Source organism: Malus sylvestris, chromosome 15 (genome assembly GCF_916048215.2).
Source record: "Malus sylvestris chromosome 15, drMalSylv7.2, whole genome shotgun sequence".
Taxonomy (NCBI): domain Eukaryota; kingdom Viridiplantae; phylum Streptophyta; class Magnoliopsida; order Rosales; family Rosaceae; genus Malus; species Malus sylvestris.
The window spans coordinates 41,819,195-41,891,283 of NC_062274.1; the positions used below are offsets into that span (position 1 = coordinate 41,819,195).

The 72,089-nt window shown below is 37.0% G+C and overlaps 4 protein-coding genes across 7 annotated transcripts; 2 read left to right on the top strand and 2 right to left on the bottom strand.

The window, feature by feature from the left end:
* The first annotated feature begins 10,539 nt into the window (after positions 1 to 10,539).
* Positions 10,540 to 11,693, top strand: LOC126602573 (ethylene-responsive transcription factor ERF014-like). Its single transcript, XM_050269473.1, has one exon. The coding sequence runs from the start codon at positions 10,748 to 10,750 to the stop codon at positions 11,459 to 11,461; it is 714 nt and encodes a 237-aa protein (XP_050125430.1). The 5' UTR covers positions 10,540 to 10,747; the 3' UTR covers positions 11,462 to 11,693.
* Positions 11,694 to 19,483: 7,790 nt separating this feature from the next.
* LOC126602572 (uncharacterized) lies at positions 19,484 to 24,130 on the top strand. Its single transcript, XM_050269471.1, has 12 exons — positions 19,484 to 19,650; positions 20,198 to 20,257; positions 20,356 to 20,409; positions 20,537 to 20,597; positions 20,771 to 20,847; positions 20,984 to 21,033; positions 21,433 to 21,515; positions 22,831 to 22,901; positions 22,979 to 23,135; positions 23,401 to 23,540; positions 23,617 to 23,715; positions 23,890 to 24,130. Exons 1-12 carry the CDS (start codon positions 19,612 to 19,614, stop codon positions 23,962 to 23,964), a joined length of 966 nt encoding a protein of 321 aa, XP_050125428.1. The 5' UTR covers positions 19,484 to 19,611; the 3' UTR covers positions 23,965 to 24,130.
* Positions 24,131 to 24,191: 61 nt separating this feature from the next.
* On the bottom strand, positions 24,192 to 26,570 carry LOC126602569 (E3 ubiquitin-protein ligase RING1-like). 4 transcript variants are annotated; one of them, XR_007616156.1, is made up of 4 exons: positions 25,897 to 26,567; positions 24,879 to 25,544; positions 24,517 to 24,643; positions 24,192 to 24,429 (listed from the first exon to the last, which is right to left on the bottom strand). XR_007616156.1 is itself a non-coding variant. In XM_050269470.1 (3 exons), exons 1-3 carry the CDS (start codon positions 26,255 to 26,257, stop codon positions 24,609 to 24,611), a joined length of 1,056 nt encoding a protein of 351 aa, XP_050125427.1. In that variant the 5' UTR covers positions 26,258 to 26,570; the 3' UTR covers positions 24,192 to 24,608. The 4 variants fall into 4 exon arrangements, 2 of the variants coding, with proteins under 2 accessions (XP_050125427.1, XP_050125426.1); XR_007616155.1 differs by having other exon boundaries at positions 24,192 to 24,432; XM_050269470.1 differs by having other exon boundaries at positions 24,192 to 24,643; positions 25,903 to 26,570.
* Positions 26,571 to 64,036: 37,466 nt separating this feature from the next.
* On the bottom strand, positions 64,037 to 66,725 carry LOC126601269 (uncharacterized). Its single transcript, XM_050267952.1, has 3 exons — positions 65,240 to 66,725; positions 64,522 to 64,750; positions 64,037 to 64,413 (listed from the first exon to the last, which is right to left on the bottom strand). Exons 1-3 carry the CDS (start codon positions 66,157 to 66,159, stop codon positions 64,249 to 64,251), a joined length of 1,314 nt encoding a protein of 437 aa, XP_050123909.1. The 5' UTR covers positions 66,160 to 66,725; the 3' UTR covers positions 64,037 to 64,248.
* Positions 66,726 to 72,089: the final 5,364 nt, after the last annotated feature.

Here is a 72,089-nt window from a genome sequence, read left to right on the forward strand (position 1 = left end):
AAGCCTAGTCTTCAAGTCAAAGATCTCTTGGTGAGTGGTCTCAAGCTACAAAGAAGTGGGGGCAGAGATATTAGACCCCTTCAAAGTGATGATCTCAAATTCAAACTTCTTGATCTTCTATTTTAAAGAATAAGCTTCGACTGCCACAGTCTTTGCCACTTCCTTGGCAACCCTGGTATCCTTTTGGTCAATGAGCATAGACTCGATTGCCAGAATAGTCGTCTTCTACATCATGGCAAGTAGGGCAGTCTTCCTATACTCAGTCACATGCTTCGTAAAGGAACTTGGGCAAACAACCCCTCTAATGCCATTGACAAACTTGGCACAAGTGTCCATTTCTTCAAGTAGATTTAGTTTCAAAAGCATACATATCTCAACAGCCTCTCCAGAAGCAAGCTTAGTGGATTTCTTACAACTGCCCACGCGAGCAGTCTCCTCCTTCCTAGTAGGCGAATCAGTCTCAACAGCAGAGGGAGTGGGCCTTGGTGCCACTTTAGTAGCATAGTCTACCTTATCGCTCTTCATAATAGCAAGGCTTTCCAAATGTGAACCGGACTTAGCTCCCAACAGATGTCTTAGTACAGACTTTGGCACTGGCGACATGACAGGACCTCTACGCTGAGGAATCTTATCAGTAATTGTACTAGCCATTCTCGACATGGCAGGCGCCACATGCTCAAATCTAGTAGCTTCATTTTTCTTCCCATTGGATGAAGTCATGTCAATCACAGGCCTCTCGGTAGTAGGCGGACCTTCACGAGCAGCGGAGGAATTTTTCAGTTTTTTCCCAACCGGAATCTCTTGAGTAGGTAGAGAAGATCTTTTCTTTCTACCTTCATTCATAGTAAGTTCCACGATAGCGATCAGACAAGCCAATGCATCCACCTTGATCCTCTTTACCTCATTTCTCAGGAGTAGCCTACCTTTCTCCTGTTGAATAAGACTAAGCAGCCAACGTCATTCACGGTACTCAGCAGGGAAGCTCAACCCATACTTGATTTTCCCTAATTTTTTTTTTCTCTTGGACAGCAGGTAGGAGGCCTGTATGCCCAGCATTCTAGCAACCCATGAGGCCTACGACCTCCTCATTTCTCTCAATCGCCGGCCTGGCCCGCGTCAAGTCCAAGAGCCCAAAGGACATGAGTCATGTGGCTCGCCTAGCACTGTGCCCAACGTCTCAATCCGCAGCCTTCGCCGCACAAGTTGCCCTTGGCTCTAGCCAAGCTGAGCATCCCAAGCAGTGGTCCTTGCCACAACACGTCATCGGCCTATGCCGAGCCGACTCTTGGCTCTTACCAGCTGACTTGCCGCACCACCCTGACGACTGCCCCGCGACAACATTATCCAAGAAGAAGATAAGGAAAATTAAAATTTTCTTACCTCGATGGGGCACAGAGAAGACAAAGCAAGCAATGAAAAACAATCATTTGCATAGGAAAGATGTAAAAGATTGCTAGAGGAAGGGGAACAAATATCCTCTAAGCTCTCTCTATCTTGTAGGGTAGAATAAATTGCTCTCCAAAGTTGATTTAATAATCCACTTAAGGTGGACTTAAATAGGCTTTGAGAAAAATTTATTTCCCTTTCCTAGAATGATCTAATTTCCTATTAAAGAGGGAATCTACATCAAAATAGAAAACAATCCTATATTTCCCAAAGCAAGAAGATCTCTACACCTGCTGCTCTTTCCTGCAGGCAGCCTAATAGGTGTAGGGGTATTTGTGGAGCCAAAAATAATCAAGAAAAATACAGAGGCGACACGTAGATTTTTTCTGTAAAAAAGACAAGATTACCCTCAAGGCACACCAGGATTTCTACACGCCAGCAGTGGGCAATCATTCCTCAATCAAGTCAAAAGTGCCCAAAATAGGTATTTATTCAAAACCTATTTCATTCATCCTCATCAAATCTTCTCCACAAGGTAACTCCTAAATTATTCGTTTCTAATTATATTAATTAGCTAATTAATTGATTTATTACCTAATTAATTTATTAATTAGCTAACAAATCATGAATCTCACCCAAAAACCATCCAAGTGGCAGGTCCTCCTCTTCCCAAAGGGGTCGGCCACACCCCTATATAAACACCCTCATTTTTTCCAAAACCTATGTTCTACACTCTTGCTAAATTCTCTAAATTCTCCAAACACATTTCCCTCAAAATTCTAGCTCTGGCATCAGAGGTTCTTCGGCCAAAGCCCCTCCCCCCCCAATTCATCGTGGGCACGCGAGGCTCTTGGCCTTGACCTTGTAGGTGCGATTTTGTCCAAGAACAAGGAGGAAAAAATTTGCATCCACAATTGGTGCATATGTTCTTAAAGCTTATGGCTTGAAGTAGTTGTATATGCAGTTTATGTTATAAACTGTATGCCTTCTCGGGTCTTGAATTATCGAACCCACTTCAAGAGTTTACTCAACATGTTCCAGTGGTTTCTAAAAATTCTTTGTAACCTCGTATCTATGGCAGTGTGTGGTATATGGTCACATCTAGAAGGTTCATCACAATAAGCTTAATCCATGTGCACTCTGTTGTGTCTTTCATAGATTTCTCCACACATTAGAAGGGATTCAAATATTATCATCTTGCTAGCCAACACATGTTTGTAACCATGGATGTGATTTTTCTCGGAGTCTGAATATTTTTATACTTCATCTACTTATGAAGGTGCATGAAGACATTTAACTTAACTTAAAGAAAGGGCAAAACATATGGACTATATGGACTGTATCCAATTCAAATCACCATGGGAGATCAGTGATGTTGGTGATCTAAGTTAGTTGGAATACATTTTAGGGGGAGAAATGGAAGTTATGGAAATCTACAACAGTTGCCTAGTGGTTCAACAAGATCTTACTCAACCCAGTAGCTTAGTTTGGCAAGAATCCATAAAAAAAAATTGCCTAGTTCAACAGACACCCACTGAACAATCCAAACCCGTTCTGTAGAAGTCCACCAAACAAAACTGCCTAATTCAGCAAGCACCCACTGAATAATCCAGCCTAGTTCACCAAGCTCCCATCGAACAATCCAACCTTGTTCGATAGGGGTTCACCGAACCGTATTGCCCAATTCAGTAGGAATGTGTTGAATTGCCCAGTATGTCTATAACGCCTTATTTCTCTTCCTAATCATGTAGTGCCCGTTCCATCTCATCTAAATATCCAAGAGGCAAGTATCTTAAATGATATAACAACTAATCCTGATATTGGTGTGAGTACTTATAAATTGTTAGTAAGACAAAATGGTGTTGTGCCACTGTATAGGTTTTCTCTGGAATGGAAGGTCAAGAATCCAATTGTTAATTATGTATCTGGTGAACAATAGTGGAAGGCAATGGTAAATCATATAGAATCAATCAAAATTTCAACTCAAATAGAAGAAACCCTACGAGACCCTAAGTGGATCGGGAGATAATGCAATTACCAAAAGGGACAAAACATGTTGGTTATCATTGGGTATTTACAATCAAGTACAAGGCTGATGGATTAGTGGATAGGTACAAAGTAAGGTTAGTAGCTAAGGGTACACTCAAATGTATGGTGTAGATTACCAAAAAACCTTTTCTCCGGTAGCAAAGATAAATACGTTACGTGTTTTGATTTCCTTACTTGCAAATATAGATTGACCTCTTAAACAATTTGATATAAAGAATATGTTCCTTCCTGGGAACTTAGAAGAGGAAATGTATATGATCTTTCTACCATGTTATGGTACGAGTGGTAATACAAGAGTGTACATATTGTGTAAGTCTCAATAGACTTAAGAAATCACCCCGTGCTTGGTTTGACAGTTTACTCAAACAATGAAGAAATAAAGGTATTGCCAGAGTCATTCAGACCACACTTTAACCATAGGCTTGGCAAATTGACTGCCTTAATTATTTATGTGGATGATATGATTATAACAGGGGATGATTCAAACAAAATCCAGAAGTTTAAGGTAAATCTTGCATCTGAATTTGAGATGAAAGATTTGGGAGAGTTGAAGTACTTCCTAGGGGTTAAGGTCGCCCTTACACCTAAAGGTATTTTCTTATTACAATGAAAGTATGTGTTGAATTGTTGAAAGAGACTGGTATGTTAAGGTATAAACCAGTGGATACTCCTATGGTAGAAAAACATCATTTGGGTATTTACCCAAATCAGGTTCTTATTGATAGGGTTAGATATCAAAGACTTGTAGAGAGATTAATTTATTTATCTCATACCCCTCCTTATATTTTATATGTTGTGAGTGTTGTAAGTCAATTTATGCATTCATCCGGTGAAGATCACATTGAGGTGGTAATGAGAATTTTGTCATATTTGAAGTTTGCACATATTAAGGGAATACTTTATGGAAACATGGGCATCTAAAGGTTGAGGGGTTTACAAATGCAGGTTAGGCTAGCAATGTTACTGACAGATGGTCTACATCTTGGTATTTTACATTTGTTGGTGGTAATTTAGCTACGTGGCGTAGTAAGAAGCAAAAAGTGGTGTCAAGATCATTTGTTGAAGCTGAATTTAGAGGTATAGCATACAAATTATGTGAACTCCTTTGGTTACGTAAACTTTTGAGATGTCTTAGTTTTGGACCAAAGGAGGCTATATTGTGACAGGATCTGCAAGGAAGATAACAGATAATCTGATACAACATGATTGAACAAAGCATGTGGAAGTTGATCGACACTTTGTCAAGGAAAGTCTTGAAAGGAAGATTGTATCTAAATCGTTTATGAATTAGGAGGAGTAGCTAACTGATGTTTTTACTCATGGAGTATCTAGTAAGGTTTTTCAAGACTCAATTATTAAGTTGGTCATGTATGATATCTATGCACCAACTTTATGGGGAGTTTTGATTTGAGTTTTAATTTGTAAATATTCTAGGAGTCCTGTTTTAGGTAGGATTAAGATTTGTAATTGATTGTATTCTCTTGTATCTAGTTTCTGTATCCTTGTAATTATATTCCTTGTAGAATAAGGCATATATATGGTCATCTATTGTAAACCCTAAGGGACTAATAAAGTAACGAAATATTCAGCGTATTTCTTCTATTAGTCTACAGTAAGAAGTGGATGGTTTGGTATAGTGAATTCATTGTCAATAGTCAAACCAAAATACTTTTTACTTACAACCAAATTAAACAATGAAGTCATCTATTTTATTATCTGCATGCTTATTTTGAAGTCATCACATCGTCCTATGATGATGAATCTTGAATACAACTCACATCCAGACCAACAAAATTGATATTGGTCCTGTTTTCCAATCTATATAGGCAGCTTCTTAGCAAGAGACCCTTTTAGCTCTTGTTACCAGTTCCGTTGTTCCAAAAGTAAAACACCCTGAAAAAATACTTTTCATTTTTAAGTAACCTAACAGAGGGGTTAGTCCAGTGCTCGGGCCTCGGGGTAGGTAGGTAAGGTCATGAGTAAGAAATAGGCTACAGAATCAGAGTTCGAAACCCATATACAAGTAAAAATAATTAATGTGAAAGCTCGTTTTTGATATTATGTTCTTGCCAACTCAAAGCACTCATAACACATGTAAAATATAAAATTACCTTTGACATTTACTTAAGTATTAGGTAAACAATGTGGAGTATAATTCATCCAAATTAACCAATTATTATAAAAACGAAAATGCCTTCATAATTTCCAAGAAAGAACAAGTCTTGTTTCGTTTTTCAAGGATTTCTGACAAATTAATAGAAAATAAAGAAAGATGAGATAGCAAATGTAGGATTGGCATGTGATAGTGGTCATTAAATATTGTCACATTATTCATGGAGAATCATACTGTCGGTCACACCTGATAGCATATGATCCAAATAATATATAAATAAATATATATATATATATATATATATATATATATATATATTATAAAAAACCGATGAATAAAATGCTACTCCGTTTAAGAAAAGGAGATGCCTTTAATGTTAAGTGTGTGTAGGACTCAAAAGTTGAAGGAAGGTAGGAAGGAAGGCAGGAGGGAGGAGGGAGGAGGGAGATGACTCTCGTACGTATTGACGACAGTATTCTTTTCACACACATGCATTATCGTTGGAGAAACCAATTCTCTGCTCAACAAAGCCCTAGCTCTGATTAATATGAAGGGAATCCGGATTAAAATAGTTTCAGAAGAATAAATTGGCAATCAATAACTTTCTGCTTTCCGCAAATGAGAAGATAAGTGTATATATGTATATATGTGTGTGTATGTATATATATATACGCGTTGTTCAAGCAGATCACATGGGCAGGGTGGTTATTTGAAAAGTTCAAAAAACCCTGTTCACAATAGTCTCGTAACCAACTATACATATCGTTAATGGTTACATGGCCAGTTGATAGCACCCTCATCTAATTATACTAGTTGCAGCCTGATTTAGACTGCAGATTTTTCCATTACAATACTATGTTTTGACCTTCATTATTTTGTACATGGTGGAAACGTTCTGGAATGTCCATATTCTTATTTCAATGTGTGATCACAGTTTAAAAACGTTATTATATGCGTGATTGTGCCATGTGGTGTTATGAGTCCACACAAATTGTACATGTATCGAAAGATTTATTATTTAGATTTAGAGATTTTAGTAATGTCATGTCAATATGTATCGTGTGGTGTTATAGATTCATACAAACTATAGCACATGCACCGAAAGATTTACTATTTAGATTTAACGTTTCATCCATTACACGTCAACATGTACCACTTGATTTTACAAATTCACACAAACTATAGCATGTGTGTTGAAATGTTTACCATTTTGACTTGGAGTTTCAACCATTTCACGTAGGCATTTACGACATGGTGATACAAATCTACACAAATTATAGCATTGTAATGAAAGATTTCCATGCAGATTTGGGGATTCAACCTCTTGCGACTCGAACATGTACCACGCGATTTACATATTTACACCTACTATAAACGTATGTTGAAATATTTACCATTCAGACTTGGGGTTTCAACCATCAATAGATATTTAGGAAAACTAATAAAAATGGTTTGAAAACTTTGAGTTTTAACGATAAGAACAAAATAAAGGGTAAAGTTAATAGTACCATGATTGACTTTTTAGTGTAAAAATATGGTTTTTCATTAAAGTGAACAGTACCAATAGCTTTTCGTTAAAGTTTACCACATGATTTGACAAATCCACACAAATTATAGCGCATGTACTGAAAGATTTACCATTCATATTTACGGATTCATCTATGCCACTCCAACATGTATCACATGATGATGTCCAACATGTATCACATGATGTTACACGATTCAGCCATGCCACGCCAATATATATCACGTGTTGTTATAAATTCACACATATTCCACACCAGTATGTATTACGTGTTGTTACAAATTTAGGGATTCAATGATGCCCCGCCCAACATGTACGATACGATTCTACAAATTCACACAAATTGTAACATGTGTATTGAAACATTTACCATTCAAATTTAGGGTTTCAACCATGCTACGTGAACATGTGTGGTACCACATGATGTTACATATCACATAATTAAACTATAGCATGTGTACTAAAATGTTTATTATTTAAATTTTTCAGCATGTCACGTCATGTTTCAAGTCTAGACAAACTATAACACATGTGTCTTGAAGATTTACCAATTAGATTTAGAGTTTTGACCATATCCCATCGACATGCAAATTATGGTACAAGTTCACACAAAATATCCATCACGCATACAAAAAGCTTCAAAAATTACCATTCAAGATTTAAGTTTCTATGACATCACTCCGGCATGTCACATATCGTTTATCACCCAAAAATTTCTCTATCAAAAGTCCAACAAACATAACATAATCATACCTCAGTAAAACAACGTTTCAAATTTAGAAGGCATTGGTGGTCATGACCTTACAATGGCAGCAATTTTTGTTGAGAAGTTAAGCCACGTCAATATTTTATATTAATTTTTTATAATAAAAATAAAAGATAAAATATAAAGTGTGAGAAGAAGAGATGGAAATGGATAGAAAGAGAAGGGAGAGAATCCCGGTTCGGAAATTTAAATTAAAAAGTCACTGCGTGTAGCATGTACTGACTTGTCAAAGGGGCAAATACCCCTTTCCTTCTAGGTCTTGGCCTTTCAAAGCATGCAGCTTTAAAAAGTTGAAAGTGAAAACTGAGGCCATCCAATCCAACTCCAACATTGTCTCCAAAATAAAAGAGTTTTTTTTAATATGTCTAGAATACGAAATAATATATCACGTATTGTTATACAAGTAGTGAGATAGTTATATTAAAAATTTAACAATTTAAAAGGTAAAATTTTTCACTATTTATATAATAACGCTTGATGTACTATTTTTATTCTGAACACAATAAAAAATTTCTCACAAAATAACGTGTGTTGGCTACCACATCCCCGCTACTACTCCGTTCATGTGTTTGCATGCTGGCTTCTTTTAATCCGCCCAAAGTAAAAAAGTATAGCAGTTGATTCTATATATGTTTTGGTCTGCGGCCGTACCCTAGAGAATCCATCTCTCCTCCCACATCGATCGAATAACTCAAAATTTAGGGCATCGAACAAAACGGACAGAGCAAGTCAAGACATGCAGGCGTAAGCAACCAAATTTCCCATCAAACAGTTGAGTCCTTAAACTATTAAAAAAATTTCCACTTTGCACTTATTTCTAGTGAGAGAAAGAGGAGATGGAGAGGGAGAGGGAGAGGGAGAGTAGAATTTCATATTTTTGCATGAGAAGGAGAAAGGACGATGAGACGCGGTTTTAGCTAGGACTCTGCGAGACAGCAATATACAGCTGTGTATATTACCTATGCAAACGCAATGGCTTACAGACTGCGCGTACGTTTTTGAGTGTTGTGTTAACTTATTTTTCAAACAACATATATAATATGTATTTATATGCACAATTTCTGATTCTTTCCTTTTTCTTTGGTCTCAAACATTAAAAAAGTATATATATATTTTTTTATATTTTGTGTTTCACATCCCAAATTACACACACACACACACACATATATATCCTGGAAATTGCCTCTAAAGAGTCTCTCTCTGATCTCTACTCATACATTATTGCATCACCTACATTTTATTTACCTCTCTAATAAAGATGAGTAACAAACACTTACCACATTTTTACCATATTTGTACTACATTTTTAATAAAGATAGAGTCCACTAACACACGTAAGTTTCATCTTTATTATAAAGATAGTACAAATTTGGTATAAGAAATATGGTAAATATAGTATTTTCGAATAAAGATATGATGATTTAGATAATATATATGATTTAGATATTGGAGATTAACATAATATGCTAGGTAATTAACATGGATGTCAAATAACCCCTTGCCTTCGTTTCATTTTCTGAGTAATTTTTTGTTAATTAAGCCTTATTTGCTGGGTGTCAAATAGGGAAAGGAGCAGTGACTTCTTGTCCAAGTCAAAACTCTCTAGAAACAGTGATTTTTTTTATTTGTATTTTTTGGTAAACCTAGAAACAGTGATTTTTTTAAATTGTATTTTTTGGTAAACCTAGAAACAGTGATTTTACTTTACTAATTAATAAAACTTTCCATGCTGGTTTCTGATTTGAGCATATGGATCCCAAGTTTGCAATATTCGTTGACAAGGAAAATAAGACTTTTACACTTCAGTAGATTGCTCTTGCTTCTACTTTTATGCAACTGCCAGCATCTTTAAAACTGTAAATGTATCTTTCTTTATTTTTCAATTTTAACCAAAAGTATATTATTATAAAATTTACATCGACTAACCTTAAGAAAAAAATTAAGAATGAATCTCACATTGATTCAAAAAGAATCAATGTGTGCTTATAAATAATTGAGCTATTCTTCATATTATCTATTGATTTTTAGTGAAGCTAAATGGCCACACATGTTTCATGTCGCTCCATTTGGTTGTTCATGTGTTGGCCTTAAAAAATTTACCACACGTAAGAAGGCGTGTTGATAATGAATCGCACATTTATTGAAGGAGAGACCTTACAGAAGCTTATAAGTAATTAGATTACTTTTTATATTATCAATTAGTTTTATGATGAACCTTAATTTTCTAGAAAATGATTTGGACACACTTTTTGTTTTTGTTTTTTTGTTTTTTGTTTTTTTTTTTTTTTGCAAATTCTTATTTATTTATGTCTGTTTATTTATTATACATTAGAAATAAACACAAATGTGTATGGGAGAAGAAAAATAAAATGTAGAAGTGATTAATTTCCTAATGTAAATTGAAACCCTAACAAACTTGCTTTATGTCTGTTGATCTATTTAAAATGTCGTAAACTTTGATCTTTTGAGTACTCATTATCAAATTTTGCAACATTCATGGAAAGTTGGAAAACTAATATTTTTTGATTAAATTTGTGAATTTTTGGCCATATGAAGCTCCAAACCCTACTTTGACCGTAAAGGGATAGGAAAGTAACTTCATGGATACAATATTAACTTGAAAATATCTGTCATCCATTTTCAATAATATTAATTAACTTTAGAGCCATACTGTTTTCCTTTTTTGACTAGAGGGAGAGAGGGAGATCCTCTTGCTCGACATCTATAAATGGCAGCAACCATTTCTCCATAACCTTGAGTTCTATTCCATCGCATTCATTCATTCACTTTGCACAAGAAACTAACGAAGCAGCTAGCTACCTTTGAGAGAAGAGAAACACAGACACAACCAATCACCTTCAACTTCATCTTCCATCAACAAATCAAAGCACTGTATTCCATCGTAACAATGGTGAAGACGGAGCAGAGGATTCTTCAGCTGCCTTCAGAGGTGACATCATCGAAAACAACATCGACATCTTCTTCTTCTTCTTCTTCTTCCTCAGCATGCAAGAAGAAGTTTAAGGGAGTGAGGATGAGGAGCTGGGGCTCTTGGGTTTCAGAGATTAGGGCTCCAAACCAAAAAACAAGAATATGGTTAGGCTCATATTCTACTGCTGAGGCTGCAGCGAGAGCCTATGATGCTGCCCTACTGTGCCTCAAGGGCTCCTCAGCCAACCTCAACTTCCCCACCACTGCCTCCTCACATTTTATCTCCCAAGAAATGACAGTCATGTCCCCCAAATCCATCCAAAGAGTGGCTGCAGCCGCTGCCAATAGTTTTGTTCTTGATAATAATGCCGCTACCACCACCGCAAACATTGCCTTGCCACCATCGGCCCCTCCTCAATCTACTTCTTCCTCATCTTTGGTCTCGTCTCCCTCGATGTCGTCCTCGCCGTCCAGTAACCTCATCGACGACGACATGTCATCGCTGATGGGTTCATTTGGGGGGTCCTACACTCCCACTTACTATGATCAATCAAACGATCAATTACCAATGTTTAGCATGGACTCATGGAACAACTTCGACCAAATGTTCGATGGCGCCTTGAATCCACATCCACATATGATGTATGACTTATATGAGGAGAGTGACATTCGCTTGTGGAGCTTCTGCTGATCGACGATGATGAAAATTATTATATTCTTTATAATCTCAATCATTCATATATTCATTCATGATCTTCCAAGCCATTGCTTGAAGATTTTACTGACAGTGACACAAATCATATACGTTCTATGAGTGAGTGAGATAGGTGAATTAGAAATTCCAAAGGGGAGATCAGATGTGAGACATTTTTTTGGACTCTATCTCACATGGCTTTCTAATATATTATATATATTTGTATTTAGTATGCATTTGTTAATCAAAATTAAGTGTGTAATACTATTATTGTTATTATTATTAATGAAATTCTTGCCAATGGTCTTACATACATTTTAGTTGAATAAGGAGTGAGAAATTTTAATTTCCAATTTCAGCTATGTCACATGTTATGCCTCTTGTCTTATTGTGCTATGCAGTCAGAGATGCCTATCTCGGTTGGAACAAATTAAAGAACAAGAGCAGGAGTGGGTTGTCGAAACTTGAAACCATCTGAATTTGTTTTCATCTCAAGCAACAATTTTGTACTCTTATTTAAAACAAAAGAACATTTAAATTTTCTTCCTAGGGGAAATCACTGTGATTAGAGAACACAAAGACTTGTATTAGACCCAATGTCCCCTGGCCTTAAAAGCATCTAGTCGCATGATAAACAGTAGTGTTTTACACTTGAAGCTAAACATTCGTTCAAATTATCATTTTTTATTGCATTTAATATAATTCTGAAATAAAAGGGAGTTTAGGTTACCAGTCATTATTTTTTGCCAACTGTCACTTTCCCTTCTTGACTTGAGCCAAAAGTGCGAAGAAAATTTTTCAGTATGCCAGAAACATCTGTACGCTAAGTATAAAAATGTAATTGATTTGAATTTTTGTTTTCAAAATTTTCACTAATTGTATTATTATCAGGACGTGTTCTAACCACAATGAAAAATCTTTCCAACGCGTGGATGGACTGTCCCACGTGTCGATCTACTATAAACTTCAAAAAATAAAATAAAATAATATTTAAAAAGAAAAAGAAACCACTTAGGCTCGCCACCGCCCCAAACCCCCATCAGCCAACCCGCGGTGGCAACCTTTCTTCCCACCTTCGTCAAAATCTCTCTCTCCCCCTTCTGTTTATTTCTTTCTTCTGCACCAAATCAATATCTACAAACATTGCATAAGGTCTGGCCTCGGAGGTCCGCGTCGTAGAGGACGATGGTGGACGGACGTGAACATGGAGGTAGTTATGCACGGGTTATTCGATGGAGGAGATAGATTTTCATTATTTGAAAATAAAATAGTTTTATAGCCACATGATCAAATCAGACGGTGTGAAAAAATGTACTAATTGCAGTTTTCTTATCAGACATTCTAATATTATCAAACAACTATTGATCTAATGACTTTTGGTTAGAAATTATAGTTGGATTAACACTACAACTATATAAACTTTGCAAGGCTGTGATTATTCCGAGTGTGAAATAGTCCAACCAAACGATAAAACACATTAAAAACATGCATAAAACTTCATCAAATTTAAACACATGTCATCTTTTAATTGAACTATTTTACCACTGTAATATAGCAGAAAGAAACAATCGCATAAGTCACTTTTACCTTAAAAAAGATGATATACCTTAAGAAGGAAGTGTCAAACCAGATTCTATACAGATTGAATCGACAAATTTGAAACAATTTGATAAAAGTTTGAATGTGGTCAAGTGTTTTGAGCAAAAGACTCACATGATGTGTCCTCAAGGGGCAGTGGGTGAGAGCATGGGGTCTGATTCTCCCTTTTTCCTTTACAATGTATTTGGTCTCCTGACAATTTTCTCTATGGGGTATGGGCCATACCGATTTCGAAATATGTGACTTCATAACTAAGGAGGAGTGACTCATCACTTCATGAGATTGATTGAGGACCCCTTTTGCCTTTGGATATTTGGCCCTCAGAACTTAAGCAAGTACACTGGATTATATTTGTACCCACCCTTTAAAAATCTATTTATAAAACTAAATGACAAGTTTCTGAAACTACATTCCACGACACAACATGTGATTTCTCATTACAAAGCTTCAAATATTAATCCCAAATTTCCATGTTCCTACTATATTATTGTTTACCTAATTTTGTTGATATTACGAGGTTCGTTGTTTGGCATAATGCAGCAAATTTTTTATAGCATTTTCTGAAAGATCTACTCTTTGGAAATGTGTATATATATGCCATATTGGTTCATTATAATCCAAAGAAAAATTGTCTTCTTTCTTTTATAACAAATAAAAATTGGTACTATCATTTAGTGTAAAGACGAAAGAAAGAAATAGGTATTGAATAGTTAAAGTGGCATTTGATATTATGAACATTGCATGAGAGATTCTTGTGTTTGTTTATATATTGGTTCAACTTGTATTACTCCCGTTTTTCTTTGCTTGAGATGGCATTTGATATTATCCGAAAATTTTCGCATAATAAAAGTTGAGCACTCGTCAAGTTTCCAATGGCTATATATGTCTCCACTCAGTACGATTTAGATACAAGTTAGCTCCTGCTGAAGTTTTTCTCAATTGAAATAACATAGTATTCTTTGTGTTTTCGTAATTAAAATGATTATGCTAATTTTTTTCTTTATTAAAATAATTATGATGCTCAATGTGTGGCCTCATGGGGGTCAGATCAGATCCAACATGGGCATGACTTCAATGATTTTTTATTTATTTTATTTTTGTGCGCTTAAGCTTACTTCAATTGTGACAGCCCGTCCCGAAATATATTTTCGATGGTGTGAAATGACCATTTTGCCCTTGAGCGTTGAGTTGTGTGTGTGTAAATGGGCTCAGCATGTGGACCAATTCATTTTCTCCCTAACTTTTTGGACCCAATTGGAACTTAAGCTTTTTGGTTGTTTTGTTTGGTTGCCCAAATCTGGACCACACACACATCCACATACTCCCGTTGACCCTTTCTTTCTCTTCCCTCTCGGATTTCATCCATTTTCCATACAATTGTACGGACAACTTCCAAACCAACCCTTTCAATCACGGATCGAGGCTGTGAAGGTGACTTTCGTACTCCTTGCGAGCTTAGGAACTCATCCATACTCTTGTTTGGACGTGAGGACGTCGTGACCTTATGAATCAAGAAGCCCTGATGTAGTGCATAGTGACTCATTCGTGATCGTGGACGTTTCGTTGAATTTTAAGGTTCTAGTGAGCCTTAGGACTGCTTCATGAAGCTTAGGGAAGGATTTTGAAAGGTTTTGGACGTCGGGAGGCTGAGTTTTGGCGAGTTACAGAGGTGGCCAGATGCCCAGGTAAGCTTCAGGTGAGTATATTAATGGTAGTGATGGTTGTGAGTAATTGTGTTAAGATGCATTTAGAGATGGCTATCCTGCACCCCGGTGTTAGTGCTTCTGATAGGAGCATATTTATGCGACTTAGTTGGCTTGTTCTTGTGCATTTATGTCGTGTTTCCTTAGTTATTTTAATGTTTAAAGTCATTTTCATGTGTTTTCAGATTTTATGGACAAAGTAGGCAAGAAGATGCATTTTGGAGCATTTTGGAGCAAAATGGAGCTTGGAATGCATGTCACACATTTGGGCCAAAATGGATGGACGAATTTGAGATCTAAAGAGGCCAAGAATGTGAAGAATTATGGTCCAAAAGATGAAGAACTCAGCCCAAAAATTTGTCACCCCAACTTGTCTTCATTGCCATGCAAAACAACATAGAATTCCCTTTGGATTCCCATGCCATGCTTGATCACTCTTGTCCCCTACATAATTTCTGATTTCATGCTTCAATTCATTTAATTATTACACTTAATTGCTTGATACCTCTTGTTCCCTTCACCCACAAAATTTTATACAACTTTCACAACCATAACATGCACCAATTGATGCTCCATCATTCACATTTGGAATCCCATGCCTTGTGTACCACATGTTGCTGCACCTTTGACCCATTTATTGACACATTTTCACCTCCCTTTCCATCTCTATGCAATGTACACAATCATTCATGCTCCCTAGCTACAAGACCACTCCATTTTACCCTTCACACTTTGCATCATCACTTCATTTTCACCCTTGGACCATTGCACACCACATACACTCTTTGCCGTGCATTCTCCCTAGCCTAACCTGATTCTCTAAGGTTTTTGGGGCCTATATATACATGTTTACACCCCTTGGCAAAGGGTTCACACTCTCATATTCACCATTCATAACAGAAATTCGTCCATACTCACCCTAGGTAGCAAAACACCCCAAAAACACCATTCTAGTGCCTAGAAAACATAACAGCCACTCCACCTTCTTCCACCCTCTTTGCCTAGTTCTCCACCACCCTCCAACCATCAAACACTCCTCCACACTCACCCTAAACCCTTCCATACCATTCCCCATCCATTCTACATCATAAAACTACCCAAAATCTGTCCATAACCCAATCTGCCGCAAGCAAGGGAAAGGAGGAATCTTGGATGCACTTGCTACCAAGTTGGAGCATTTTAGGTGTTTTCTTTCCTTTGATTTTAATGTCTAATTTTATGTATCTTTGCTTTGTGAGTATGAGGAACTAAACCCCTCTTAGTTAGGGGGTGATTCGAAACTATGTTCATACTTGCAATATGATTTGATTACATCCAGTTGTGATTCATAAGTTGTGAATTCAATTTACTTATCCGTTCATATAAAAACTAATTTGTGTATGTTGGTTAAGAGTGCACGCTTAATTTTCATGCATGAATTTGACGCTAGAATATAAGGGAGTTTCACCTAATCGTTATAAACTTATATTCACAAGTAGTGAAGGTTGCTAGTCACAATCACGTTAAGTAAACTCTTGGCATAAGTTTAATGCAAATCATAGTAACGAGTGCCTCGTCAATGCTTATGTTTTTCATAGAACTTAATGATTCTTGCTTGTATCTCTATTATGCAATTCATGTAGGGAACTTGTAGGGAATGTTTTGGGTTGTCGTATGCAATCATCCAACCTAATAACTTGTGGAAAAACTGAGGGTTAATTAGTGCAATTCACGGTTAATTTGGGGCGTTGAGTATTCATAGCTTATCGAAAAGCAACTGGAAATCGTTTTGTATGCAAGTGTGACATATGTGGAGAAGAACCTCCTAGCTAATCTTCCATCCATAAGTTTCATTCAAATTCACTTACAATCTGTTTTGTTTTACAAAGTTTGTTTTGTTTTCAAATTCATTAAAACCAAAATCCCCCTTTTACTTTATTGTTTCAAAGTGTTTAATTTCTGTTTTGGTTGTGTGTTAGAGTGTTTTGATTCACCCAAATTTGTCTAAGAATTTGTTTACTTTGTTCTTGTCTTAATTTAATTATTTTCGTCGAAAATCAACCCCATCTTATTTCTTTGAGTCATATTAATTAGAACTTGTCTTAGATTATGTTTTTAAGTGTTTTAGTTCATTAGAAAACCAAAATTTGTCCAAGTTTGTGTGAGAGTCCCAAAATTGCCCAGATTGTGTGTTTTAAGGTAGTTTTGAGTGTTTAGGGGCTGTTTTGAGTCTTTTGGTTTGTTTTAGTGTTTTAAAGTATAGTTTTGCATTCTTTGAGTCTAGTTAGTGTTTTAAACTTTGTTTTCACGTTTTCAAGTCAGTTTCCAAGTGATTTAGCAATCCCTCCTAATCCCCGGCCTAGAACGATCCCTACTTACATACTTTACTACAATTGATAAAAATAGGGTTTAATTTGTGTGTTTAGTTATTTTACGCATCAGCTTCGCTTGAGGATATGGCCTAGCCTTCACGTGATCGTTCACCTCCCGCATCACACGCTCACCTTGGATCCAAGACAGGTGCCAGCTTGTCGCACAAACCACATTAGGTGGTTCCGACTCGTAGGTGACTTGCAATACTTCGCACAGCCTTCACATAACCGTAGCACTTGAGCGTATTATTTACACCCAGCTTGTCGTACAGACCACTTTATGTGGTTCCGACTTATGTGCAGAGAACTAGTTGATGAGTTATAGATCAACCGCACAGGTGACGTTAGGTGACTCCGGCTGGCATACCATCTCATATTGATTTATTTCACCTGACTTACTTATTTCCTTGCTGAGATATTTGACATAGCATGATTATGGATTTGCTATCTTAAACAGGGTTTGGGGATATATTTACATGTATGCTATTTGCTGGGAATTATACAGGTTTTACGGTGAGGGGTTAATATTTTTGATAAGTGAAATGGTTTTGAAAAGCTTTGTTTTTGCCCACTCACACTTTTTGTTTTGCGCCCCTCTAGGTTTTAGGTAGAAGTGCTTGTTGGTGGCTTACGAGGAACTCACGGCAGTTCTGACAGATTATCAGCAATGTAGGATCACCTTTGGGTGTTGTATAATTAATATTCGTCATGCTGGACTGCAGTTAGGCTATTTATGCTCTGATTGTGTGTATTCACACTTAAATCTTATTTGCATTTCGTTTTATCAATGTCTTTCCGAATTGCGCACATAGCTACGTCACCCTCACATGACGGCCAGCATGCCTCGATTTAGGTCGGGATGTGTCATCAATGATTTCGGATTGGCCTCGTGAGAGGACAAATAAAGAAAGATTGATAATTGATTAATTCCAGGGTTTGTCTCTCTATCTATTATTTTATTTTATTTTATGTGTCTATTATTTAGATTTCGAGAATCAATCCCGGGGGTTTTGTTTAAGTCTTGATTTTATTACCATTTGAGTCGTGTTTAAACTGAAGTTGGCCACTGATCTCGTATGCTTACCATTTGAATCATGTTACACACTGTTAGTATTTACGACACAAAATTATTAGAGACATGCGTCAAAACATTGAGAGGTATTCTTAGCACTCTAACAAATTTATAATCCGAGTAAATATTCGTATTCGTGAATCAAAGTTGAGTAAGTAGCTTTTCGAGCTTAACCTAATTGCGAATTCATGAATTTTTTTGGTGGGAGCGTATAACACCACCATCTACCTACTTTAGCTGCCTCGAGACAAATTATATATCGAACACTTTGATGGTCCCTTAAAAAATATCAACATGTAAACTGAGTTTTAAGCAAGAAAGTGCCCACAAGTAGACCAAAAGAGGATGTTGCCCGATGTAGAAGACAATGCTTCGAGGGTTTTGGACAATTGAAACCATATACACAGCCCAAAGAAGACACCTAATGCGCCATTTCCTATCCCTAAGTTTATAGAAAGTCAATACTTGTAATTCGAGGATAAGCAGAGTTGGTGAAGAAGGACTCGTCACCGGAGGTGGAGTAGGTGATCTACACTAGAACTTACTCCACCTTTAGTAGCAAGTCTTTTTTCCTCTCCAATTTTATCACAAAAGAGATCAATACACATGTTAGTATGTTACTACAAAGTTGGAAGGACTAAAAGGAAAGAATTGTAGACATGTTACCACTTACATTTTGACATTCAAATGTGTAATCATATATTTTGTGTTTTGATTGATCAACTGTATTACAAAATACATGAGCTTCAAAATATAAATTTACCAACATAGTATTCCATCCAATGACAATATAAGAATAGTGACATGATTTTGTTAGGAAGTAAAACTTAAACCCATTGGGTTTTTGATGGGTTTCTAATGTGTTGTATATAATGGTGGTAAACGTGATGGTATATGCACACTCCTAGTTAAATAGTATTGGTATTGGTATTGTGTAATTCAGCTTACTATAGCAGTATTAAAATAAATGGGTACATACCGTCATTGGGTACTTGTTTGCTAGGTTTAATTTTTATCCTTTAAATTGAATAAGTCAAAAAAGAAGAAATGTACCTAAAAAAACAACGAGTATGCGAAAATCATTTTTCTATGAAACTCAGTCACTCCCAATCACCAATGGGCCGAGTTTGACTCAGCCTCTGTGGGCTATGTTTTCCAAATAGATGATATCATTTCTGTTAGAGAAACGCCCATCACTTGTTTATGAGGCCTAAAATCTGATCCAACTCTAGAACCCATTTGATTAGAAAATTTGGATGCCCGAGTAGAAGAGCACCAAATTACTTTCTCGGGTTCCGAAAGAGAGAAGAAAGCCTCCAAATTGAAGCACACAATCCGGTTCTGCGTCTCCTCGCCGTCTTCTGTCTGCCCCCACTCTTCCAGTATTGCCTCTGCCTCTGCAAAACAAGTACCGAAGCACTCATGGGTCTCTCCAAGGAACAGTTGCTTGCCCGCTTAAAGGTGTCACCTTCTCTCTCTCTCTCCAAAGAACAGTTGCTTGCTATTAAATTTGATCTGGGCTTTCTTTGTTTTGTGTCAGAATTCAAAATTCTAGGGAAATTTCGATTCTTTATGTTTTATGTGATCTGGGTATTCTTTGTTTGTGAAGAGTATTGAAAGTTGTTATGACAATTCATGCCTTTCTTTAACCATCATAACAAATCTATAGCTTGGAGTGGTATCTATATATACTTGTTGTTGATTGAAGGTCTTTCGTAATTCTTGGTGCAGCAACTATTCTATAAACCCTCGATGACATTACACTTAAGCGAAAAACACTTCAAACCCAATGCCTTAGAGAAGTATTCTAATGATTTATGGGAGAAGGGCACCTAAGGAATTCTAAACTAAGAATCAATTAGAACACGACAAATGGATAGCATAGGGTATTTTTTTCCCCTTGTATGTGTTTTTGTATAAAACTTGTATGTGTTTTTCCCCTTGTATGTATTTTACTGATGCATCTCTTTAATTTCCTGAAACTAACCTATTCTGTTGGCTTTATTAGGAGCTACAAGTCGATTTTTCCCACCATGAACATCCTGTTGTTCTGACAGTTGAAGCTCAGGTAAAAGAAGATAGAAGAATATGGGAATAAGTTATGTTCTATCTTTTTTTGTTGATTAGATGGATGTCCTGAAGCAAGAATATGTTTTTTTTCATCAGGCCAAATATGTTGGACATCTGGGAGGTGGACTAAGTAAAAATTTATTCCTGAAGGTATCGTATTCTGGCAGTTTCGGAAACAGCATTCACATTGCATAATACTAAATTCTGCAGTTTTTTTTTAATTTTTTAATTTTCCCATTTTTTCACCATGTAGCTGCTTTTTCTTTTATCAATGCAGGACAAGAAAAGTAGGTTCTACATTGTTTCCGCTTTGGCAGATACTAAAGTAGATCTGAAAGGTATGCATGCACTCCTAATTCTGGTCACTCTGTTATGTATTAGCGTTTTGAAACGTCACAAATGAGTGGGTTTTGAGCTGCCATGTAAATCGTTCTTGCTTTATGTATTGTTTGGAATTTTGGAGTTTGTATGAATACTTATGAGTTTTATCCACAACTTGAAAGCTGAGCAGTTCTATCTGTGAGGCTTGGTTTGGGAAAAGGTGGCTTGAGAATGGCTCCTGAAGAAGCACTTGGAGAAATACTTCAGGTTGGCATATGCTACTACTCTGTATACTGATGGACTATATTTCATATGTTTTAAAAAAATACAAAAGAGATTATGCTATTTTAAAAAATGTTGTATATGTGACCTTTCTGATTCTGATTCTGTTTCTTGTTGCAAGGTGCCTCTGGGATGTGTTACTCCATTTTCTGTGGTGAATGAATCTGCACGGTATACATTTCTCTTTTATTTAGTTAAGATATTCAAATAAATAATTGGTTTTCTTAATTTTCTAATCATGCGTTATAAGTAGTTACTCATTCCCTCGAACTTAATTACTTTACTTATCTTTTGAAATGATTTAAATCAGTTACTCCTTATCATTTGATTGATGCTCTTTACCCTATGTTTTTCACATTTGATCAACAACCAACTGAATAGTTCTGACCATTTTGATGTTACAGAAAAATAAATTGTCACCATCCTTTTTAGCTGGTGGAAACAATTATATTTTCACCAGAATTCATGTTGTTTAGCCTGTACATTTTGATACTGTAATCCTTTTCCTTTCATATGTATTTTTCTTCTGTGAATTCTCTTACGCTTATTCTGCCTTTTCTTTTCATGAAGCCATGTCTCTCTGTTGTTGGATCAAAAATTTAGAAGTCAGGAGCGGTGCTTCTTCCACCCTTTGTCGAATGACATGTCAATCTGTAAGTGATAAGTGTTTCAATGATAGGAAATGATATATTTGTCTCTTCTGTTGAAAATTCTGTGTGTACTTAAAATTCTCCTGAGGTTTTATGTTGCTTAATAGTTTAGCTGTGGATTCGTCAGTTTTATAAACCTCAAACATGACTGTTATCTGTATAGTCTTATATAGAATGTGTGTTCTCGTGGGTATAGCATGAGCATAATGTTACAAGTTAATTGCTCACAATTACCTTGAGAAATTGTTGTCATTTGGGATATGTTTGGAATATTATAGGCAATGAATCACCACTTTCAATTGTAAAGTCTCTGCTTTTCTTATCATATTACTTTACTTGGTTGAACAATAATGTCTTTGGAACGGTATACAGAATCAGTGTTACGCTATAAGTTTAGTGATATATTGTCAATGAAGACTATACAGGTGTGCATCTGATTGTATGCATGCACGGTTGTGTTTCTGTGGATTAGTGTGTTTAATCAGGCATCAATTGTTGAGAGTTTCTGGAATAATAAGACCAGACATCTTGTTACTAAGTTATTGAACAATGTTAAGAAAGCACCGCGAATGATAAGGCTCTTGAGTTGGACATGCATTGATATTTTGGCAGCTTTAGTGTAAGGAATTGGAAAATGTTGGAAAATGTTGCGAATGATCTAAAATAAATCAAGATAGAAGAATTTTTTTTTTTGAGAAGAATAAGATAGAAGAATATTACCCCTCGCTTTCTCATCTAGAGAATTTCAATTTTCTAAAACTCTTAAAATAGGGGTGTGCTATCCACACACCCCATTTTACTTCTCACACCCCTTGATAATTTATGTCCGTTGATCTTCTTCAATTCATCCGATCCGACGGCCAAAAATTAAAAAGGTGTGTGAGAAGTAAAATGGGGTGTGTGGATATCACACCCCTTAAAATATGTGAACTAACATTTTATATTTCAATAATGGATTTTGTGTTTGTGCCTGCCAGACATGAGCCTTTAGATTCTCTGTAATGGATTTTTTTTGTTTGTAATATCTTGTCTATTCTGCAACTGAATAAATTCGTACTTGATTTATGATTTTCATCCTTAAAAGGAATTTACATTGCTACCATTATATGTTGTGTCAAGATTTTAGTTTCTTAGTCAAAAAAGCTGTGTTGTTTGTCAAGATTTTTCAATTTTCATGTATCTTTTATTGACTAGTTTATAATCATGTCCCTCTGCATCTTAGTTAAAAATTGTGTACTGCAATCGCTATACGTATTTTTGTATGTTATTGTTCTCAATGAGTTCACCCGTGAACCTTGTCAATATTTTCTGTTTCCAGCACTTAGTACCCATGATCTTGACAAGTTTCTAAAATCAATTGGGAGAGACCCCTCATATGTTGACTTGGAGGTAATGAAAATTAAGTTTGTCAACCAAAGTTCAAGGAACACTAGACCATTTTGTCAAACCTTATTTGTCTCATGCAGGCTAACCCATCGGTTGGAAAGGATCAACCACCTGATCTTGCATGCTTTGTTCCGTCTGGTTCCACTGTGTTGCCAGACCCTCCACAACCAGCAGCTTCCTCTAAAGGTCATGCAGAAATTCAAGTTTCTGTCTCTAACAAATCAACAGCAAGTACAGGTACTATTATGTGAAAGTGAACTCAGTGCAGATAAATATAAATAGAGAGTTGATTCCACGATAAATTTTCCTAATATAGTTCTGTGATAAGTAATTTTCGTCCTCATAAGTTGCAATGATGTTATGGTACTTTCTACAATTAACTAGCTCGTTTATGGTTAATTTTTCAGAGAGAGATTAGGATTTTTCTTGTTTGGGGATTGTCGATGTGGGGCCTTCCTGTTTTTATTCTCGTTAACCAAGAAAATATTCTTTCATGATGCAGTCTCTTCTAAGCCATCCAGTAGTGCAAAAAGTGCCAAGGACAAACAGGTCAATGGTGTGAATGTGTCGAAGACCGTAGCAGATGTTGGAAGTTTGGTTGAAGATTTACTCGATAGAACATCTTCTCTATTGCTTTCAGAGGTTAGTACAATAAACGCTTCTCTCCAGTTTCAACTTTAACATTAGTTTAGTCGGCTCATGAAGTCAAGTCATACAGATCACTGAGGAGACTATTAAGAAACATGAAGGACAATTGGGAACTAAGGTATCAGATAGTATCAGAAGCCGACTTCGAGAAGATTTCGAGAGAACCCTTGTAAGTGTTTTACACTTCTGGTTGAATGTTTGATCATGAAGCATTTATTATTTAGTTATTAAAGAGCTATTAGTGTGTATGTTCATTACCGTCATTACTCATTAGTGTACATCTTCTCTGAAGATTTTGAAACAATTGTTCGAATTCGTAATCACGAGATCATTCTTATTGCAGATGATATTTAAATCCACCGCATATACCGAAGGGTTTTCTGCTGGCAAGCACCACCATCCACACCGTACGTATTGACGAGTGTTTGAGTTCTTTCTCCTCTTCTCCATCGCAAGAGAGTGCAGAATCAAGTTGTTCCAAGTTTGTATCAATTTTATGCTCTGCTATATTTTGATCACTTTTCTGCATTTGATAAAACAGGTACGTGACCATTTAAACATTATAAGATGCTTCCTTTCTAAAATTACTGTTTTCGTTTATGCTTCTTTTCGTGTTTACGATTAATGAATGCTGGCAACAAAATCTGGCTAATGCATTTGACTTATTACTCCGGCTCATCGGTATGTTGTCTTCCGATTACAGAACGGCTTATCTGTAGGAATTTATGATTAAGTGTTTATGTACATACAATTATTTACATAAGCATAAGACATTAACAGTATCCGACAAATAGTATCGGAACATTAGAAACAGTATTTTGGTGGAAGGTTTAAGGTTTTGCTGCGGCGTTGAGTGCTGATTGTGATCTGAAGGACCAGATTGCTGCTGCAGAATGTCATTACGGTTAAAACACGAACAGCTTTGAATCAAATTTTGATCAAGCTTTCTGTGTTATAATTTCCTGCTTACCTTAGAGATAGAAATGAGCGTATGATAGAGGGATGCAGAGGAATAATAGCCAGCGTAATGGCGTCTGGTGTAATTAACAGCCATATTAAGGGCTAAAGAATAGTGCAAGAACTCCACCATGGATCACCTGCATCAAAATACAGAGTTATTACTAAACGAAATAGTTCACGTCGTCGGGTGAACAGAGTACGAGATGAATGTCACTAAACGAAATGGTTATTAACTCGAAGAAATTGAAGTTGCAATAGTAAAAATATATGGAATACAAATCAATCACTGTTATCACAATTATGTATAAAATTCATAACTTCATAATCCTTTTTTAATTTATAAAATAAGACAAGTAATGATTTAACACTAACCAGCTCCAGAGGTAGAAGTAGCATTACCACCTTGTCGCTCCATTCGACGATACCTTGCTCGAGATGGCCACAATGATCCCAACCGACTCCGCCTTCCACGCCTCTCTCCTCCACTATTCGAGCCCTCCGACTCGTCCAATACACCACCAGGTACCGGAATCTCGACCCTGCAGACCGGGCAAGAGTTGTGAAGCCTCAGCCACGGAATAATACATTCGCTGTGGAATATGTGATTGCATGGCAACTCCCTCGCCGCTCCACCAACCTTAAACTCCTCCATGCAAATTGGGCAGCAAGAGTCGTTGATCAAATGGGCCTCGCTTATTTCCACAGTGGGTATGGCGTTGATTGCGGATTCGGGTAGTGGAGGCGGGCCGGGCCTGTCGTTTTGAGTTAATTCCTCGATCAGTCCTTGAAAGCCCGGCCCGAAAAAGTAGTTTCCTAGATCGACTCCACGTGGAACAGGTAGTATTGGGTTTTCAGGCGTTTGGGAAGTGGGTCCCACCGGATTATAAGGATCATCGACGGGTCGGACAACAGTCCAAGTCCTGGGACGGTTTCGTGTACGGGGTTCGGGTTCCAGTTCCCAGTTTTCTCCACCATCAAAGCTACGGTTGCGCCGCCGCCGCCGTCTCCTGTTTGTCCACAAATCTCGAACTTCAGGTTCTGTTCCAAAGCAATGTATCAAATATCAGAGAAACGTATTGCAAATTCATATGGACTGTTTAGCTTCTTAAACGGTAGGAGCCGAAACATCATTATTAATTGCACATACCAAAATATTTCATTCAAACAATAAAACAAAAGAACTTTACACATATGTGTCAAAATTTAATTTGCCAGCAAGAAGGAATGACTCGTTGGGTTTAAGCCGTCAAAAAAATTATTGATGGAGCAAGATTTTCATAGTTAATGATTACCATTGAATTTGTTGGCGTTGGCTATATTTGGTCGGTATTCAAAACATCGATAGAAATATATAACTATAAATTAACTCTCAAAATTCAAGAGCACGTACCTATACCTGTTCCCCCGCCCTCATGCTCATGGTGGCGTCGTCCTCCGGGATCAGCCTCTGGGTCAAATAATTCACGGTTAAAAGGTCTCGTGAACGGTTCGAACATGAGGGAAAGTGCTTCGAGCAGACGAGCTTCTGGGGATGGATCGAAACTGGTGTAGTCTACGAGCAGTCTAGGCCTAATCGACATGTCAATCTCGGAGAGAAACTGCCCGAAACAACGAGGGCAGACTATCTCTGATGGGCTGTTGGAGGCAATCCGCACCGTCCGATTGCAGTGGTAGCACCAGTAGAGCTGGTACGGTGATGTGGTGCCATCGTCAATGTTAATGTCTCTCGAACGAGTTGGACTCGATGACATGTTTAGTTTTGGGAGCTTGAAAAATATTGACGATTCCGATCCATGTTTAGGGTTTTATTACAATGATGGAGAAATGATGGAAGAGAAAACAAAGAATGGCTTTTGGGGTACACAAAGCAATCCTCTTTCTTTCTATTTCTGCATTCTGGTTTGTATCTAAAGTTTCCTTTGTGGGTTTGTAGGGTTTCACACCATTTCGTTTTGACAAAGAAAGGGATGAGTGAGCTATTGGGTAACATGCATGCATGCAATGAAACATATGAGGTTTCGTAGTCCGAGAGTATATTCTTGATGGAGAAACATTGCATCCACCCTATGGCTGCGCTACCTTGTTCATTCGTTTGCGGTTAACGTATATTTAAGAAAACTAATGAAAAAGGGTTCAAAACTTTGAATCTTAACCAAAAACATTTTAATAACTTTGTTTAATTATTGCTTAGGACAAAATCCAACACAAAAACTTTGTACCTAATATATATAATATAATACATTTATAAGACCTATTGTTGACCTTAAAAAACTATTAAGCCTACGTGGCGCGCATGCATAGTAACTAATGAGTTAACTACGTCATTCGGTTATATGTGGGGCTTGCCAACTCAACGTCTGAGCTTGGCCAGGGAGTAAAATGTATTGATGTTGCGTAGAGCACGCTGCTGACTTCTTGATCTTGCGACTGTGGCCGAGGAAGGAACACGTCTTGGCCTTCAGATTCTAGAGCCTGAAGACAAAGCTGCTAGTTTTGCGAAATTCAATATCAGATTCGACTTTCAATGTGCCGAATGTAGTAACCTGGTAATACCTCACTTCACCGAGAAGGCTAATGAGATGACATCTACCAACAAGGACTCGAAAATCCTTGTTGACTGAGATTTGGATAGGTAATCAGTCGACTTCGAAGCAATGTTGTTTATCCAAATTGAATGTACTCCGCGATCGGCTGACTCTATGACAACAGTGTTGTTTATCCAAACTGAAGATGTCACTGGTTGCCTTCACAGTGATGTTTATCCAAACCGAAGATGTGTGGTGGGAAAAGGAAAATAAAAATCTCAAGGTTTTTGAGAGGTTTCGCATAGAGCGAGGGTTTGCGCAGGGTAGTTTGTGTGTTGAATTGGAGGGGCTTGAATGATGCACTCCCTTCTCTATTTATACTAGCAAATTCCTTCACAGCTGAGCTATAATCGTACTCGGATTAGAACTCCTCATCCTAATTTGACTCGGTCTCGGCCAATAATCCCACTAGGACCTTGAACCAAGCTCTTTTATCAAACAAGATTCATCCCCAACTCTTAGCGTCATTAGCCTCAAGACTCCTCGTTGTACTAGGTTTCGATTATTTCATCTTTATCCGAATTAACCCTCCTCGGAATATAATTTGGCCAATCCTAACTAGATGGCCCATGATGATTAACAAAGGCCCATAACAAAATTCCAAATGAAGGTCACTGGGCCGAGAGCGACTCTAAGCTCGGCCCAAATTATCATTTTGGGCCCAAACACCTATACATACATATATTATACTCATAATTTTTGTTATGATAATTATTATTCAAGGGCACTAACTATACGAACGAATATAAGTGCAACTAGGAGGATTATATGGAATGAAATTAAGGTGATGATAACAATATTAGGGTTTTGGGTTGATGTATGAAACTTGTGAATTCTTTATTAAATAAAGTTATTGAAGTGCTTTTGGTTAAAAAAAAATTAGAGAAGCATTTTTCATTAAAACTGGTCATTTTTTACATATTTCATAATTAGGACAGTTTTTTTTTTTGTTAATCATTGTTCAAATATCATCTATGTAAGAAATCCATTAAATTTGATATTGTTAAGTCAATTTATATGTATCAAATAAATAGACAACTTATAAATAAGTATAAATAAGTAAACAATTTTTGGTTTGATTGAGTACATAAATGATTCTTAGAAGATAATGATTAAGAAAATGAACAATTTCGATTATGAAATTTGTATGGTATGTATGAATAAGATGGTGCATCCATGGAATTGATGCACAAAATTTTCATTCTTAAATTTGACGGTCAGATAATGATTGTATTAAATACATATAAGTAGTGACTTTAATTTATCTTTTTTTTTTCCATAGTATTGTAGTCAATCTATAAATTTGAAGGGAACATGGAATTTTTATTGTTTGGGCCTATTGTTTTATGTTTTATGTTTATTTTAGGGAGGTTTTGTGTACATCCAATTTTAGTCCTTGAACACTATTGTTTTTTAAGGAAAATTAACGAAAGGTATAAAAAAAACTTTAATTTTAATGAAAAATGACAAATAAAGATGTAGTAAATAATATCCAGGAAAGATAAAAATATGGTTCCACATAATTTTCTCTGAACACCCATTTTTCATTTTCTTTGAACACCCAGTTTTCTTGTATTAATTATTAAGGCCTTCACATAATTTTCTCGCCTCTTTTTGTTTCCCTTTTTTTCAATTCTCTTTCTTTCTATCTTTCTTTATCTCAGAGTACATAGAAATTAGACTTTTGGGCCAATGGCGTAGCCACCCACAAGGCTAAGGTGGGCTGTAGCCCAGGGAGGTTTTCTATAAGGGTAGTGTTATTTGTGTACTTATTTTTACTTCTTACACACTTCTCTTAATTGTCGGTTATTTAGATCGAATGAATTGAAAATGATCACTGACAAAATATTAATAAGGCTGTGTTGGAAGTAAAAATGGGTTTGTGAATAGATCTATTCTTTTGTAAACTCATGCTTATAGCCTACTCAATTTCAATACATATTATTATTTAATGTATATTTAGTAGAGGAGAGGTAATAAATAATAGTTTTATGCTAAAAATTATAAATTAGTTTTATCTCCAGTCCCCCTTTACTCTATTCTTTAAAGAAAACGACCATTTACCCTATGTAATTTAGCCTCTGTGCTTCTTACTCAAGAAAAGATTAATAAGTTCTTTAAATACACAATTAAATCCCTATCTCTGCAATTCCTGACTTTCCGTTGCAATTTTTCAATGAATGTCACCTTTGGTACGTTCTTAATCTCTTTATTTACTTGTTCTTGATTTAATTAGTAGGTTAATTATTTATATGGTCCTTGAATTTATCGGTTAGGGTTATAATTTTGAGAATAGTTTATATTATATTGTTGTTCTTTTATATTGATTATTATATATTTTATATAAGCAAAAAAATAAACATATGATTTTATGGTACTATTTTCAACTAGCCCACCCAAGAAAAAAATCCTGACTCCGCCCTTGTTTTGGGCTCTGAGTTTCTCAGGAAAAAAAGTTACCATTGTAGAAGTAAAAGGTTTTGATGAATTGAAATTGGGTTTTTTAACGTTTGGGAAATTTTTTGATGGAAAAGATGATTGAGTTACGATGGAAAGAATAAAACCAGGGTTTAGAGGTTGATGATTTTATCGAGAGAGTGGAGTGTTGCGGCAGGGAGGAGAAGGTTGATGTGCTTGGGAGTCGCCGGTGATGCCGATGGCGGAACAAGCGGTGTGGATGGTGGTTGGTTGGGTTGATAAGTTGCGTCGTTGCGGCTGCTAGCATTCTATAATATTTTTTTTATTGATAATTGTGTTTTACTGAAGAGAACTAAAAAAGTAAATACAATTAATTGTAGCATTACTCAATCAAATAATAATTTTCCTTAAAAATCACTAAAGTCCATTGTGAAAATTTTAGAGTAATGTTATTCTCACGTTAATGTCATATCTTCTTACCCACTTTTTAATGAATTTTTTAATTACAAATTTGTCTATTTACAAAAAGACCGATAATGACATTAATTATCTTGTTTTGCTTAATTAAAAAAAAAAAAAAGGTTGGGCATGGGAGACAATTTGTCTACCTTAAACCCTAACTCATATTTTCATCTCCTTTTATTTAGAGAAAGTAAAAAAAAATAGCAATGGACTTAGAAGATGACTTTTTCATTGAACAGGTAGAAAATGACGCTTCTACAGAAGAGGTAGAATATTATGTTTCCATTGAAAAGGTAGAAGAATAATTTGTGTGTAGGTTATTTGAATTTGTCCATCGTATTTTTAAATTTGTCGTCTTCGAATTCTTTTGAATTTGGATACCTCTGTTGTTTCCATTTGAATTTGTAAACCTTAATGGTTTTCATTTACATATTATTTGTTATAGTTTTTAAGAGACAATTTTATAATTTCATATGTACATATATATTAAAGGTTATTTTGGGAATAATAGTGGGTGAGAAAATAGCATTTTAATTTTTTAACTTTTTAAGGTGGATGAGATTATAATGTGGGTGGGAAAATAAGACAATGAGGTGGGTCTAGTAACTCTCTAATTTTATATACGTACTAACCCACTCGTAGAGATCAATGCCTTAGAGCAACTTCACCCCTAAAAAAATGCGTCAGCACCCAACCCATTTAATTCACTCAGTGAAGTATAACATCCCACATCGTCCAGGGGAGTGATTCTTAAATATATATTCTCATCCCTATCTAGCACGAGGCCTTTTGAAAGCTCACTGGCTTCGGGTTCCGTAGGAACTCCAAAGTTAAGCGAGAAGGAGGTCAGAGCATTCTCAAGATGGGTGATCCACTTGGAAGTTGCTCGTGAGTTCCCAAAAACAAAACCGTAAGGGAATGGTAAGCCCAAAGCGTACAATATCGTGCTACGGTGATGGAGCGGGCCCATATATGACAAATGGTATTAGAGCCAATCCTTGGCCGGAAGTGTACCGACTAGGACGTCGGGCCCCTAAGTGAAGGAATTATTTTGAAAAACATGTTCATTTGAGCAACATCATATAGCATGCAATTAACAATTAAAGGCGGAATCATGCTTACATGCACTCAAAAACAAAACATTTACCCATGAAATTCAAAGCCTAGTAGATTGGTGAACCAATAATCAACTCAAAACAAAGTGAGTTGAAATTAATACCTTTGTAGATTCCTCTTTGCATAAGCAAAGGCTAATCACCCAAAGAGATAGGGCCTTCATTCCTTGCTTCTTAGATCCATGGATTTGGATGGAAGAATAGGTTCTCCAAGTTCCCAAAATTGAGAACCTCTAAGTCTCTACACCAAGGAGAGATTGGATGATGAATGAGTGACCTTGGAGGATTAGATGACTAGCTAATCACCTCCAAGGTGTTGGCCTCTTTAGAGAGAAAATGGAGAGACAATTCTCACCCATTTTCCCCAAAAATAAACCCTTATTTCACTTAATGAATATTTGGCTATAAAGTCATTTATATAGTCACTTCTTTAAGTGACCTAAATAACCAAAACCCTAATTCATTCCTTATGGCCGGCCATTTAGGGATTTTTGGGCTTTTGGGCTTTAATGAATCTTTATTCATTAAATTGTCATACAACTTAAGTTAATGGGCTTGACGTTCGAAGCCCATTGGGCCTTAAGGTCCAAAACTATCCCGTGGTCTTTAACGAACTTATTCGTTTGATTAATTAACATATTAATTAATCCTTGCCATAAATAATTAAACCATTCAATTAATCTTACTCATTTCATTTATTTCGTCCATCTCTACCTTACACGGTGTACGATCCATTAGGTTCCTTTTAGCGAGGTAGTGGGCGATTAAAACCATTTTACATCGATTGTGAATTGAAACTATTTTCAATTCTCCCTTTAGTGATTACACACGTTTAGGGCTTCCACAAACCATGAGTGACACCTAGCCGTATGTCATGGTTACCCAAGCTAATCAGAAGAGGTGGAGAACCTATTCAGTCTGGGATTACAAATGCAATACGGTCTTTCTCTAATCTAATACTCTTGACCACATTGTTTGGTTTGATAGTTTATTTTCTCATGTCTACTATCCAATGTGTGTCTTGTGCTTATATGATTACCTTGAATGTGATTAGGAACACATTCCCAAATCTCATTCATACTCTGGCCAGAGATTCAAATCATATCAGAGAGTATTCTCCCTCAAACGGTTTGAAGGTTAGAGATCCCTTGTTGCGCATTCACTTGTCTCCATAGCTAAGCGGCTTGACCCCAACGATGCCGTGGACACCCTCCTGGTGGGATGACTTTGACATAATCAAAGATCAAGGTCTTAACCACAAGACAACTATGATGCCTCAGGTCAAAGGACTACTTTGCATTATCCCAACCATGAGTTCTCATGTGACATGGAATATGAGAACTCTTCGTTGATCGCGTTCAGTGAACTCATTCTCTATTGAGCACCTACCGTACTTGTCTTGATGTCACACACACCAATGATTCGAGACTAATCACTCTCCCTGAGAGAAGACATAGTACGTACCGATCTTGACGGACTGTCAATGCCCAATTGGCAATCCTATGATCAGGAACGTTTAGGATGTGTCTACGAAAGAATGGTCTCAAGAATCTAACTTCATTAGATTACATTCTCCCAATCACATATTCCTTGGACTTTATCGTTTAAGCATATAACATTTATATGAGACGGCTCAAACAATAATCTATGCCCTTTATATGTTAAACTAGATTAGTTTAACATGTGAAATGTCCGTAAAGTATCATCACATGATTGGCTTTAGGGCACATTTCCAACAATCTCCCACTTGCACTAGAGCCAATCAGCTTGATCATCAATGATGATATCTCTTCTGTAGTCATTTCATAAATGGCTGAATAGTAGGCCTAGACAGTGGATATCTATATGTGTTATCCATAGAAGCAACCTTGAGAATACCGACGTCACCATTATACATGATTCTCAATCATGTGGTTCAGTCTCTCATTTGTGTTCGGATCTTGATGAGACCTTGATTCCCAGGCTTGAGCTATCGCCCCATTAGTGTCATACACTTTCTAGTTGGAACCGAATAGAGAGTTCATAAATGAACTTTCCCATCCAAACAACATTGTTGTAAACTTCTATATGGCAATATATCTTGCATTCATAATGGAACACACTAAAGTCATTACTTTAATGTTTCCATCCAAATATCTCTTTAGTCATAATAAAGAGATATTCGTTTATCTCTTCATTCATAATGAAGAAACATCCAATGATGGATTAGATTCATAATCTAATACATTTACGCTTCCATTACGTTACTTTGATTCTTCCTCATTCTTTGAGGAATTTATCCTTTAGTATTTCTTAAATACTTAAGGACTCACTTGACAGTTGCCATGGTTCTGATCCTGGGCTTGCATTGATATCGTCTTGTACCGTTCTAGGTACAACTCATATCAATGTTTTTCATACAATATGAAATACATAAATCACCTTTCTGCATATGCATAAAGGATTCAATTTACGCATTATTTCTTTGGGAGTCAAAGGGTACATTCCCTTTGAGAAGGGCAACTTGCTAGTCTCACTAGAATCGTCCTTCATATTGAAGTTTATCATCATATGAGAAACTTCCTAGCATCCATTGTCTATTATTAGGCATTGATATAATCCAATTATATCATGAAATATATCATTATAGATTTCCATCCCATGTATATAGACTATATCTCCCATATACATTCTATCGTTTATAGAATGCTTAAAGTCATAACTTTAACGAAGAAGTATTCTTTTCATTTCCAAAATTAATATATCATATATATTTAAATTTTTAGGAACATGATTAACTCCCACTAATCTTTTGTAAAACTAGTAAACAAAAGATTCATTTACATCTTTATGAGAAATCAAACGATTTGATCATTTTTCTCATAAAATGCAAATAGCTCCCACTAACTTGCTAAGATCCATGATGGATGGATCTCTACAACTTTCATGTCTTGTGATTCATAGTTTTAGACATATATTATCAAGACTATCTTAATAATGGTTTCGGAAACCCATATTATGTCAAAACATTGAATCACCATTTAGTTGTAGCTAACAATCTTCGAATTAATTGAAACTAAGACTACGTCAAAAATGGTTCCTTTAAAGTTAACCATTCTCTTTGATTGTAGTCAGCTTAAGCTACCAATTAGCTATGAAGGTTTCATTATTTCGAGTCAAATGGTACTTTACCATTTCCTTGAGTATATATCGTATATGCACTCAATGTAGTTATAAGGATTTTCATTCTTATTTCTTTCGAATTAAGAGGTGCAACTCTATGACATAGTCATAAAGTTCAAAACCATTCAACTGAGACGGTTTATAAATCCTTATCGACTACCTTGGAGCTTGTGGTATAGGAACTAGGTTGTTATATTTGTTGATTACTTTCTTGTCTCTCAAAGAACCCATTCTTTGAGTTCTATCTCTCGTTCATTTGCTTTTAGGCAAATCACATTGTAGAATTACAATGAACTACCCAACAAAACAACATTTGTTAGTTGGTTTATAGAAGCGATATCCAAAAGTTATTTTAAGGATATCCTACAAGATTATTATCAAACAAATATTGCTTGTTAGCACACAACCCCAAATCTTTAACATGCTTAAGATTTGTCTTTCTTTCCAACTACATCTTATGGAGTCATGAAAATATTGGAAGATCTTCTCATTGACAATCATATTGTTTTTAGAAGTATATATCCCATATATGGGTAATAGATAACATCTAACGAACTAAATCTTATTCAAGTTCGTTCTTCTCCTAATGGAGAAATACATTATCTTATGATGCTATTTTCCTTGATATCTTTCAAGGAAACTTATCTAAAGTGTTATCTTTCCTTGGATCAAATCTAAGGAGGTAAATACTTTAGATGTCTTACTCATCAACTTACATTACTTGAATTCTTTGAAACATTTTGCAAAGTATTCGGACTTGTGTTTATTCAAAATAAACTATAGTCCAACCAAGAGTGATCTTCGGTGAATGTTATCCAACATGAGTAGTATTATGTTTGTGGACAAGTGCCACTAACATCTAAGTGAATTACCCTCAACAACTTTGTGATTCTTTCTTCTTTCCAAAAGAATAAAGATTCGAACATTTCGCCTCCATACAATTTTAACAAGAAGGTATTGGATCCGGATCTAACGATCCAAAGCATCCATCTTTTACCAACTCATATTTTATGTTTTAGAGGTATCACAACTTTAGTTGGGATTAGTCACTATCTTGCAACCTTTTGGGTTTTAAGCATCATTATTTTCTAAACAGTTAACACCACCATATTATCTCTACTACAGAGATAATAAATTAGATTACCATAATCTAATCATTGATTAATAAAGAACATTGTTTTGTCAAACAAAACATTTATCCATTTCACATAGTGACGGAATTTAGTTCCTTAAAATTGGAATACAAAGACAATCTATGTTTTTCCAATTTCTTTGGTAGTTCATATGAGGAAGTAAGTACCATCTGCTTTCGCAGAGATCTACATTTGATTCACTTTTCCGAATGTGAAGCACCTTCTCTTCTCTCATATATCTTCTACTTCTTATTAGTCACACTTTTACAACGATTGTAAAACTTTGTTACTAATACGGAATCATGCATTCAAGTAGAAGAACCAACTGTTTTGAACTATTTCAAGAATATTTTACAACACCTTCGAAAGGTGTGTCCTTGACACTTGCAAGACATTTCTTGCAAATACCCCTTCCAATATCCATCCTTTCATAAAGAAAGTTTGTTCCCTTGGAGTTATTTATCTTCTTTATTTGACTTTCACCTTTGACTACATTAGTCATGGTCCCTAAACTCTCACTATCTCTCTTGAAACCTTTTTCAATTGTGTTATACACATCAAACAATTTTGGAGAGCATGTGGTTTATTGTTCACTATATAGTTTACAATAAACTTAGTGAACGATTAGGATAGGGAAACAAAGGTGAAGTCCTTGCCTAGTTTCCGTCTCGTTAAGTGGTTTATCACTTAATGATTCAAAATCATCATAAGTCCATGTTAATGGACTATTTTTGTCAACCAACCATTATGTTCTAAACATAATTACAAACCTTCAAGAGTTGTACAAGGCAACTCTCATTTCTTCATACAACAATTTGTAAGTGAAGAAACATGGCACATAAAGTGTTCATGCCTTTGTGCTTTCTTCTCAAGTTCTTTGTTCATTTAACAAAGAAACAAGCACTAAGTGTTTGCATTGACTAAGAGTTGTTCAAAGCAACTCCTATTTCTTCATACAACAAATTGTAATTGAAGAATTATGACATTAAAAGTGTTGTCCTCTTTATGATAGACCTTTTCTAACATATTCTTCTAATGATACATTATCAATAGTAAGATTGTGAGGATGAGACTACTTTGGTACTTTTACAAGCCATTAAAGACAATCTATGGTTTTGTAGTACCAAGTCCGTAAACTAAACGTTCGGTTTTGTCAAGTGTTGGATAGCGTTTGCAAATATATTGGTAATCAAATACATAACGAATATAAATTGATTGATTTTAAGCCATTTGATTTGGGTCTTTAAATCAAATAGCACCACCCACTATTTTTGGAAAATTCCATATCCCTCATAGGAATTCGAGAGTTTTGGATGAAACTCCTAGTAGGTTATGGGAGGCTCACTATTACCAAGCCCACCTCACGATGATACGATATATGGCTAGCAACAATAATAATGAGAGAGTACGCTTACTCATTTGCAACTCATGCAAGTACCCATCTTATTTGGCCTCTAGAGAATGTAACCTCACAATGATATGATATTGGTTCCATTGCACTTAGTTAAGTTCTTCCCACCATGCTTAGTGTGTGAAGGGGTTCAAGAATAGCCTCACGATGATACGATATATAGCTATCCTCGTTGCCTACACTCACCTCATCATATGTATATGGATTCCTCCTGAGTATAAGCATGCACTTTGTACTCCCCCATGATAGGGTGAAGCCGGTGTACAAGTCATAAACGATTGGATCCCACCACGGTGGAAGGCCACGAAGAGATATTCTAAACATCTCTCGCTTATCAACTTAATATTGGTTTGGTTGAGGGTTTTAGGTCTCATCACATATAAACATACATTTTAATCTCTATTAAAACTATTTTGGTTCTATTACAACTATTGGTCCATCTCTTTGTTTTAGTTGTACATAATACTCCCACTATGCTTTTAAAACGATTTTTAAAGCAAGAGTATATGATACTACTAACATAAACTTTGCATTCATTTGATGGACTATATAGTTGCCTTAGGGCCTAAGGATGATTATGAACCTTTGTTTAGATTCAACACGAGCCTTGTGTTGAACCTCGGTCTAGGAATGGTGATTGATTTTAGTTACGCGTTTAATCACATTAAGGCGTGTTGTCTTATGGGCGTTGGACCCAACTACTTCATTTTCATGCATATCATATAAAGCAAGAAAGAAGTACTTCAAAGTAAAGGTGAGCTTATGCTCATTACAACATTTGCATATAACAAATTACTTTAAAGTAAAGAAGAGCTTAAGCCCTTTTACAACATTTGATCAAATCAAATTACAACCAAAATTTAATCTACACATTCCCATGGTTCAAACAAATTTGAAACGCCTTTCACATAGCTCAATTATATTAGGCTTAGGTTCATAATCACCCTTTAATTAATTAACACTTTAACTAATTAAATTGAATGCAACATTTTCATTTGGTTTTTGTATCCATAAAATTGATTTAAATGGAGCTAAACAAAATGAAAATCCAATTCTCATTTAAAGAGACAAAACAATTTTGTTCTCATCCTATTTGGGCCATCTTGCAATTAACCTCAACTTTTGGGCCATATTGCAATAACAAAAACTTTTGGGGTCACTTTGTATAATACACAAAAGTCACAACTTCATGTAAATACAACTAGAACCCAAACTTTTAATAATGCAAAAACTTCATTAAAGGAACAAAACAATTTGTCCTTTAGCGTTTTTGGACCTAAACGTAAAAACGTAAACTTTTGGGCCAAAGTGCAAATACACAAAAGTATCAAAACTTTATGTAATTGCATAAAAGCCCCAAAAGTACTCCCTTTGAGGGAGTGGCCTGTTTTAGGGAGAGGATAAGAGTGGTGTGTGTGTTGATTTGTAAGTTTTGTCAAAAAACATGCAAGTGTATGTAAAAGGATATGTTTATGAAATAATTCAATCATTATTATTTCAATCATCATTTATACAAATAATTAACACTTTAAATACATGATAAATCATTTAAAAACATATCACATATACTTTAAGAAATAAATCAAAACTTTGAATCAAAACACCAAACCTTTTTGTTCTTGGCAAGAACATCAAGAACAATGAAGAACATCCATGAAAAACCCAAATTTTTCCATGAACTTTTTCCACCCAAAAACATTCCAAAACCATTCTTACTTAAGGGAAATAACATCTAACCAAACTAGGGTACTTAGGGGTTCCAAAGAACACATTAAAACACTTTTAACAAGTCAAACAAGAACCCAAAAATTCACCCTTTGATTTTGGCCGAATTTTCCCAAAAGCATGGCACCAAAAATTCACCCGTTGATCGCGTTCAGTGAACTCATTCTCTATTGAGCACCTACCGTACTTGTCTTGATGTCACACACACCAATGATTCGAGACTAATCACTCTCCCTGAGAGAAGACATAGTACGTACCGATCTTGACGGACTGTCAATGCCCAATTGGCAATCCTATGATCAGGAACGTTTAGGATGTGTCTACGAAAGAATGGTCTCAAGAATCTAACTTCATTAGATTACATTCTCCCAATCACATATTCCTTGGACTTTATCGTTTAAGCATATAACATTTATATGAGACGGCTCAAACAATAATCTATGCCCTTTATATGTTAAACTAGATTAGTTTAACATGTGAAATGTCCGTAAAGTATCATCACATGATTGGCTTTAGGGCACATTTCCAACACTAAGGGGGGTGGATTGTAACATCCCACATCGCCTAGGGGAATGATCTTTAAATGTAACATCTCACTGGCTTCGGCTTCCGTAGGAACTTCGTAATTAAGCGAGAATGAGGCTCGAACACCCCCAGGATGGGTGACCCACTGGGAAGTTGCTCGTGAGTTCTCAAAAATAAAACCATGAGGGAATGGTAAGCCCAAAGCGGATAATATCGTGCTACGGTGGTGGAGCGAGTCCGAAAAGTGGTCCACCCCGGGTCGGGATGTGACAAAACAGTTATAGACCCAATGAACAGTAATTGGCCAAATGCATCTCCACCCTTAAAAAATGCGCTGGCATAAATAATCTCCACCCCTACAAAATGCGTTGGCATAAACGATTTTCACCCCTACAAAATGCGTTTGCCCATTTAAAATATTATTAACTTTTTTATTTTATAAAATAGGATAAATTACATTTTTCTCTCTCAAATTTGAATGACATTGCAACCGCATTCATCTTTAAAACATTTCAATTTCATAGGTTAATTATTATTTCATTTCAATATAATACGTCCGTTACAAATTCTGTTATCGGCACACATGTACATCACAGGTCCCACAATATATCTTCCACGTAGATAATAATAAAAACAAATCTCATTTAAAAAACTGCGGTTATGGGTTTTTTTTTTTGGTGAATAGGTAATTTAATTTTAAAACTTAAGAAAAAAGAAAAAAAAAAAAGTAAAAGCAGAACTTCATCTGCGTCCCCGAGCTCTCCGCCGTTCATCCTCACCCTCCTTTCCCCCTTCGTCCTTCCCTCTCCCTTCACCACCAAAACCACAAGCCAGTGATTTCTTCAGCGATGAGAAATCGACTTCTTCAACAGTGAGAAATCAACTTCTTTTCCAAACCTACCACCATAGACAAACAGACCCACGGCCAAGGATCTCTCCCAACCCATAAACCCCCTCCTCACCTAACGCCACCTGAACCCGACTAAGATCATCCTACTTCCAATTCAAATTTGGTTGTGCACTCTAAGTTTGTATGGCTCGGATCTAGCACAGTGATGAAGACGAAGAAGGAAACGCCGTTCTTCACATTGCCTAGCACATTTTGGACCGGCCTAGAAGGTGGCTTGGGCTGGGTGCCAGTCTATTTGGATCGGGTGGAGAATGTTTTAGGCACTTTCGCGGGCCGATGTAGCAGGTCTTAGAAAACTTTTGAAAATGAGTTTAAATTGTTATAAAAAGGATATAAGAGTCTTTTTTTTTAAATAAAATTTATGGGTATCTAAAAACGAAACTTAAGACTGAACTTAAAAATGAGCCATGCGGGCAGATTGTTTGAATAACCAGCCCAAAAATGAGATATGAAATGATAACTCAGCCCTATCGACCAAAATTTGTTTAATGATCACATTATTCGGTGGAAAATTAACAATTACAAGTCATTGATCACATCCACGAGATAAAAGTGACTACAATTATGAAACCAAGGAAGATTTCAAATGAAGAAAACAATGTTATAATTAGTGATTTGAGGTCAGATTATAAATTTGCACCGTCATGACTGACTCACTCTTCAAACCTTTACTTTCTTTTAAATAACTAATTAACTAATGATCTTGTGCACCTATCATTGCCCTTGGTTCAATTTTTATTTTTATTTTTTTTATACATCAGTATATTTACATTTAAGAGGTAAAAATTAAAACTAAGTCTTATAACATACTAGTTATAATAATTTGATATCTCAAATTTGTCATTCACTGAAGTGGAATTTTAAACTTTTCGCTTATGAAATAGGGAGATAGAATTCCAATTTACTATACTAATATTTATTTCCTCTACTTGTTTAATTGTTTCAATGAAAATATATAGGCATGATGAAATTCTTCATGGTCTCTCCGGACCCGAATGATAGATAATTGTGACTTGCCACCCCTCCATTTTCATAAAGAAAGAAACAAATGAAAATGTTGAGGAGTGGTCGACAATAATTTAGATATACCTTTTTGTTTTTGGTGCTGATTGAAAAAGAAAAGAACTTATATTCATCATACACATGTTTGTGCGTGACCATTTAATATATGCAGCTGGCTCTGTATCTTGTTTCCCAAGGAAATACCAAAAGAAACATATTAAAAATGCATTTGAATAATGCAAACCTAATCTTTGACAAAAGAAAAGTTCATGGTCATCAAACATTTTTAATCAATTTTCTCTGTGTGTTTCATTAATTATGTACATATTTTTGGTACAATAACTCTCGGTATATTTTGAATTTAAGCGCAGAATTTTCCACCATAATTTTATTAAAGTGTGACGGCAAGTACCATCACCAGCAACCAACCAACTAGGGTACCCTTTCAGTCAATCATGTAGCTGAAGAAATTAAGTCGAAAATGAACTTTGATGCTTCAAAATTCAAATATTAAATAAAAATCATGTTGATATATATATATATATATCTCTCTCTCTCTCTCTCTCTCTCTCTCTCTCTCTCTCTCTCTCTCTAAGTGATGTAATGGCGTACGTAAAACTCCCTTTACGGTAGTACCCATGCATGATAATTTCAATATGTAATTAATTAAAGGTAAGTAATATATAAGATGATGATAGAGAACAATATAATTTTTTTCATTACATATAATTGGAGAGCCCAAGCGCTAATTAGATATTAATTTAACATGACAATCACTCTCATATGAGTCCGTTCCACAAGTAATCTTATAATCCGAACTACTAATTTTTTTTTGTTTATCATACATTTACCTAGGGCTGGAAAAAAATACAAAAAATCCCAAACCGAACCGAAAAATTCCTGAAACCGAACCGAAAAAATCTCAAACCGAAAATCCCGAAAATTTTGGTACCCAATACCGAACCGATCCCGAAATTTTGGTATGGGAATCTGTCTCAAATTTTCGGGATTTCGGTAATCCCGGACCGAACCGAAATATATATATATATATATATAATTTAATTTTTAAATATATATTTAGAATTTTAATAGTCGTCGGATTATGTTGAGATTTAATCTCAACCGTTGAATATAAATCAAACATGGAATTTCTATTGATTCCTTCAGATTCTTGGAACTTTGTTCCATTGAGAAGCGATGAATGCATGCCAATTTATGCTGAACATGAAAACATTAGATAATGCATGAGTATGTTGAGCATACTTTCCTCTTCTCTATTTCTAAACGTTTTCCACTTAACATCATTTTAGTAGCTTAAGCACAATTGATTGGATTGAACCAATGAATTTAACACTTTAATGATATCGCATAATGAAATTGAAAGGGCATTCTTCCCCTTAATTATCAAAATTGAATGTTCTTAATGATGCTTGAAACATAGATTAACAAGGTTGCTGTCTTTCCTGATGTGTAGTGCAGATTTGCAATATATATACATGATTTTCCATTGCACAGCCAAGATATGCAGTGCAGATTTGCAATATATACATGATTTTCCACTGCACAGCCATAGCCACAACCAAATTTTGATCACTACACAGCCCAATATATTTACATGATTTGCAAAATCTGCACACTACACAGCCACAACCAAGTTATTATAGCCCAAAGGCCCAAAAGCCTAAAAATATTTCGGGATTCCCGATTGTCTCGAAAATTGGGATTCCCGAAATTTTGGTTTGGGATCGGTCTTGAAATTGGGAATCCCAAAAATTTTGGTTTGGGAATTAGGACTAAGGTTTCGGTTTGGTATCCCATACTGAACCACCCCTACATTTACCATTCTAGTTCACACAAATTGAAAAATCGTTTAGCCCTTTAATTATTATTATGCAACATTTCATTATTTTTTGACAAACTATGTTCGCTTAATATATCATAATTAAGAGACTTCCATTTCAATGAATTTTTTTCATGCATGATTTTTCAATAATAACTTCAAAAATAATTGATTTGTTGTGGCCTATTTTATATGAGGGACTGAGAGGGTGCATCAGCAGAGAGAGAAAGGAGAAATTGTACTTTGCTTAGGGATTGTGTGATTCTCCTTATGCTAGTATCTTTATTTATAGTAAAAGAGGAGAGGATTAACTTGTCCTCCAAGTACGTACAATCTTATAAGTAAAGAATCACTAGAATAATGGATAATCTAGAAACCAAATTTGTCTAGGATTTACACAATCACATTTAGATAATATTCATAAAACTCCCCCTTAAGTGTGTAAATACTCAAGTAGATGCAAAATTAGGTTTGGTAAAGGTGAGGAAGTCGACTTGTTAGCACTGAACTAGGAATACATTAGTCTCAAAGAAACAGAACTTGCATATGCAAATAAGTCTCACAAAACCCAGCTATAGTAAACCCAATATGGGACAAAAACCCATAGTCCAAGGAAAAAGGCGAGTTGGATGTGTTGATGCACAAAACCGGAGGTCTTGGAACAACATAAATCCGATCGTGAATCTGCAAGAAATGTAAAGAACACAAGATGTATCGTGGTTCACCCCAAGGTTTGGGCTACGTCCACACTGATATAGTATTTCTCTGATAGGGAGAAAGAGCCTCTGAATAGCAGAGTGAGGCTTCTAAGGGTGGGAGTCAGGCCTAAGAATTGGCCTCTCTAAATGAGGAGGGTGAAAAGTCCTTTTATAGACTAAGGGCTCCTCACTTATTACATATTTGCCCCTTCATTTATTACATAATTACATTTGAGTCTTCCAAGTATTTATACGAGATTTAAATACGGATGCCCTAAGTATGGTACAAACAGTAGTCCCCTAAGTCTTCAGTCAAGAAAGTCTTTTGGCTGGAGACTTAAAATTCAGTCCATGTGTGGGCCGAAGTAACTAGATGTCGTCTAAAATTGATACTTGATATGAAGCGGTGCTCAATCTGAAATGATGCTTAATTAGAAGTAGCACATGTTGCGAGGCTGCTCGGTTTGTGGCTTATGTTGCCTTGGTTGGCTCGGCATGTGGTGTTGAAGGTGAGGGAGTCCCTTTTATAGAATAAGGGCTCGCTCCTCAATACATAAATGATGGGCTAGAGTTGATGCTCGCGACGAGGCAGTTGCTTAGCAGGCGGCGATGCTCTCTAATGATGGTGAGGGAGTCCCTTTTATAGAATAAGGGCTCGCTCCTCAATACATAAGTGATGGGCTAAGAATGATGCTCGCGGCGAGGCGGTTGCTCAGCAGGCAACGATGCTCTCTAATAATGGTGAGGGAGTCTCTTTTATAGAATAAGGGCTCGTTCCTCAATACATAAGTGATGGGCTAAGAGTGATGCTCGCGGCGATGCGGTTGCTTAGCAGGCGGCGATGCTCTCTAATGATGGTAAGGGAGTCTTTTTTATAAAATAAGGGCTCGCTCCTCAATACATAAGTGATGGGTGCTCTCTAATGAAAGTGAGGGAGTCCATTTTATAGAATAAGGGCTCACTCCTCAATACATAAATAATGGGTTAAGTCCCCCAATTATTTTTCATGAAGCCCAATATATGGTACATAGTGTAGTCCCCCAAGTCTTCGGTCAATAGAGTCTGTTGGTTAGAGACTTCAAATTGAATCCATGTATGGGCCGAAATGGCGGTTGTTCGGGGTCGGTATTTGTATACCCTGCACTGAAGCTTTGTAGGTGAAGCTTTGCAAGTGAAGCTTTTGAAGCTGGAGCTTTGTAAATGTAGCTTTTGAAGCTGGAGCTCTGTAAATGAAGCTTTCGAAGCTGATTGATATGAGTGATGCTCATGAATGTTTATGTTGATTGACATGAGTGATGCTCATGGATGTTGACATGAGTGATGCTCATGAATGTTAACATGAATGATGGTCATGAATGTTTATGTATGACTGACATGAGTGATGTTCATGAATGTTTATGTATGATTGACATGAGTACTGCTCATGTATAATTTTAAAGTACTGGATGTACTTTTGATCACCTGGTTGGTGATAATAGCAGCAGGCTGCCGAATAATTTTGAAGTACTGAACGTACTTTTGATCACCTGGTTGGTGGTAATAGCAGCAGGCTGCCGAATAATTTTTTGTAGCACTGGACGTACTTTTGATCACCTGGTTGGTGATAATAGAGGGCCTGGCTCTTTTGGGCATATGGACCTTCGCCCTTCACATAACATTGCGGCTCATTACTTTAGGCTTGCCGTTTATTTTTTTTACTACCCTTTGATGGGGTTATACAGATGTCTCCGAAATATAAGAAAAATAAATTACATCATTTAAAAATAAATCCGACCCTCTGCTCAATGGGTCACGCCCATAATTCCCTCTTCTGCATGACATCACCACCGTAATTATGTTTGCTTCTTTTTATCTTCTTTTGCTTTTGCAATGTCCCCCATGTGCTCTCACAGAGGAAAGCCTCCCTTTGCATATAGATGATTAACCACTTAGGTTTACAAACCTAACCCTAGTTACATGCTCACTGTAGCTTACATGATTAAAGCTAAAGTGAACAGTCTACCCATGTGATGGAATCTGAATAATTTCTTCACTTTCGGTGTTGGCATCACCATGTCTCCTTGTATTCTGAGTGCGTGGCTTCTTTTTCTAAAGTGGCATTGGATTCGCCAACTTTAGCATCCTCGTGACTCTCGGGGTCTTTAAAAGCAAAGCCTCTTTGTAACATGTATGTGACAGTCTATATGGGTGGTTAGGAAATCCAGCAGGAAGGGATACTAAAAAGTGATCTAGCATCAGAAAAGGATCCAGGTTCCTCAACTCACGGCTTCCAATGGCTCTCTTGGCAACAGAACCATCGCCTTCGCGTTGGGTCTTGGTGAAATTGCCCACCCCGAGAGTCCGACCCAGCTCGTACCGCCTGACCCGCGTCCTGCTTCCAGTGTTCGATATGCAAGCAAGAGAAAACTGACACTGGGGATTAGTAAGAGTCAAGAATTTGACACTACGAGGACCAGGTTCAGTAAGCATAATAGGTTGAGCAAGAGTAATAACCATTCCCCAACAAATGAACGTCGGAAGGTTGGCCGTCCTGTTTCACCGGGAAAGGCTTCCATCGCTCGATCGTCGAGAAATCACCAGTGTGATTCACTCTGTTCGCCCTCTGACTCGCTACTACCTCTTTGCTATCAGACCTAATAGCCTCGACTCGCTCAGTGGCGCCGGATGAGGCCGGCCCCGAAACGCCTGTTTCGCGTGCCGACCTTGCTCCGACGACTCAGATCTTTGGATCCCCTGGAGTCACCCCTCTCAGCTTTAACCCCAAACTTCTGAGCAAAAAAGGCAATGAGGAAGAGTAATAGGAGGGGGAGAGAATACGCAATCATTCTGGGAATTGAGCGACACCTCATGACTGCAGAAATCGGATGGTCTGAAGCTGCGGTGGGTAAAGGATTTTACTGGAAACGTGGATTGGAATCCTTGGTTGGTGCTTTGCTAAGATCCTACATATGCCAACAAAATTAAAGATTCTGTACTGTGAGGAGCTGGGTTAGCTACTGAGGAGGAAGACTCGTTGATTAGTGGAGGATCCATTTTCTCAACAACCCGAAATCATTCGACCCGACTCCGAATCCAAAACCAAAACTTGAGATACCAACCGAGAGAAAGAGTAGCGAGTGTATGAGCTTTTGAAGAGCTAGTGGGTTTAGTGAGCTGATGGGTTATTTAATAAGTGATTTTAGAGAGAGAAAGATTTGGGTTTTAGAAAGAAATAGGTTGTGGGATTTTGTCTTGTAGTTGTAGAGAGAAACTGAGTGAGAGAGGAGGTGGCTCCGTGGGTTTTCTGGGAAAAATTTGGGTTGTTAGGTTTTTGTAGATTTTGCAGATTCATGGTAGAGGTGAAAAAATGAAAGAGAACCGACATAACTTTCGTGTTGTTTCCCACAGACGGCGCCAAATGTTGATGCACAAAACTGGAGGTCTTGGAACAATGTGAATCCGACTGTGAATCTACAAGAAATGTAAAGAACACAAGATGTATCGTGGTTCACCCCAAGGTTTGGGCTACATCCACACTGATATAGTATTTCTCTGAGAGGGAAATAGAGCCTCTAAATAAGAGAGTGAGGCTTCTAAGGGTGGGAGTCAGGCCCAAGAATTGGCCTCTCCAAATGAGGAGGGTGAGGAGTCTTTTTATAGACTAAGGGCTCCTCACTTATTACATATTTGCCCCTTCATTTATTACATAATTACATTTGAGTCATCTGAGTATTTATACGAGATCTAAATACAGAGGCCCTAAGTATGGTACAAACAGGATGCAAAGCCAATTTAAACGCATTTGGAATGTATACAAGGGTATGACCAACCCATGATAGGTGCCTCATTAAAACCTATTCAAGTAGCAAAAATCCAAAAGGGACAATGCTCCTAATCATAGGGAAAATATTATATTAAGGTTAAATGAATGTATTTCGGGATACTCCCTCTGAGTTTGACATACTTCCAAAGAGAACTAACAATGTTACAACTCAGAAAGTTTACGCATACCAATTCCTTGGACAAGCTTCTGAAAAGTAGACTTCGACAGTAACTTAGTGAAAAGGTTGACCTTTAAGATATTTCAGTGTTTCTAATGGTAAAGAATTAGTCCGTTTGAGAACGTGCCTTATACGGGTCAAACAAGTACCATGCGTCAATATAACCAACAAGGCATGAATCAACTCGAGAACCGATGGGGTGGCGACTCCATTCGAGGATGCGTAGGGATAGAATAAACCCAAATTTGTCGTACCTTGAGGTAGCGGAAGATGTTTTTAACACCTACCAATGTTTGTGTGTAAGTTCATTGATGTATCTCATTATACCATTCACAACAAAGGAGATGTCAGGTCTAGTTCACTAAGATAAGTACAATAATAAGCCAATTGCACTAAGGTAAGGAACTTCTGGTTCCAAGATCTCTTCATCATCGTCTTTATGACGGATCGTTTTCCATCTAGCGTTCGGACGACCATATGAGCACTCAAAGGCTTCACTTTATCCTCATTAAAATGACGTAACACCTTTTGGGTGTAGTTCGATTAATGTAAAAGAATGCCATTTGAACGATGTTTGATCTTCAGACAAAGACAATATGAAGTTTTCCCTACATCATTCATCTCAAATTCTAACTTCAAGTGCGTAGTGGTTCTCTCGAGCTCTTTTGGAGTCCTGATGAGGTTCATGTCATCGACATAAACTGCAAAAATTGTAAATCCGAAATGTGACTTCTTAATGGACACGCAAGGGCATAGTTTGTTGTTTACATATCTTTGACTAGTCAAATACTCATGTAAACAATTATACCACATTTGTCCGCATTGCTTCAATCCTTAGAGGAACGCCTTAATTTAATTGAAAAGGTGTTCTGTGGTCTAGAACTTTTTGATCCAGTTAATGAAAATCCTTCTGAAACTTTCATATAGATTTCCGTATCAAGATCCTCATAAAGATATGCAATTACCACGTCTATAACTGCATGGTCAGTTCTTTTGAAACCTACCAAACTGACAATGTATGGAAACGTTATCACATCCATGACTGGTGTATAAGTTTTTTTATAGTCAATTTTAGGGCGTTGAGAAAACCCTTAAGCGACAAGGAAAGCCTTACAATATGATTCTTCTCATTATGCTTTCTTACAAAATCCCACCTGCATCCAATGAACTTCACATGTGGCGATGTATTAACTACGGGCCTAATCTATTCAACGTCGACATTCGTTAACAAAATGGTGTTCAATATCATCGCTCTGCATGATTTCAATAGCTAATGCATATGTGAATGCATCGTTGATTATCTCATTCATTACCCAAATATCATCTAAGCTAGCATAGTGGACCCAAATCGCTTGATTTTCGGGAGGTGGATTCATCTTTTATATGGTCGGATTCACGCTAGTTTCACTAGCCTATGCCGTGGATTTTGTCTTTAGAAGTTGTGAATCCTTTCAACCAACTGGTATGCCACACTTTTGGATGAAAGCATATGATTGACTAGCTGCAGAGTGTTGGGCATGTCCACCGAGGTAGGGCAATCTGCTTAATACGTTTATGGCATCCCATCTTTTTGGGATATAGGTTCGACGTTCGTACGGTACGTCAATCTTTGCAGAAACGTTTGTAGCTGGTATATGTGATCTCGTCACCTTTTTTAAATCGGTAAATGCATCCGGCATGTTTTGACCAATGCTCTGAAGATTTAAGATTCTTCACACTTTAGTTTTAGAATGTGCGGTGCTAGATCCTAATGAGATGTAGTGGAAGTCGTCCACGATAATTCACATTGTTCTTCTGGAATGGTGACGTTCTTATTTTCTCTTAACGACAAGAAGTTTGTCTCAAAAAAGTGACGATCGGCGAAACGAGTGTGCGGTAAAGAGATCATCTTTCAAAAGTTATAAGTGACAAATGATTGAACAAGAATCATATCCAACATAGATTCTCATCCTTCTCTGAGGACACATTTTCATACGTAAGGGCGGTGTAATTGGCATATCGATGACACAACAAAAAACGCTTGGATGCGAGATGTCGAGCTTGTATCCAGTTACCAACTAAATAGTAGAATAAGGTTGGGTGGTGACAGGCCTCAGGTGGACCAGCATTGCTGAAGTATTGCATGGCCCCAGACAGAAATTGGAAGTTTGGTACACATGACTAAAGTTCGAGCGATCAATTGGAGGCGCTTAATGAACGATTATGTTTGGCCGTTCTTGGTATGAGCATGAGGTATGTGATGTTCAACTTCAATCCTAATCGACATGCAATAGTCATCGAAGGTTTTCAATGTGAATTATCGAGTATTATCCAGTCGAAATTGACTGGATCGGATAATCATGGAGGTGAGCCCTTAGCTTAATAATTGAAGTTAGGAGTTTAGAGAATGTAGCGTTTCTTGTGGATAGGAGACACACGTGTGACCAACATGTAGAAGCATCAACCAATACCATAAGTATCTAAACGGTCCACAATGAGGTTGAATCGATCCACAAATGTCCCCTTCAATCCTTTGAAGAAAGGTTGGAGAATCCGTTGAACTTACCCAATTAACAAGCTTTGCATAAGAAATCATGGGGGATGTAGCCTAATCTTTCGGTTAGGGGATGCCGATGTGTAACTTGAGGATGCGGCACATCACATGACGTCCATGATGCCCCAAATAATCATTTCAAAGTGAAGTTTTAGATATAAGGATAGGTACAGGGACAACACCAAAATGGTGTCGTGTTTTGGGTTCTGGGGAGCAGCAAAGCTCCATAGGTCGACTCAACTCGGGTTGCTTGGCGACGCAGCTCGAAGTCGCTACTTGCTGGGTTTTTTGTTTTTTTTTTTATTAAACCCTAATTTTTTTTCTTTTTTTTCTTCTTCACAATATCGAATCACAAAATATATAAAAAAAAATTCAAATAGACTGCAAAAACATTTTATGCAGAAAATATAATTCCAAAAGCGTAAAGTCGAGTACATCCATTATGGTGAAGGTTTATGCAATCAAGGATGAAAAAATATCAACAATTAAGATCATGTTTTAGAAGAACCTGAATTACGTGGTGATATTGGTGACTTGTTTGTAACAAAAATTCCCTTTCAGATTCCGTAGCACAATGTAAGAGCATGTTGTGGTTTATTTTGCCTGAAGGAAATAGAAGGTGTGGCAACAAAGAGAGAAAGGAGAAATTGTAAAATGCTTAGGGATTGTGTTTATTTTATTATGTCAGTGCCTGTATTTTTAGTAAACCAAGAGAATATGATTAACTTGTCCTCCCAGTAAGTACAACACTTTAGGAAAAGAATCACTAGAATAATACATAATTGGGAAACCAAAACTATCTAGGATTTACACAATCACATTTAGATAATATGCATAACATGGTTCATATTAATGAAAAATATTGTACTAGACTAGACGTGGTTAACGCCATATTAGATTGCTAACTATACCGGTTCAAATTATTATTATTATTAGTCTACTTTGTAAAATTTAACTTATAGACTTTGTCTTTTAACAAAATTTTACCATATTCTGTAGAACTAAATTGTTATAAGATTATATAGAACTAATTATTGCATTCTATAAATTAATTTGTGTGTGTGTCGTATCTTATTAGCGTGTACGTTTATAATCTACTCAACGTTGTGATTTTTTGACCTGGACCTTTTGCGTTTGATAATGACCCAAGTCAAAAGGCACTTAAAAACTAAGATCCGAATCCGAATAAAGAAAAACAATAACCTAGGCACTAAGTCAATAAAGAGGACAGGAATTAGGTGACTAAATCTCTCACAACTACTTCCCTAATTGCCAAGGAACAAGTGCAGTTCATACCGTCACATTTGACAACTTCCTTTTTTTTTTATATAATTTTTTTTTAAATCATAAGTGAGATAAAGTCATTTGTCTTCAGCTGTTTGCAGGGGACCGCTAGCAAGTTTTGAAACCAACGGTCAGGAGACCCGATCGAAGATCTCCTAAATACCAGAAACTAGGTATTTTTCTTCTTCTTTTAAATTTTGGTCCGATGATCACGAACTAGGTCATGGTTTGATAAGTTCATCCCAACTTTGTTTGACTGTTTCGATATTATTTTTATATTTTTTCCTCTATTTTGGTGCGTAAGGACAAGTGTACTTTTGCTTGGTTAAGAACGAAGTTATTATCGAAAATTCAGGTCACCTACGTAATAGTGTAATTCAATATTTGGTCAATGGAGTAAAAGAAAAATACACAAACATTGTATTATACTCCAATGTATCATATAGATTACTGTTTTAGATTGTTACATCATTAGATTTTTAATTAAGAATCTACCGACTAAACATCTCGGTGTATAACATGCCCGAAGCATATTAGGAAGTCCCCTATGAAAGATAAAAAAGACAGTGAGCACCACTAATTTAAAGAAGGGTAATGGTAGAAGTTTTTGTAAAATAGCAACAATTAAACCTTTCGATTAATTTGGCAACAAAGTTACAAAACAAGCCGAAAGCTAACTAGAGTTTCCCATTTATGAAATTAATTTGTGTTTTTCTTATCGGAATGGCATATTTCTTTTTGCACCACATGATCCCAAGTTCCCAATGCTTTAAGATCATCAGCTGCCATTCAAGATTAATTTGGAAATGGAAAATGAAATTTAACAACAGAAAAAAGGACTTTTTTTTTCTCAGTGGTGCTCAAAATCAAAGTGCTTAAAATGGACAAATAAAGCTCATCACGAAACAGATTCGTAAAGTGATCACTTCCATCTTTTGTGCAAAGCCAAAATTCAATTCCTTGTAAACATTATATACTTTTGTAGTTGAAGAAAGCATTTGCATTCCATCTGTGGAAATTTTCTCCATTATAATTGAGAGTTGTGACTGAGAGCAATTTAAACCAATTGTGGAACCAAAAAGCACTTGGCTGGCAACTCCATTATAGAAATGTCCCTTTAGAAGAAGAAGATCCAAAGTTACATCATGGTTTGATGCATTTGGAGTCAAGCAACAATTATGTTAGTGTCAAAACTCGGGCGGCTCTCGATTAGAATAAACACGTATTTGCTTCAAGTGTTGTTTTCGGTTTCAATGCGACGAGATGGTTCAAGAGAAAGAGAGAATAGGTGTGCCACTATTAAAGGTTGCCAACATACAATAATAAGGGTATAGTTGTGTTGTGTTTGCAAGTAGACCTGACTTCTTAACCAAGTGATTGTGCATTGCATGCGATGCTAGTTCGGTTAAGTTCTTTTTTATGCCTCGAGTGAACGAGGACTTGAAATCCAGTGAAAAATAAGAGTACGCCTAAGTAATACCTAAAATGAAAGTAAAAATGAAAGTAAAGGCAAGAAACTGGATGGAATCCAGATTACAAACGTTTACAAAAGTGATTCTAGGCTAATAAGCCAGTCTACATGGCTTGAAAAGTAAATAGACTTGAAAATGTAAAGAATGCAGTATACTCTAGCATGCCATGTTAGGACAAGATAATGCTAGAGGAGTCCACTGAGGTCACTGGTATCAAATTGGACTAAAAAGGAAACATTACCTCATAGAGATGATCAAGGTATTTGAAATTGCATGTCAAACAAATCACACCACGAGGTGGCAAAGCTGTAAGAGTTCTAGATCTCAAGGATCGTAGCCAGTGTTTGCTTCGAAGGAAGGCTTTGAGATTGTAGCTGAAGGGCTAGAGGTTTTGCTGAATAGTAATTCAGGTTGTGCTGAAATTAGTTGGGTTGATTGAAGAATCACTTGGGTTTTGTATAAACGTAGACATTGATTTTGACGAAGGTATTGAACTTGAAGGCCTTTGGTCCTATTTATAAGCAGTAGAGAATGTGCAACCTTGATCTTATCGCTAAGCTAGAGCAGAGGTAGACAGGTCATTTGACGCTAACAATGACTGTGATTCTTGGTTGGTGGCCTTCAACTGTGTCATATGGCTTTTTGCACGATTGCTATAGGACATTAGCCTATTGGATGATGCGCTCATCAACATTTAAGGAGATGAGATATTCTCAGTTTTGATTGTTTACGTGGCAAACACACTTTGGAGAAAATGGGTTTGAGCTTTCGAACATGTGTAGAGTGAAGTGAGTTAATTGTCTAAGCCCTATGATAGAACCTTGGATTAGGCTTAGAAGTTAATGAGCAGAAGTCTTGCAACTTTGTGTAAATAAAAATATATTGGCCCCATAGCATAACTTATGTTTATTTATGGCCTAAAACAACTTGATATGTATGTGTATATGTATATCTACAATGGCAAACGCGCGTGGTCATAAACGCAATTAAAAATGGATAGTGCCCATGGTTATAAGATATTTTACAACAGGCTTCACTCGTGGTCCCATGAATCCATAACATCGTGCATTTCATTTCTATCACGATCAATGTTCTAAAAGACTCGCCTCGGGGCGCGTCTAGGCGAGCATGGAGGTGGGGCTGTAGCATTTTCGCCTCTGTTTTGCAGCAAAATACTCGCCTAGGCTTCTTGAGTCATGCCTAGGCACCTGAGGCATTGATTGGGTAAAAATAGGGATCTCTCTCTCCTATTAATTAAGCATAAAAATTAGAAAAAAATTATGCTTAACTAGGGTTGGTGTGGATTACATGTGGCAATTATTGGAAGGGGTGGTGAGCATACCCTATAATTAGTGTGGGTGAACAAAAATGCACCCTTGTTTATATTATTTTCCTGACTATTCTCATGATTGGCCATAGAAAAAAATACATCTTTTTATTTGTATTATTATTTTAGTGTTTTATATATATATATATATATATATATATATATTTATCATTATTCCCTTTTTTAACACTACCTATCACACCCAAATATTACCAACTCATGTGTGTGCGTGTGTATGCGTGCGTGTATATATATTAGCACGCACTTATGTGGATGTTTGAAATTGATTAATTTGATTACTTGATTAAACTTGGTTATGTGAGTTAAACTTGTTTATGACTATGTATACGTGTGTGTATATATATATATATATATATATATTATTTTAAAAATTAGGTCTCGTGAGACTCCGCCTCACTCCTCAAGACTTTTGCTTAGAGCAAGTCCACCCTTGTGGATTGCTCGGGGGACAAGCACCAGGAAAGGGCCCGAGGGCCGGTTGGTAGGCCTCCAGCCTTGGAGAGCCCGAGTGAGGGTGGGAGCCCGAGGGCCGAGGGGGTGGGGAGTCGACAGGCCTGTGGCCCGAGGCCCGTGACGTTAAGCCTGGGTCCGGCCTTTTATTTTTATTTTTTTTGTGTCAGTGGTGATGACGCTTACGATCTTTTGGGATCTCCGGTGATACGCTTGATGTGAATCGCCGACGTAATGTCCATGAAGGGGTCGGTGGTGATGATGGCGAGCTTATCGCCGACGGAGAAGTCGACAACCCTCGTCGGCGAGTCAAAATTGAAGGTGAAAAGCTGCTGACTGGTCTAAACGTTCCACAGCTTGGCGGTCTGGTCGGCGGCGCCGGTAATGAGGCGGGCAGAGTCTTTTGATACATCGCAGCACCAAACGACGCAGTTGTGGCCGCGGTAGGTCCCGAGGCCCTCGCCGTTGTCGGCGAACTAGACAGTGGGGTTGTGGTCCTTGGCGCAGGAGAAGAGGAGGTCGCCGTCCCTGTTGTATTTGAGGAAAGTTAAGGGCCTCTCGTGCCCTTTCATCAGTATCGTGCCCTTTTATTTTGTATTATTTAAACAAACAAAAAAAAATAATATTTTATTGCCTATTGCCAGGGGGAGGGCTCCAAGGGTGGAGATGCAAATGGCAATTACTGTTCATTAATGGCAGTTACTATTCATTAAAGGCAGTTACTGTTCAATATGGTGGATTCAATAGTGGATTGCCAGGGGGGAGGGCTCCATGGGTGAAGTTGCTCTTAGGTGGGGCTATCCATCAAACGCCTCGCCCACACCTTCGCCTTTTAAAACATTGATCACGATACAAGCCCATGGTAGAAAACATGCATTTTTTTACCACGTTCAAATTCTTAACGGACAATACGTTCGTGGTGGATTTCTATCTACTACGGGCATCCACTGTGATAGATAAACTTTTGTCTTCTATCGATTAATGTATATGTATTTGTACATGGCTTGTACATTGTTTTGGAAAATGCTGTTGGGGACTAAAGAGCTAGGGTTCTTTAAACGTGGCACTATGAGGTTCCCAATATAATTGCTATATCCATGTTGACAACATAGGAATTAATAGTGCTCGCTGTACAATTTATGTATACAAATCTTATTTATATTTCGAATTTTATATCACAAATCTTAGTTATAAGATTCACATAATATATTTAACGGTCATGGTTCATATGGCAGGTATGCGGGCAGCTCTTGAAAAATGCTTGGACTCAAAAGCAAGATTCAAGTTAGACCCTCAATAGTTTTTAACAATAATTTAAAAGGAAAACTAACGAAAAGTTCAAAAAATTTTAGTTAATGAAAAATGACAAATAAAAGTGTAGTGAATGGTATTAGGGAAAAGTAAAAATGTGGTTTTTCGTTAAAAGTGAACAGTACCAGGAGTGTTTCGTTAAAACTCCCTAATTTAAAACCGTAACAGTACATCGTATGATGACTTTGCACTTCAACTGGTTTTATTTCGCAACGATTTTTAAAATTTTATATTAGCGCCTGAAAGTTTATAGTTCTAACAGTATAATTTATTCTCGAACGCTCATTTTATTTGAAGAGTTCGACTCTCACTCTTTCATTAAAAACCAAAAAGAGAAAGAGAAAAACAAGGTTAGCATAATTGTAATATTGTAGGGTTTATTGTAACATGTTGATAATACTTATATAAAACTCAGTTGCTAGCTGTAAGATGATTGATTGATCCAATCAACGATGATCGATACAATGTCCCAAAGAAAGGTAATATTTATCAGAATATTTTTTTTTTCATTTCATGAACATTATTCTAACATTCAAAAAAACTTGATCAATAAAGAAATCATAGCATTGAGGGGGACATGGACACTGAGGAATGCTCAGTGTGGTAATGGATAATCAATGCATGAACCAGACATGCCTCTCATATCTTGTCCATTTTTTAAATACGAAATCTGCTGGAAAATTACTGAATGCTTCAAATTTTATATATACAGATTTCTAGAGGAAATAATATTGCCACGAACATCGTACCTTACTACTCCATGCTTAAAGGTTCCTCTCCCTTCTAATTTCTTATAATTTTCTTCAATTCTTTTTGGGATGTGATATCCACACACCCCTTTTTACTTCTCTCACACCATTTTAATTTTCGACCCTCGGATCGGATGAATTGAAGAAGATCAAAGGACAAAAATTAACAAAGGATGTGAAAGAAGTAAAAATGAGTCTGTGGATAGCACACCCCTTCTTTTTTCCTTCCTCTATAACTTTTCCAATTAATCTAGCATTTTAAAGCCAATTATTATAGAAGGAGATCTGAGCAGTAAATAACCCTTTTGTTAGAACACAATTTAAGATTCTTGACCTATGCCTTATTAGATTAAAAAAGATTATATTTATAATATAATAGAGAGATTAACAATGGATCCGCATGCATCTTTACTATTTAAACTTTCAAGATCAACAAATGAGCTGGAGATAATAGTACAGAAAAACTTATTGATTTAAGTTAATTTTTATCCACTATTACTATTTTTTTACAAAATGGTATTCTAATCTACTATAAACAGCTAAAAGTGAGATTTAAACTTGAATAAAAAAAAATGTAGCACATTATTAAGTATTAACTTTAACCAACTTAGTTACGCTTAAATCTGTTTATTATTACTCAATTTAACGGGAACAACGTCTGTATAGTGAATAACAATCTACCAAGCGGGCGTATACCATGGTAGATGAACTATTGCCTTCAATTGATGCTTAGATGATGCATTCAAAATTTTGAGAAGTTTCACTTATTTTCTATGAGAGCAAGTCCACTGGAGGACTTTTTGCCCAACACCCAGCCGAAAAAATAGGCCAGGACCCAATGAATTTGCTCTAGCCGACCCAATTGACTGGCACCCAGCCCATGCCAGTCTCTAGCCCAGCCCATTTTTTACTGACCAAGGGACTGGCCTGTTTGTTTTTTTGCACTAGCGCGTGGCCTTCACGCTCGCGTGGGCGCGAGTAGGAAACAAGAAATCAGGCGGCGGGGCCCGCGCGCAGGCGCACTCAGACCACAACCCGGGCTTGGCAACGTGGCCCACTTGTAGCCGTTGGATTTCCAACGGCTAGTTATTCTAGACCGTTGGATTTTCAACGGTAAAAAAAAATTGAATTTCACTTTTAAACTGGACCGTCCAATCATAGATCAACGGTCCATGCTTTTTCTCCCAATAAATTAAGAATTCACTTTTAAAAAATACAGAAACTTTTTAATAAATTTTAGATATTATTATTATTATTATTATTTTATTTTTTATAAATTCAGAAATGAAAAATAAAATTATTATTTTATAATTAAAAAAATAATATTTTAATAAAATGGACTAGGCTATTTTTTGTTAGGGGTGGAGATGCTTTGGCCTATTACTGTTCAATGGAGTCTATTATTGTTCACTTAAGTGGATAAATGCGCTAGGTGCTGACATAAAGTCCTTAGGGTTGGACTTGCTCTGAGATGTTTATGGGCTCGAACCCCTCCACTACGCAGGCAGTACTTCAGTCTTGAACAAAAAAAAAAAAATTTCATTGGGATTCATCCAAAGAAAATTTGACTGGAAACTAGAAGTCTAGATTTTAGTGGTCAAATTAAGAAAGAACAAAAACCTAGAGATAATAATATATATGCATATAATATTTCAATCTCTTCCAACAGTGGGTCAGAAATTGAGCCCCCCCAAAAAGGAAACCAAGAGAAGAAAATTAGCAAATTTAATTAATATTAATATTGTAGTGATAGGGACATAACCTACTCCAAGACATAAATAAACAACAAAATAATGAAGTAAGCATAAACTCTCTTATTAGCTCTACCTCTATCATTTTCCCGAAAAAAAAACTCTACCTCAATCATCTCTTCCCCAAATCCCCACCATTAATGAAACCAGAGTAGCAGCATATTTGTTAGGTCAGGGCTGATGCAGTCCCTCCCCATCCACTGGGTTTTTCATTTTTTTAACCTAAACAACGTAAAAAGATTGGTCAAGGATTATAAAAATTTAAAACCCTAAAAATGTTAGCAAACGGTGCCTTTTTAGCTTGTTGGGACGCTCTTTTCCGACATGCATGTGGGAGTTGTTAGCAAAATTAACCTAGAAAGATATTTGAATCTGGGGAGGAGTATTAATATTATTACCCTTGTGAACTAAGATAACGAAAGTAAAGAAAAGACCATACTATATTACCCTAGAAAGATATTTGAATCTGGGGAGAGGATAATTCAGCTTTTGTTATTTTACTTTTTCATCTACCAGTTTGGTAATATTAAACGATAGGTGATTATAATTTTTTTTACGATACAGTCCAAAGAAATCGGACTTTTAAAATTTATGAGTTTTATTATTCTTTACTTGTAAGTGAGAGGTTTTAGATTCAATTCTTGCTAAAAACGAAGTTGAACCTTATTATTGCAAGTTCATGGTGAGACTTAGCTTAGTCCCCCACTCCCATAATGCGGATATATCGTTTGTTAAAATAAAATAAAAGGATAGAGAGAAAGTTCTTATGGTTTTTTTTGGTTCATTCTATATTGGGATGCAACAGAGATTGTGGATCCAGCAAGCATGAAAAGTTGAAAGAATTTAGCGCCGAGACAAGAACCCTCCTCCCCCACCCAACACCCCCACATGATGTCCTAATTTTGTATAAATAATACTGTAATCCTCCTAAATATTATCCTACTGGATGAGGACTGCACATGGCTGCTTAGCACTAGATTAATAATTAAAATGTGTGTTGGATAATCAACTAATATTAACTCATTGATTTTGAGCACTCTCCTTCACCCTTTAGTGTAAATAATATCACATGTATTCAAACACTTATAACTTTACGGAATGATTTTTGAACTCCTTTATTTTATTCTAGTCATTTAATTGAATAAATAAGGAAAATTAACAAACATAATTAAGGACAACAGTGCTAAAGATGAAGAGGGGAGTACGGAAACGCTCTCCTAACTTTATACAAGTAGTATTGTTTGGTTCTTGGTATGCAACAAGTGATTTCTTGTCGTTGTAATTAACATAAATAAAATTTAAATACACATGTAAAACTTTGATTTACAGGCAAGAGAAAATGAATGAACAAAGTAGTTTCATTCTAACGGTAAAGATATGCTCAATTAGAAAATGCATAAAGTGTTCTGAATAAAATTAGGAGGCCTCTCTTCTATGGGTGGGTACAATTTGGTTTAGTGCGATTCTGGAGTAAGAACCAAAATGAAGCCAAACCATACGGTTTTGGTTCGATTCGATTTCAAACGGTTTTAGCTTATGTTTGTGTCTCACTTGTAGGGCCATTAAAAAATTGGCATTAATACAAGTATTCAACATTGAAACAAACTCAAAGTTCAACCTTAAAATACCTTATGACATTAGTACAACCCGAAAAAAAAAATGGTTATGCAATTCAAGAAAACAATTTTGCTGTTTCAAGTCACTACTTTAAATCGTTCAATCCATTCTTGGTCTCTTTCCTTTTGGAGGCCATCTCCAACCGAAGGGTCCAGAGGGCCAGAGGATCGAAAATTGCCCGAAAACCATCTCCAACCAAGGGCTAGGCCAAAGGGCTCGTGGGCCCCACGGAATCTGAAAAGCGCCAACCGGCTGGCCCAATCCAGCCAGCCAGCCCCGGGCTGGGCCAAAATTTTGATTAATCATGTCGGATATAACCGACAGTAATAGTACTTATTCTTGTCAGATATAACCAACAGGAATAGTTGCCAAAATTTGAAATTCAACGGCTAGTTACTGTTAGATTCAAATGTTTTTTTTTTGGGCCAAATTTTTGTTTATGAAATTTAAAAATTCCTTTTTTTTTTCCTAAGCCATTCATAAACACCTAAGCCATTCCTACATCATTTAAAATTTTAAATTTTGCCTTGGTTTATGAAATTTAAAAATTCCTTTTTTTTTCAAGCAATACCTAAGCCATTCCTACATCATTTCTCACATAATTTTCACCATTGCATACTATCTCACTTCATTCTATTTCAATTCTTCACATTATATTTTCTTACATCTTCCAATAATCTTTCCTTCAAATTTTTCAATAACATTAAATAACATTAAACAATATTAAACAACATTAAATAACATTAAACAACATAAAAAAACATTTAACAACATGAAACTTAAGCAACATTTTGAAAAACATTTAACAACATAAAACTTAAATTCCTACTCCATGCTATTTTTGGCCCAAAGATGTGCAACAAGATCTTGTTGTAGGTACTTGTTTGTGGCATGGGAACGTATCATTTTGTAACACCTCGTGTACTCATTTATAGAGATATTACCAGTTCTTGGATTGAAAGGTAAATCATGCCCATCATATATTTTTGCATGAGCCCTTCTCGACCTATTTGGATCCTCTTGGTCGTCATCAGACTCTCCATCAATATACCCATCTCGCCCATCATCCACAATCATATTGTGTAATATGATGCAAGACATCATGATGGAGTCTAAATTTTCTCTACTCCACCCCCTTGCCAGTTCGCTGATGATCTTCCACCGTACTTGTAGAATACTGAAAGCTCTCTCAACATATTTCCGGTATGCCTCTTGGTGTAAGGTAAACCACATTTCGACGTCATTCCTAGGGTTTGGAATTGCTTGGACAAGTGTCGCCCACTTTGGGTAGATGCCATATGCCAAGTAATACCCCATATTGTACTGACAACCGTTGATGTAGTAGTCAAGTTGAGGTGCTTTACCTTCCGTCAAGGTATTGAACAGAGGTGAACGCCCAAGAATTGTAATTTCATTTTGGGATCCAGGGACTCCAAAGAAAGCATGCCAAATCCATGTGTTATACAAGGCAACCGTATCTAATACAACAGTTGGCTTTCTTGACCTTCCGCAGAAGCCTCCTTGCCATTCGGTGAGACAGTTCTTCCAATCCCAATGCATGCAGTCTAATGACTCTATTATGCCCAGAAACCCAAGGTTTTCAACTTTGCGAAGGAGCCGATCCAGATCTTCTTGATTTGGCTCGCGAAGGTACTCATCTTTCTAAACCTGAACAATTGTGACACAAAATTGTTGAAGAGTTTCAAGGCATGTAGACTCAGACATTCCATGGGTTTCATCCATCGAATCAGCTGGGGAGCCATAGGCCATCATTCGGAGTGCAACGGTAACCTTCTGATGAGGTGAGAAACTAGGGCGGCCTACTTTGTCCCGCTTCTGTAGAAAGTATGGATTGACCTGTTGGACATCACAAAGTACACACTCGAAGACATGACGCCTCATCCGGAAGCGACGTCTAAAATTCTCTTCTGTGTACACCGAGTTAGGGTTGAAGTAGTTGTATTAGATTGGCATGTGTCATCACTCTGTTTCGTGGTTTGTAAGAGCGATCAGCAATAGAGCCACCCCATTCAGGTTGTTGTGCAATTGGCTAACACACCATGGCCACAGCCATGGCTGGTGCTATGTTTTGTGCATTACGCCATGCTTCATCTTCTTCATCAAACTCCTTATTTTCTCGTCTCATCTGCGCCTATTTTTCTTCCAATTTGGAATTGGATGAGGACCCCCAGTGAGAATCTGAAGAGGATCCAAAGTTGGAATTCATTGCAAACTTGAATTGAAAGATATTGAATTGAAAGAGATTGAATTAATATAGATTGAATTCAAAGTTGTGTAAATTATAACCCAATATCCACCCTATTTATAGCCCAAAAAACAATCAAATCCAACGGCTAGTTGACGTCACTTAGTCGTTGGATTTGAATTTAAGTTGTAGTTTTTAAATAATAAATTATGTTTGGCCCTCGGTTGGAGACGATTTTTTGTGATAAGGTTAAAGTGAGCCCTATGGCCCTTAGTTGGAGATAGAGGCAAATATGACATTGTACTATTCATTAAAATATTAATATCTTGGAGGATCAGAGGGTTAAAATGAGCCCTTTGGCTAGCCATCCGTTAGAGATGGCCTTACTCTCCAAAGGTTTAGGAGCCCCTTGAGATTGATAATGCAAGACTTGGAAAGACCTCAGATCTTGTGAGAGTGAAAGTGATGGATGAGAAGTCACTAAATCTTATGAATTAAAAGTTTGACATTGCCTTGGAACTTGTTGTGGTTGTGGATTAAGAGCAAGAAAGACGATGCTTGAATTCAAATTGGCCAACTCTACACAATACAAAATCATAACCAATATAAATTACGTACATTAGTTGTTATAGACTTTAAAAAGCCTACAAGAGTAACCAATTACACCGCAACACCAAATTGGGTATTAAATTAAATATTTTTTTATATATTGTGGTTTGATTTCAGTTCGGTTCCAGATGCTAAGAACTGAGACCAAACTGTTTATTCAGTTTGCGATTCAACTTTAAACCAAAATCATTTCAAAATCACAAACAACAAACTCTTCGGTACAGTTCAATTTAATTTCGATTTCGAATTCTGGTTTTAAGTGCCCACTCCTACTCTCACCACACCAAAAAAAATAAAAAAGCATAGAAAAAAAAAGACAAACACAAAAGCTAATCGGTGAGCAAACCATTGCTAGATCGGGGGAGGATTTTTTTTCATTTAAAAGAGCTTTAAGATGAGAGACTTTCATATGGGTGTATCATGTAATAGTCACATTCGAGCACATGTGGGTGGGAGCGTTGTGGTGGCACAGTGGCATTATGCATAGTGGAATACCCCCCATCTTCTCACGTTACTACTCATATTTGACATTTTCTGGTAAATGGGCGTGGCAATGAATTGGTCGGAAGGTCCATGTACGGAAAAGGTTGAGCAAGGACAAACTCATGTACAAATTGAAAAGACCATGGAATATATGCATATGAGAAAGTTCCTTACCAAATCGTCATGCACAATCAGATTGTCAATCTAGACTGTTGAACACGTAGAGTGTTTTGTTAATTAGTTATTTCCGATATTCAATTATCAATATGAATCGTTGAAAGTTACAACATAATATGTCAGATGATTCAACATAATAATTGGTATTTTGAACTAAGTTTCAAAAAAGTTGGGTTAGAAGTGAAAGCTACTTATGTTTTCGTTTATTAATGAAGAAAAAGTTTCACGAAATCAGGAACTAATTAGTATCTACCAATTTATGTTCACTCGATAAAAATTTGGGAGACGAATCCTTTGTCGAGCCCCGAAAAACGTTTGTCAAGATGCAGAGCAGTGAGCTAGTAGTAGTACGTTCCCATTCGTCTAATGTAACTGAAATTGAAGATAGGATTTTGTGGTACCAATTGGTCTACTTTTAAAAGGCCCTGACGATAACGATAAGTTGATGAGCATGAGGAGGTTGACAGACTGGGATCGAAACATTTGGTCTCATGATTGCGACAACGCAATAATGTAACGTGATGCAGAAGAATAACCCTACAATAATGTAAAGAAAAGGGGAAAGTGCAAAAACTCGTCTGAAATTTCATCTTCCATTTCATATACATGATGTATGTACAAGTTACAGTGTGATGATCCAAGCCTCGAAAACATGCTCTCACTCACACTCTCTCCGTCTCTCTCTCTCACTCAACCTCCGATCAGCTTTTGCTCACCGGGTTGACATTGTCGAAAGCACTTAAAACTAGTGAAAATTTACACTACCAAAAGAAAAGATGGCGTCTTTTAGACACTCGTATCACAAAATTTTCCGTCCATTCTGTTTTGAACGGCTTTGACAGCAGCAACTCTGGCAGCCGTGGCGGCTCTGTTTGCGGCCATGACTGCCTTGTTCACTTGTTCGTCGACTCGCCGAAGGTTAACAGCATTCTCCGCTGCTTTCCCAGCAGCCTGCAATTTAAATACCAACAAAAGAATGAGCGACGAATAAATTGAGTATATGCTAACCATGGAAGTGTAATATGTTTGCGTAATAGTTTGAATGAAACTATAAAATACCTGAACTGCTCGAACAACTGCATCGGTTAGCGGCAGAAGAGGGTGCTTAAGGGTGCCACCATCCCATATACCACATCTTGCATCGCCATTTCGAAAAGTGTAAACGCCATAGCCTAGCTTCCGGCCTTCGTGCCATGACCCCTCATAACAATGACCATTCGCAAAGTGGTAGACGCCGAATCCATGCATTTTGTCTCCGAAATATTCACCGGCATATCTATCTCCATTTCTGCAAACAGAACCGAATTCGTCAATTGAATTGCATCGCAGCAAGAAAATTCAACTAGCTCAAGTGAGATGAAAGAAGAATTTACTCATAAATGCACAATTAAGGAAACAAATCTCAAAAAGGTGGTCTACAAAATCAAATTCTTGACCATAAAATGTAAAAGAACAAAACAGAGATTTGGTCAGATGTATTAACACTAAGATACCCACAGACAACCAACCACACAACAACAACCAGATTTCACTGTTTCATTCACCATGAACAGTTCAACTATGGTAAAACCTAACATCTATCAAATTCAAATTTAAACCAACAAACCAAATCCAATTCGAAAGTTGTACAAAAAGATTGAATCTTTACTGCACTAGCAGTAAAAAGGAAAACAACCCAAATTTGGTAACCCAAAACCCAACTAATATCAAAAGATTTGAAATAAAAAACAATGGCGAAGACCCGTAAATTTTCAAAACCAAGAACCGAATAACTGACCGGAAATGGTAGCAACCGAGGCCGTGCTTGGCGCCATACTTGAATTCACCAACATAGCAGCTGCCATCGGAGCAGGTCTGCACTCCGACGCCGTGGCTCTGCCCATTGCACCACTCCCCTGCATACGAATCTCCCGCCGAGAATCTGTAAACCCCATAACCATGCCTCAGTCCCTGCCTGTATTGCCCCTTGTATCTGCTCCCTCTCGCCCAGCCCTCAATCCCGTAGCCGTCGTATCGGCCGTCGATCCAATCCCCCTCGTATCTGCCATTGACCAAGTAATTGTAGACCCCACTGCCATTGCACTCCCCCTTGTGAAATTCCCCCTCGTAGAAATCCCCATTGCTATAAAATTCGACCCCTTCCCTTATGATCTTCTTCTCCTTCCGGGTCTGGTTCGGGTTCGGGTCCGACCCGATGAACCACTGGACCGGCTTCGCACCTCCGTTGGTCTTGTAGAACCGGTGGAAGCAGCACCGCTTTGCATTCTCGTCCCAGGAATGCTTGAGGACGGAGACGCTGCGGTTGATCAGACCCTTGTTCTTGTTCGCCAAGAAAAGCGTGAAGGCGACGAAGACCAGCGCCAGGAGAAGGTTTTCGGAGGTCGGTATTTCTTCGCGGCGGAGGTAGAAGAAGAAGAAGAAGCCGGAGAAGCTGAAAAGGGTGAAGAGTGTGACGGCGGCCATCGCCAGGTGCTGGTGGTTGATCCGGGTCGACCCGGATTTCTGGTGGGTCGGTACGGGATTGTTATTCTTGGGTTTCTGCTCTTCTTCGTCGTAGTGGTGGTTTTCGTTGGCGGCAAAGACGTCCTCCTCCGTGACGGAGTTGAGGCTGTGAACGGAGGATCGAATCGTCGGCGACGACCGCAGCAGCGACGACTGGGTCCTCGTGAGCTTCGCGTGGCTTTTCTGACCGTCCATTTAGAAAACCAACTGATCGATTGATTCAACCCCAACCGTCCGATGATCGAATCTTTTTCACTTGTTTTTCTGGGTACTAAACCGACCTCCTGTACCGCGAGATTCTTATAACCAACGTCGCTGGTATTATCGAGCACACCGGCGACATCTCACGCGCAAAACACCCACGGCGCACGTTAACTTACCGCTGGACCCACCGCCGGCGCAATTTAGGACCAACTGAAAAACAACCAACTCCCCTGAAGATTCAAAACCGAGGAGAGAGAGAGAGAGAGAGAGAGTGTGTGTGTGTGTGTGTGTGTGAGTCTGGAGTTTTTGTCAGGGGAACTGGACCGGCTTCGAGCCTTTTGATTTTATTGATGCAGCATTGGGGAGAGAGAGGGAGTGAGTTTTAATCGACACCGTCAGATTCTCATCAGACGGTGGATCTTGATGATGAGGTCTGAGCCGTTGGATGGGATTGCGATAGCCCCGGTCTTGACGGGAAAGATGTGGTCGTCGGATCTTAGATTCGGCTTCGGCTCCTTTTCACTTTACTGTGCAGGCCGGCACGTGCCACCTCCACGTTACCGTCCTTCCGAGCAATGTTCACCTGTTACGCAGTTCCACGATGTTAAACTAGGCTGAAGAGATTTTTTCTTTAAAATTATATTAGTTAATCTATAGCAAAATGCTCCCATGGGAAAAATAGCAAAATATTTTATATTTAACCATGCAAATAAGCAATGCAAGTGGGGACCACCCTCCCGTATTTTTTTTTGGTAAAATTTGCTAAACAGTATCTAATTATTTGTCATCTTTCATACATGATGCAAAAAATATCACCAATAATATAATGTAAAATCAGCTAGAGAACGAGAACAAAGGCAATTTGCCCAACATGGGTGATCGAGGAGTATTTGTACGTGTTCAACGATCATTTCAAGGCGTATCCGATGAAGGCATTGTGCGTGAAACGCTTTTTGTTCTTAAAAAATACACAAAACTTTTCTTTTGACGCGCTAGTTCCTCTCTTACTATTCTTTATACAGAGAAGTAAAGATGGGGTAATTAATACCTACAATCTGTAAAACAACTAAGACATCACATATCAAAGTTAGTTAAGGATATTCACAGAGATGTTTATATTTCGAAACCGTGGCTAAGACGAGGACCCATAGTCGAAGGTCGAGTAGGTAAGTGCCTCGTATCAGCCAGCAAATTGCCATAAGAATACTAACCAAATCAATCAGGAAATAATAAAACAAGAAAAAAGGTCCAAATTAGCCAATTGGAAAGAGAGAAAAAATGATGCCCGCGAAAATCGTCATGTTTACTATGACTTGTGTTGCATTTTTGCATAAGTATACATGAAACTTAATGAATAATGAGTTTCGATTATATGCGTAACCAACGTAACGAACTTGACAGATATAAGAATGACTTGTCAAATATTGCATGAACCGGACAACAAATAAAACATGACGTCGAGAATTTGACCTAAATTTCTGCCTTATCAATAATTTCCCATATCTTGTCATATTTTCAAAGGAAAACTAATGAAAATGGCTTGAAAACTTTGAGTTTTAATGATAAGGACAAAATAAAGGGTAAAGTGAATAGTATCAGGATTGACTTTTTAGTGTAAAAATGTGGTTTTTCGTTAAAGTGAACAGTACCAGGTGCTTTTCGTTAAAGTTCCCTATTTTCAAACACATTTTCAAATTTTATAGCCGCATGCACGGCTGATCGTTTTTCTTGTTCCTTTTTCTACCAAGTGACAAGTGAAATAGAAAATTAGGTTTTCCTTTTTTTTTTTCAAAATTTGTAGGCTACCTGCACCACAAACAACACACAAAAGGTAATAACATCGAGAAATCTCATCTAATCAACTGTAAATGGCGTCATGCTAATTGCATGTACGGTTACGATGTAATCTCACATGAATTATATAATTATGTGTACGTATTGTCAAATTACTCTTGGTAAGGTGTAGTGGAAGAACAAGTGGATACTTAATAAGCCACATGTACATATTACTTGCTATATTTAAAGCCAATTAATTAATTCAATAAGTACTTTGTAACTTAAAAACGATAATGTTTTCGCTCTATCTGCACTAATTGCATACACAAACCAACCATGATTTGGTTTGGGATCCTTCACACTATATACGTTTGTTCATACGTTTCACTGGTAATAGTAGGGACCTTTCTATTCAATCCCTTCCTTTGAGGGATACTACTATAATGAATAAAATTTCAATATGCTCGGAATATGAAAATGGAATGGTAAACCACATTTTATTATATAAGTGAAGATAAATTTTATTTTTAAAGTATTCCTCTTTTTATATATTGATGCATGATATATCATTTATTTTTTGCAGCATATTGAAAAACCTCTCCACTATAAGACCCATTTTATTAATTTTTTTTGGTCCCAACATTCCATTTTTTAAGGTTTCATGTATGAATTATATTATCTGACAAAAAAAAATGTAAGAATTTTCTTTCTTTTCTTTTGGTCATGTCATATATGGGTTATATATGTTTCCAAAACGTCCCAAAACGTCACGACAATTGGTAATCATAATTTATTTATGGAAGTTTTAACAAAACACTTCCGGTACTGTTTACTTTTAACGAAAAATCACATTTATACCTTTCCCTGATACTATTCACTGTACCTTTAAAAATGACTTTTCATTAAAAATGAAGTTTTTTTGGACTTTCGTTAGTTTGTATTTTATTTATTTGATTAAGGATTCGTTTTAGAAAAGCACATGAGATATGTATCTCTATAAGAGCTTGTTTGGATGTGTTTTTAAAATGACTGAAATCGCTTTTGGTGAAAATATATTTAGAATCAATCTTTAGTAAATATGCAAGTAAATCCCGAAAAAAAACACTTAAAATGCTTCATGGAAGAATAACTGGTGATTCTTGCAGAAAACATTTAAAGTGCTTTTGGAAACCAATTTTTTTTTCTTCTAAAAGCGTTTTCAGTCATTTTAAAAGCATATTTAAACAAGCTGTAAATTATTTGGAAAATCACTTTAGGTGATTTTGTAGAGAAGCACTTCTCATGTTATGAACCAAGATTGTTATTCGAAAATGGCCTTAAAAAGAAAGAATTCGGATGATTGAAGTTTAAGGTTGCAATGAGTTAGGTTCTAGCACTCTCTAATAGCCTGGTTATGATAAAATTAAATTGTTAAAAAAGTAGATTAGTAATTTTGATCGCTGATCAATTAATGGGCTTGGGCTGGCCTTGATTCTTCTATCAACACCGTATCAAAGTGGAAGATGGCAGTGATCACTTGTGCTCCAACAAAATCAAAAAGGCATTCGCCTCTGCATCCCATTTGACACACATATAGCAATTACACACCTCCATGGCTCCATCTTCTGAACACATACCTGAAGCTGATTACTTGGCTGGCTTTACTTTTGTATAGACGGTGGTCCAAGCTGCCATCACAAATCTTGCATCCCAAAACCTAATTATATATGTGCGTGTGTGTGTATATATATATATATATATATATGCATAATTAGGGGTTAGGTTCCCCTATAACCAGTACTGTTGCAACTGCATGTGCATCATATAGATTTCCTGAAACCCTCAACTCTCAGGCATTATACATAGCAACAAAACTCACAAGTTTCAGAGAGTCGGAAGAAATCTATAACTATCATGTGCAGTAGGTCAATTGATCAGCTGCATGTAGTTCAGGAGCTAGACTTTGGTTCATCCGGCACTGTTTATCAAGATAGTTGTTTGGGATAAAACTTGAACTTTGGGTTAAAAAGAGGTTAGCCCAAAAGAAAGCCCAAAGGGAGGTTCAGAAGAAGGAAAAGTCCAAGGCCCAGCCGAAGCCCAGAAGAAAGAAGAGGCTTGTTTCCCGACCAAGTGCAGATTATTCAAACCACCTGCTCACCTACCTAGAGGTCAAGTGGTGTAGACCAGCCAGCTAATCAGCCCAAAAGTACTTTACAATGGCAGTACAAGTAAAAAGTTGATGAGTCACTGCCCTTCAGATGCATTCGAGCAAAATCAACACTGCAGGCAGCCAAGCCAAATCGTTTATAAAAGGAGGAAGAAAAATCAGAGACAAAGACACTCAATCAAACAAACAAATACAAGCACAAACTCTGCTAAAACCATATTTGCCTTCACAAAGTTGTAGTCAGCCCCCAGTCTTCATGCCTTTCGGGATCAACCTTCACCAGAAATCCTTTGTAAAAGCTCTGCTACCCTGTTTAAATCTTGCTATAGTATCATTCACTTCATATAGACTCATCTTCCAATCTCCCCTTCTAGCATTCGAACACTTTGTAAATCACAAAGAGAGGAAATTGCAAGATGATCAGCCTTGCCCGACCTCCTTTGTTGTTGTCTTTCATTCATATATCTAGTACTATGATGTATATTTCCATCTGCATCCTAGTTATTACTAGCTAGTTTATGATTAAAAGACTTTGAAGTTCTAACCATTCGGGCAGACAAGATTGATCAATTAAAAGTCTTTGGTCTTAAGGCATAAAAAGAACCTTATGTGGACTTAAACCATCCACAACAATCCTTAATAATAAGAAGTCCGAAGTTACTTGGGGCACAAGTAATTGGCTTATTCTCTAGTTTACTTATGTTATATCATAATTCCCACAACACACTTGAGTATATAATTAATTCGGATAGGAAGCCTCAAAGCCTATACCTAAGGCCTGACAAAGACACCTATTTGAATTCATTCTGCTATGCGGGCTCGGACAATTAAAGTATAATGGGGTGATACTTCTGCAACAATGAAACAACCAAGATATGTTCAAGTATTCGGTTAGTTTTGACGGGAAGCCTTAAAGCCTACACCTAAGGCCCCACAAAGGCACATTTCATAACTAACTGGGTCTTTCAGGCACACACACACATATATATATATATATATATATATATATATATATATACACACACAATAAAACTTAACATCGGTTTTACATCTGTTATGCTAAAGATGGCAGTGGCACGCCTGGGTACTTAAAGTAATTTTGATGGTGAGCCTCAAGGCTTATACCTAAGGCCCCACAAAGGCACATTTCAGAATTAACTTTGTCCTTCTCTTACAGCCCGCCAATAAGCAGAAGCCCGACAGACGATATCAACCGGCGCCAATCCCTCGGAGAGTTGTGTGCTCGTTGGCCAGGAAACATCCTCACTAGATATTCCTCTAGACGAACATAGTTTTGGCACGCCCAGTGGGACCACTTGGTCAAATCTTAATTGCTAAAGCAATATGTCAGAGCTACCTGAAGATTTGCAAACTACCTTGTTGCAGATGTTGCAAAGATTGGAAAACGCCTCCGCAGGCTTCAAAAGGAAACCAGATATTCTCATATCTTTACCTCTAGTTAGGAGGGAAGATGATGGGGAGGAAGAAAGAGAAAAACTGGAGGCTAGCCAGCCAGATGAAAAGACGATCTTGGCAAACAATCCACCTAACCCATATCTGGTGCGAGTTGAAACAATACTAAACGAGCATGCAGACTCATTTTTAGAAGCCCCAGTTAATATGATTAATTTAGCATGGGCTGAGAAGGGGAAATGGAAGGTTGCAAATGAGATAGAAAAAGGAAGGCCAGCTGACAAATCCACAAAAAGGGTGATCAAATTGCCCAAACATCCAAAAGCAGCCATAATCAGAGGAATGGTTCTGTGAAGGAGATGCCAATGCGAGTGTGAGCTCGAAGTACCGCCAGCAGGAGTCCTAATTGATCATGAACTAATCAGGAGGAAAAAGGAAGGAGAAAGAAAAGAGGCATGTGAAAAAGCTAGACATACAGCAGGAAGAGAGACTTCCCGAAGTGTCTTTCAGCGGTTAGGAGGGGATTCCCAACCTAGAGCTTTATCAGAAGTGTTTCGAAATCACGAAGCTTCTGAGGAGGCAGAAG

Excerpts from the sequence above, each read along its gene's own strand:
- LOC126602573 (XM_050269473.1), top strand. The coding sequence starts at position 10,748 with ATGGTGAAGACGGAGCAGAGGATTCTTCAGCTGCCTTCAGAGGTGACA.
- LOC126602572 (XM_050269471.1), top strand. The coding sequence starts at position 19,612 with ATGGGTCTCTCCAAGGAACAGTTGCTTGCCCGCTTAAAG. Across the intron at positions 21,034-21,432 it reads GTGGTGAATGAATCTGCACG|CCATGTCTCTCTGTTGTTGG; the intron begins GTATACATTTCT and ends CTTTTCATGAAG. Across the intron at positions 23,716-23,889 it reads AAGATTTCGAGAGAACCCTT|ATGATATTTAAATCCACCGC; the intron begins GTAAGTGTTTTA and ends TTCTTATTGCAG.
- LOC126602569 (XM_050269469.1), bottom strand. The coding sequence starts at position 26,257 with ATGTCATCGAGTCCAACTCGTTCGAGAGACATTAACATTGACGATGGC. Across the intron at positions 25,545-25,896 it reads GGGCGGGGGAACAGGTATAG|AACCTGAAGTTCGAGATTTG; the intron begins GTACGTGCTCTT and ends GCTTTGGAACAG. Across the intron at positions 24,644-24,878 it reads TACTTCTACCTCTGGAGCTG|GTGATCCATGGTGGAGTTCT; the intron begins GTTAGTGTTAAA and ends ATTTTGATGCAG.
- LOC126601269 (XM_050267952.1), bottom strand. The coding sequence starts at position 66,159 with ATGGACGGTCAGAAAAGCCACGCGAAGCTCACGAGGACCCAGTCGTCG. Across the intron at positions 64,751-65,239 it reads CTCGGTTGCTACCATTTCCG|AAATGGAGATAGATATGCCG; the intron begins GTCAGTTATTCG and ends TTCTGTTTGCAG. Across the intron at positions 64,414-64,521 it reads CAGTTGTTCGAGCAGTTCAG|GCTGCTGGGAAAGCAGCGGA; the intron begins GTATTTTATAGT and ends TTTAAATTGCAG.